The 72,089-nt window shown below is 34.2% G+C and overlaps 4 protein-coding genes and 1 long non-coding RNA gene across 9 annotated transcripts in view; 2 read left to right on the top strand and 3 right to left on the bottom strand.

Moving 5' to 3' along the window:
• LOC144999104 (uncharacterized) overlaps positions 1-1,384 on the top strand; it is a 1,608-nt gene extending 224 nt beyond the window's left edge. Inside the window, exons 1-3 of one of the 2 annotated variants that reach the window (XR_013660728.1) lie at positions 1-179; positions 785-841; positions 1,126-1,384. The exon at positions 1-179 is cut by the window's left edge and continues 121 nt beyond it. This is a non-coding gene — a long non-coding RNA (uncharacterized LOC144999104). Of the gene's footprint in view, positions 180-784; positions 1,062-1,125 lie in introns of those variants that run through there. The other variant, XR_013660677.1, reaches the window with a different exon arrangement.
• A 48,858-nt stretch (positions 1,385-50,242) lies between these two features.
• Positions 50,243-52,856, bottom strand: OTP43 (Pentatricopeptide repeat (PPR) superfamily protein). The gene has a single exon (XM_078958681.1). The coding sequence runs from the start codon at positions 52,399-52,401 to the stop codon at positions 50,908-50,910; it is 1,494 nt and encodes a 497-aa protein (XP_078814807.1). The 5' UTR covers positions 52,402-52,856; the 3' UTR covers positions 50,243-50,907.
• A 2,038-nt stretch (positions 52,857-54,894) lies between these two features.
• LOC144998685 (protein EDS1L-like) lies at positions 54,895-57,311 on the top strand. Its single transcript, XM_078958455.1, has 3 exons — positions 54,895-55,288; positions 55,465-56,256; positions 56,381-57,311. The coding sequence occupies exons 1-3, from the start codon at positions 54,977-54,979 to the stop codon at positions 57,089-57,091; spliced, it is 1,815 nt and encodes a 604-aa protein (XP_078814581.1). The 5' UTR covers positions 54,895-54,976; the 3' UTR covers positions 57,092-57,311.
• A 19-nt stretch (positions 57,312-57,330) lies between these two features.
• On the bottom strand, positions 57,331-58,814 carry LOC144998781 (uncharacterized). Of its 2 annotated transcripts, XM_078958607.1 has the most exons (4): positions 58,747-58,814; positions 58,548-58,612; positions 58,362-58,428; positions 57,331-58,237 (listed from the first exon to the last, which is right to left on the bottom strand). In XM_078958607.1, the coding sequence occupies exons 2-4, from the start codon at positions 58,608-58,610 to the stop codon at positions 57,531-57,533; spliced, it is 837 nt and encodes a 278-aa protein (XP_078814733.1). In that variant the 5' UTR covers positions 58,611-58,612; positions 58,747-58,814; the 3' UTR covers positions 57,331-57,530. The 2 variants fall into 2 exon arrangements, with proteins under 2 accessions (XP_078814733.1, XP_078814671.1); XM_078958545.1 differs by lacking the exon at positions 58,747-58,814 and having other exon boundaries at positions 58,548-58,733.
• Positions 58,815-62,346: 3,532 nt separating this feature from the next.
• Positions 62,347-66,929, bottom strand: LOC144998442 (uncharacterized). Of its 3 annotated transcripts, none has more exons than XM_078958231.1 (4): positions 66,827-66,929; positions 66,446-66,622; positions 63,102-64,151; positions 62,347-62,701 (listed from the first exon to the last, which is right to left on the bottom strand). In XM_078958231.1, exons 1-4 carry the CDS (start codon positions 66,839-66,841, stop codon positions 62,693-62,695), a joined length of 1,251 nt encoding a protein of 416 aa, XP_078814357.1. In that variant the 5' UTR covers positions 66,842-66,929; the 3' UTR covers positions 62,347-62,692. The 3 variants fall into 3 exon arrangements, with proteins under 3 accessions (XP_078814357.1, XP_078814482.1, XP_078814420.1); XM_078958356.1 differs by having other exon boundaries at positions 63,114-64,151; XM_078958294.1 differs by having other exon boundaries at positions 66,446-66,619.
• Positions 66,930-72,089: the final 5,160 nt, after the last annotated feature.

The following is a 72,089-nucleotide window of genomic DNA, read 5'->3' as shown; positions in this document are numbered from 1 at the left end:
GATCATTCTAAAGACTTTCCACCCTTGCCTAAGAAGAAACCCAGTATGGCCGAAATGTATGTGAAGACCAAAGAGGGCGTTATATTTTGGTCTCAGGGGGTCCTAATGGCGGGTTTTGCGGGTGCCCAATGGATTAAAGGCAAGTATGAGAAAACCACCCCAAAACGCTGATTCTTAAAGTATGTCATCTTTTAATTTGGATTTTGGTTGTATTGTATTAAAAGTAACACCGTCGATTTGTGGGTTTGTTGCATAGTTTCTTGTATGATGATCGAATCTTATCTTATCTTACTTCTTACTATCTGATAGAAGAGTCTATTTTAGCATAAAATCAGCCTTGTTGACTAGATGGTATAAAATCAGACACTTAAAGATTTATGTTTCCATGTAAATCGCAAGAAATTAGCAACCGACGGCTATCCAAAATTGAATCCGTTCACTTTAGGAAGCCGAACATATTGCTTGGGATTAACCCTGGTTGTTAGGTTTTCTTTCCCTTTCTCCTTCCTCACGTTCCAATTCTCTACCCAGTTGTATCTGATCAACTGTATGTATCCTCAAACCCATATTATTTATTTAGTCTTAATTCAGCTCTATACGTTTGATTTTCCTAAGTTCCGTATATATGTAAATGGATAGTAGTAAACTAGTAATTCAAAAAGGATTATGTTTTACTGCATGCAAATTTTTGGATGAAATGTCTTCAATTTTCGACCTCTTTTAACTTGTCATTTACAAACTTCCAACTCTTTAATTTGTCGTTTACACTTCACTCTCATTACAGATTGATATGTGTCTAGGCATATACACAAGGCTACCCCCATGGCCGGATCCATCAAAGGTGAGATACATGAAAAATGATAAATAATAATAGAAAATTTTAAAACATATATATTAAGGGTACCTTCAATGTATGTATATGGCATTCTACATCACGTATCTCATCTCCATCAGGGCAATCAGTTTGCATCTTCAGGCAATGTTGTATCTTCTTTCCATAAATTCTAATCTGCATTCGATCAAGTGTGTATTGCATTGGAATAAAACTGGTTCTTAAAATAGAGTTTCTTTCCACCTTTTACTATCGTTGCATTAGATTAATTCTGTAATGTTTTTCTGTCACAGGGGCCAACTCTGTATGATTTTTTCTATAATATGGACCAATTTTGTATTGTTTTTCTGGCACAAGGACTAAGTCTGTAATGTTTTTTTTTTTTTTTGCTAGAGATACCGATTCTGTAATTTGTTTTCTGTTCTATAATGTTATTCTACATAGGGAGCATTTTGATAATGATTTTCTGCCACAAGGACCAATTTTGTAATTTGTTTTCTTCCATAGGTACCAATTCTGTAATGTTTTTCTACATATGGACCATTTTTATAATTCTTTTCTGCCATAGAGACCAGTTCTATATATATATATATATATATATATATATATATATATATATATATATATATATATATATATATATATATATATATATATATATATATATATATCAACAGGGAGCAATTGTAGTATGACTAGATAATCAAAATATATGGTTTATGCTTAAAGTTTGTTATGCTTATACGTAGTAGATTATGTTTATGTGCAATAATAATAATAATAATAAATTAGATGGTTACTTTTCCTGCAAAATAAACACAACCCTTTTGCGTGACTTACCTGATATGTAGTTATAATGAACAACCATTTTGCTGATTTTTTAGCTTTTAGTAGCAATGCAGTTTTTTTTTTTTAAATTATATTGCAATGTACTTTAGTTTCTCTAAATTATAATCTTTACGGTTAACTAATATAAACTAATAACCATAACCAACTTAACCAATTCTAATATATAAGCATGTTTCGAGACAACGTAGATGTCTATATTCCTTAAATAGAACAACTATCTCACACCCAAATAAGAACTCCTTCTCCCCTAAGAACTTAGAGATTGGAATTTAGAGAAACTAAAGTACATTGCCATAAAAATGAAAAAGTAACTTCTGAAAACTAATCATATTATTTGCATGTGAAAAATGAAAATTTATCCTATGAAAACATCATTTTATATATACATGTCTACAAAAGGAAGCACTTGTAATCTAGAACTCAAATTGCCATAAAAGTTACAACTCAAATTCCTTACACATAAAGCACTAGTAATCTAGAAACAATTACACCAATGGTGGTTTTTATTCCAAGTTTGGAGTCATTTGTTCTCTCAGCAAACACATTACAAAAAAACGAAGCATAATAGAAGGCAACGTTGGACCACCCATCTTCTTCTTCTTCTTACATGAGTCGAATTCTTTTGGGACCCCAAGACTCCAACGTGCTCACCAAATTTCACTTGATGGTTTAGCTGGAGAGTCAGCTAAACCTGCCCATGAGACGTCATTGACTCCATTTCCATTTCCCCCGTCTCTTCTTCTCTGGAGAACAAATATTGTTATGTTAGCTTCATAATGTTTCTTTTAGACATTTTGTCTATGTGCAAAAATAAAGAAACCCGAATACATAGAATCAAGTAAGCATGATAATACCCAAGTAAATATTCAATAGTAGAATTCATGGCACAAATTAATTCAATCAATACATTCACAATTCTAAAACACAGAAATTAAGGAAATTTACAAAATAAATAAATAAACAAAATTCTTAGAAACTACATATAACCTGGTTAGGGTGGACACATCACAACCGATGGGAGAATTTATGTTGAAATATCCAGCAATGACCACAATGAGAATAACTCTTGGCTTCAAAAAATCCACAATCCGAAACGTTTATTTATTATTATTTTTTTTTCCCTGTTACAGTGAATTCCCTAGCTGAATGGGTTTCTATAGGAGATGCATTCTTGTGACAGAGAATCAATTAAGCACACATAGAGAATCCATTGGAAAATATTGAAAATGTAGAGAACTTATTTGATTGTGAAGCTTGGAATTAATGTGATGAAGGTCAATGAACAAGTTGAGGATGTCACTTAGTATTTCTTCAGCTAAGTCAAGCCTACAATACTTCCTTGAGATGTACTAAGCACTAGGAAAGCAAGAGGCTAATGCTTGAGAGCTACTACAAACAAAAAATAAGTTTGTATTATAAAAACTCGGAAGATTACAATGCAACTTCCAATGGTTTTCTACAAATGACTTTACCCTTATTAATAGGGTTCTTACACCTCCTCAAATTCAAGTTTCTAGATTCTGATCTTTCTTTTGTAACATCCCAAAAATACAGGCCAAAAATTTCATTTTTAAATACGTCATCATAAAACCAACAGTGTAATAAAACATCCATAATATCATGTCACGTCAAAACCAAAGTAGAAATAATCAAACGTGTTATCATAAAATAATATCATAGTGTAATCCCAAAGATCTCATGTGCGGAAAACCATAGTGTGATGCGCTGCGATCAAGCCGGCTCCTTTCCTTTAAACACGAAGTACCTGAAATCAAAACTGAAAACCGTAAGCACGAAGCTTAATGAGTTCCCCCATCATACCACATACCACACAATCACATAACATGCATATATCGTCAGGCATATCTGGGTGCCCGACCTACCCCTTCGGTCCTCTCAACCGGATACCGGCTAGCATAACTGGGAGCTTGCCTCCCCTTCGGTCCTCTCAACTGGATACTGACTAACATATCTGGGTGCTGGTCTCCCCTTCGATCCTCTCGACCGGATACTGACTAGCATATTTGGGGGCTGGTCTCCCCCTTCGATCCTCTCGACCGGATACTGGGGACTATTTCACCCCCTACTACTACCACATAACACATATATCTCGTAATCTATCTAGCATGGCTGGGCATGACCGCCCCTTCGGCCCTATCGATCGGTAATCTGGGGACTATCTCCCCCTACTATCACTAGCACATAGCAGCATATCATACTAGCACATAAACATATCACAGGTAGTAGCAACCTTAGATGAATATCACAGAGACAATCATCCATCATACAACGCCTATTGGTGGGCCGACATTGTGGCCGTAGACCCACCGCTACTGGAAGGTAACTCACCTCACACTGTTGAAGTCCCGAAGACACAATCCCACACTTGCTGAAGTCCCGCAGACTCGACCCCAGCTGCTGGCTGACAGATTTCCGAACTGTCAACACCAAAATAACACCCAATTAATAATTGGGTCCGAATACATAACCATAAACACTTACTTTGGATAATTACATTACCCTAAGCTTGGCTTATTCAAGCCCAAGGCCCAATCCGTAGCCCCAAAGTCAACTATGAGTCAAAGCCCATCACATGGCCCAATTTTCCAAATTGGGCCCAAGCCTATACATGGTCTTATTCTAAGGCCCAACATCATATAATCATTAAGGCCCAACTATGGCCCATCTATGGCCCAATTTTCCAAATTGGGCCCAACCCTTACATGGGACTTACCCTAAGCCCATTAAATTATTTTAGCCCATATAATTATTCTTGAATGGCCCATTAATAATCCAATCATTAAGGCCCAAAAGAAAGGCCCAACAATAAACCCAAGTGAAGTTAGGGTTTCACATATATATATATATATATATATATATATATATATATATATATAAACTATATATATATATATATATATATATATATATATATATATATATATATATATATATATATATATATATATAAAGGAAAGTGGGTGAGGGGGTTTGCTAATAATTAATGACGATTTTCTGTGGAGTTTCAAAGGATTTTCGTGGAATTTTGAGGTATTTTTGAAGAGCGTGTGTTGTTCATGTTAGGCCTTTTCTTTTGACGCGTGAAAATTTTTCAGCCTTCTTATAGGTTTCGCGATTTATCATCAGTAGCCTTGCTACTTTCTTTTCCTTATACACACGTGTCCAATTTTACCTTATCGAGATGAGGACCGCTTCCATTTGACTACACCGCCTCTACGTGTTCTCTATCATCTTGTTGAAGAAGCTGCTTTTTTTCATTAACACCTTTTGCTTTCCCCATGTTTCTTTCCGTTTCCTCCTTTATCACTATTTTTTTTCGTCATCGTTCTTTCCTCTCCCTTTCTGCCAACCGGTTCCACTCTCCGCCCTCCGGTCGCCGCCAGTGGCGGACGCAGACTGTTTTAGTAGGGGTGTTCCTTGTCCTTCAAGCGGGTGCATCTAATAGAAAAAAAAAATTACATTGCGTGCCGGAAATTAGTGGCCCGGGACCCCAAATGCCCCACTAAGGTCCGCGACTCGCCGCCCTGTACAAACCCTATCCAACCACCACCACCGTCGTTCACACCAACATTTCCTTCAGTTTTTTAAGCTCTTGCACATCGTCAACTCCTCCTACTTTTGGTATTCTCCTCAAAGTCTTTTAAGTTTTTTTTTCTCCCAAAAAATTAAACATCATGTCAAAATTTGCTTTCTTTGTTCTAATCTGATAATTGAGAGCGTACATGAACTTAGGGTTATTCAACGTTTTCCTCTCATGCTCTTTGATGTTCTACTCCTATTCTCATATCTACTTTCTTCATCGATGCTCCCCTAATCATTTTTCTAGGTCTTCATCAAGATAAGCCCTCAAGTTCACGTAATTGATTTCAGTTCAATTTTGGCTATCAAAAAGGTAATATTGCTGCGATAAATTTCTTGAAAGCCCACTTTGGTTTCTCGCTGTAATTATGTATAAGGGTTTTTTAGTGTAAAATATACGTTTTGTTTTCTGACGTATATTACTATGCCTTCCAAGTGCTCGATGAATGTTATGTTGTAAGGTTTAACTTATAAGGTTCATTATCTATAACCCATTGTACCGTGGTGGTTACTAACTTAATATCCTTCATTTTACATTAGGCTCCATCAATAGTATACTTATCAAAGGCAAATGTACAGTGGATATCCAGATTAAACCCAAAATGGACATGTGGGACTCTTTCTAATCAATTTCTCATTGGCCACCTTATGATTGATATGTGATTTGGAACATAGGTTATTGTATTATGTGCTCTTGGAGTAATCATTTAACTAATATTCTATGTAGAAAACCCTAAAGTGGAATGCTAAAACTGGATTGTAATTGCATTCTACCAATGACATAGGTAATGAATTACATCTTTTTTTTTTTTGTGTGTTATAAGTATTTGCATGCTTGATTTGTTGGTCAAGGGTTACTTACAAGAAATGGAAATGTATAATAGCAAAGTATTTGAAAGTAGGAAACTCTTTTTGATTGATTTCCATTGATTTGCCCATAAGGGATATATATAATACAATCAGGTCTATAACTATGGAAACATGTATACATCAAAATAATAAAAGATATTTACAATAAAAACATAATATATATCTTATATATATATATATATATATATATATATATATATATATATATATATATATATATATATATATATATATCAACTAATACACCCCCGCAGTCTGAGCGATGGTAGCAATCCGAAGACTGGACTTGAACTTTTGAAATAGAGGCTTAGGTAGACTTTTGGTAAAAATGTCTGCATATTGATAGTCAGTAGGGGAATATGAAGAACTCAAATGGAGCCGATGCCCACTTTATCTCAGACGAAGTGTATGTTGATTTCCACATGTTTGGTTCGTTGATGTTGCACGTGATTCCCTGTAAGATAAACAGCGGAAACATTGTCGCAAAATATGATTGTGGCTTCCCGAGTAAATACAAATAGTTCTGTCAAGAGATTTCGAAGCCATGATGTCTCTGCAGTAGTGTTTGCAACGCCTCGGTATTCAGCATCGGCACTAGAGCGAGAAACTGTGTTTTGTCTTTTTGAAGACCAAGAGACTAGATTATCTCCCATAAAGACTCAGTATCCTGATGTGGATCGTCTGGAGTCTGGACAACCCCCCAATCGACATCAGAGTAAGCAACCAGGTTGGTAGATTTGGAGCGAGTTTTTGGGAGACCATGAGAAATAGTACCTTTCAAGTATCTCAAAATCCGTTTGAGGTATGCAAGATGTGGTTCGCGGGGAGCATGCATAAAAAGTCATACCTGTTGGACGGCATAAGCAATATCTGGACGTGTGAAGGTGAGGTACTGTAAAGCACCGGTAAGACTGTGATAAAGAGTACCGTCTGCAAGTAAGTCACCAGCAGTAGCACTGAGCTTGGAATCCGTATCACATGGAGTGCCACTTGGTTTACAATCGAACATGTTTGCACGCGATAAGATGTCAGCAACATAAGATTCTTGAGAAAGAAATAAACCATGTAGCGTATGATGTACTACAATACCCAAAAACTGATGTAACGTTCCAAGATCAGTCATAGCAAACTCCTTAGATAAAAGTGAATTTAACTGTTGAAGGAGCCGAATATTAGAAGCAATCAAGATAATGTCGTCCACATATAGGAAAAGGTAAGCCATGTCGGATCCATGGTTGTAGACAAACAATGAAGTATTACTTTTAGTGCTTTGAAAACGACAACTAGTAATGTAATTAGCGAACCTTTGGTACCATGCCCTGGGGGCTTGTTTGAGGCCATATAGAGACTTTCATAACCTGCACACATATAATGGATTATTTTTATCAACATAACCTGGAGGTTGGGACATATATACCGTCTCGTTTAAATCTCCATGCAGAAAAAAGCATTCTTGACATCCAATTGATGGATTGGCCAAGATCTTGAAACAACCAGGCTCAAAACGGTCCGAATGGTAGTAGGTTTCACAATCTGACTACAAGTTTCATCACAATCAATACCAACCTGTTGTGATCTTCCATTTACGACTAAATGAGCCTTATCTCTTTGTAAAGTACCATTAGCATGAAATTTATGACGAAACAACCAGATACAATTTATAACATTAGTATTAGTAGGTTTAGGTACCACTTCCCATGTGTTGTTATCTAATAAAGCCGTATATTCGTCGGTCATGGCGTTGCGCCAATTTGGATCATTGAGTGCGACACTGTATGTGTTAGGTAATGGAGAAATGGACTAGGTGTTGTGAGTAAGAAGATTTAAGGGTTGTTTGGGTTTGGAGGTACCATCCTTGAGACGGGTGGTCATAGGGTGACTATTGATGGGTGGAATAGGGTGGCACCGAGTCTAGGTTATCGATGATAGGTGAATTTTAGAGGTGGGAGAGATGGTTGGCTAGTGTTGGAAGGAGGAGTTGGGGGACTGTGTTGGGTTTCTGTAGCAGGAGAAGTGGAGGATGTGGGAGAGGGTTGAGGGGATGAAGGTGGTGACTGAGTTGGGACAGTGAGAGGTAGATGGGTTGGTATGGTGGTTGGAAAAAAGAAAGGAGAGGGTTCGGTGTCAAAGAAAGTGTAGTCTTTAGCAAGTTGTGTAGTTGCAAAAGGGAAAATAGATTCGTAAAAAGTGACATGGCGCGAGAAATTGACCTTTCCAGAAGTGAGGTCAAGGTACCTGTATCCGCAAAAGTTGGTTAGGTAACCTAAAAACGCACATGGTGTGGATCTAAGGGCTAGCTTATGTGGTCTGGTAGCTGTTTGGTTTGGATAATATGCACACCCGAAGACCCTTAAGTGTTCATAATCAGGGTGTCGAAGGTAGAGAGCGGAGATAGGTGTGTGGTTTTGTAAGGTTTTGGTAGGGAGAATGTTATGCAAGTAGGTGGCTGTGAAAAGGATTTTGACCCAATAAGATGGAGGTATCGAAGCATGAGTAAGAAGGCAAAGCATTATTTCATTAAGGCGACGAATCATGCGTTCCGCTTTGACATTCTGTTGCGAGGTTTGTGGGCAGGAAAACTGAAACTGATATGTTAGAAAAGGTCTTAAACTGTGTATTATAAAACTCTCCGCCTAAATCACATTGGAATGATTTGATATTGGTATGAAATTGTGTCTGAATATATTTATGAAATTCGACGAATTTAGTGAATGTTACAGACTTGCATTTTAATGGGAAAACCCATGTATATTAAGTTTTATCATCAATGAGTACCATATAGTATTTGTAACCATCATAGCTTAACAAGAGGGAGGTCCATAGATCACAATGTATTATATCAAAAGGTAAATAGGTGATAGATTGTGATTCATGAAAAGGTAAACGTTTATGTTTAGAAAGTTGACAAGAGTGGCAAAGAGTAGAACTGGAAGTCTTATTACATGGAATAAAATTAAAAACACAAAGATAATCCATAACATGATGTCCAGGGTGTCGAGCATGCCATGGCAAGTTGTTATCAGCAACAAAGGCGGAAGCAGTGGAAGTGTAGGTGAACGGATAGAGATGGCTTGTGCTATCATGTTTGCTAAGGATCTTCCCAGTCTGGTAGTCCTTCACAGAGAAGCCAAAAGGATCAAAGTCACAAGAAACCCAATTATCAGTAGTAAATTGTCTAACAGAAATAAGGTTTTTTTTGATAATTTAAGGAGAAAACAACACGTTTTGAGATGCAATGGTTTGGAAGATGATGGTAGGGAGGTGTTTCCAGATCCTTGGATTGGCAGCGACTGACCATTACCAACATATATAGACTTAGTAGATGTAACAGATGAAGGAATAGTAACCATACCTGCATCAGATGTCATGTGGTTTGTTGCTCCCGAATCCATAAACCACTGATTATTAGTTTCTGGTTGAACATTCAAAGCCCCGAAAGCTTGACCCAGGTCATTAACATCCAAGGGGTTAAGGTCAGTGAGATTAACTTGTGGAGCATTTGCGATCTGCGGAGGTGGTGGAGTAGGTCCACGATTCTGATAGTGTGGCATGGTCCAAGGAGGTTGAGCCCAGCCTAATTAAGTAGGATATGGGCATGGTGGTGGAGCTGCTTACCACGGGCCCACTATTGGGAGTACTAGCTAGGTTGCCCAAGGTGGTGGTGATACTGCATAAGGAGTAACATCGTGAGCCAAATTTGTCACACCCCCAAACCAAGGATGGCGGAAACGTCCGGGGGTGGAGGACTTCATGTAGAGTATCACAACAATGAGTATAATAGTGCTCAAAGTAAATACAACCAACACAAATATAATTGAAAACGTTACATCAAAGCACATGTTTACATGATTCACATCAATTACATTATAATACAAAATGAATTGTTTGACGATTTATCGTCCCATCCTCAAAACGTTGTTGATTTCCTGTTTTCACTGAATTCCTGAGAATACAAGTAGTTTTGAAAAGTGTCAACACAAAGGTTGGTGAGTTCATAAGAGATTTCGTTAGAAAAGTAAATCGTTTTCCTTGTAAAAGCGTCAGAATATGTATCCAGAAAATCCTATATTTTCTTTAAAATCTGTGTAAGGTAGTCTTATGACTGAAGACCAAAATGTATAAGTAATCTTTCTTATTAATAGAAAATGTTATGTATTTAAATGGACATGGACATGTTTGAACTAAATGAAATTTCTATATGTTCTCAGGTTTGTTAATACATTATATATACGTAGTCCTAAATTAGAGGACCGAGTAATAACAAGTATTGACCATACTTAAAAGTATAAATGTGGTTTCAAATGATGTGTAGTCGTAACTACCAAAACCAAAAGTGTACAGTAATATTTGTACTCATAGAGATAAAAAGGTAATTTTAAATCGACATAAAACTCATTTAGGTTTTAAAAATAAAATCCCGTAAACTTATGGATTGTTCCCTATGTGAGCCGTTGTAATCATACTATGACTATGTGAACCTGCCACGACGTTCTCAGTGTCGCGAAAAATAAAATGACATTTGTCACCCGTAGACCTGCAGGTCCAACTGTAGCTAGCAGCAAGGTGTGGGGTGTCAATCCCAATATAGATCTATATACAAGTATCACGTTCTCCCTCAAGGAGATTCTGATTATAACTACCAGGAATTATATTCCCGCACTCGGACGTACGGGGAGAGAGAGAGAGAGAGAGAGAGAGAGAGAGAGAAATAGAGAAACTCACAATATAGGATAACAAGTTTACGTTAAATGTGTGTGAATATAAATATTTCTTGTATGAATGTACCCTTCTTGTACGAGTGCGCAGAGTGATGTATCATAAACTATACCTATTATAGTTTATCTAAAATGTATGTAATATGTATGAATCCTTTTATGGAAATGTATTAGTGTTGTGAATTTATCAAACCATAGATTAACTTACGTGAAATGTGTGCGAATAGAAATCTTTCTTATATGAATGTACACTTCTGGTACGAGTGCGTAGAGTGATGTATCATAAACTATACCTATTATAGTTTATCTAAAATGTGTATAATATGTATGAACCCTTTTATGGAAATGTATTAGTGTTATAAATATATTCAAACTATACTTTTTATAGTTAAATAATACGTGTTCCAAAATGAATGGATAATATTTAGTATGAATGTCTTAGTTTCAGTTCATAATGATAAACTAACTAGGAAACACATTCAAACATTAAAACTTATGATTATACACTTTGCTCAACATAATACAAAGTGTTATGATATTTACATGCTGTTGGTAAAATTTAGCAATTCTGCCCTGTTTCGGAAAAATCATAGAAAAATCATACAAAGTCGAAAACTAGATCCGTAAATTCTGAGAGTTCACAAAATGTGTCTAGTTTGCTCATAATTTTTATCACAATTTATAATGACCTCTAACTTGGGTGAAAAAGTCCATAATCACAGACTGGTCCGGATTGTTGTTTGAAGTGATAGGCAGTTTTGTAAAAATCGCCATAAATTGTAGAAAAATCGTATGGAGATGTGCAAGTAGCCATTTTAAAGCTAAAAACTTGAACTATTTGCACCTTGTACAGTTTTGAAAAAAAAATATTTAAGATGCCCAAAACAGTCCGTGAATGGAGTTGAACTTTTCTGATGAAGGCTGTTAGAGAAATTTAGTTATGTTCTTAGTGTTTTAACTTGTATTCTCCCCCTGAAAACTTGAGAAAACATGAAAACGTAGGGGTATGAACTCACCTTGAGTGATTTCAGTAGATGATTGTTGAAGAATGGAAGTGTTTAATTCAAGAACACTTGGAGATGCCTTGAAGGTTTTCGAGAATCTAACATCATAGTTAGGGAGTTTGTGTAAGCAACCAAAGATTTGAGTAGAATGAAGTGAAATAATAATAGGGAGGATGAATTTTTACTTACTAAGTGTGGAAGAACACTTGAATCCAGCCTTGGATCTCGAAAATTTGTGTAGAAGAGTTTGAGAGAAAAAGTGATGTTTGTTACTTAGTGGAATGAGAGAAATGAGAGAAAATGAGGAGTGTGGTTGATTGTTCCAGCTCAAAAACGTGGGAGTGAGTGAAATTTGAGTGTAAGGGAACATTGAAGTGACATAGGTAAGGTGGGGAGGTATGGCTGGTCATAGAGTGGGTGTGGGGTGGTTGCTTGTGACTTGAATTTTTTTTTTTTTTTTTTTTTTTTTTTTTTTTTTTTTTTTTTTAACTTGCAAGGCACAATGGAATATATTACTCCTATAAAGGAAATTGACTCAATCAAGGACGATTTCACAATTAAAGTTCGGATCATACGTCTTTGGACTCAAAAGTCAAGAACAATGTCTTATAATTGTCTATATCCCATTTTTAGTTTAATTTTCTAAATATATGTGTGGTTGTCTATGTGTGTGTATCTCTTTAAAAAAATTCTGCAATTTCATCATTTTATGACCCCCATTTGCGAAGTTGAGTATTTATTTCCAAAAATGCGAAACTCCAGGGACAATATTTGAAATCTTCTGTTTTCTTCCCCAATTCGCATTCTACTGTGAAATACTTCGCATCTTCATTCTTACACCCTTCGCATCCCTTCGCATTAATCACCTTCGCATTTTAACCTAATTAATCAAATGCGATTCACAAAATTTTTCATTCCAGATGCGAACACAGTTTAGTTCTTGAACTCTAAACTTGCGAAATCAAAATTTTCATATGTTGAACCCATATGCGAATATTAACCCAATTGACTTCAAATTGATTCATAGATGCGAACACTCGATTGTTTTACTTTCGCAAAATGAGCATCAACAACTCCACAATCGAGTTTTTAAATTCTTGCAAACAACAATTTCATAGTCCTTGACTTCGCGTTTTTCTTCACGAATCATCCCTCAATCATCAATCCAATTGCGAATCAAAAACTCATATGTTCTTGCTTTATCGATTCATCGACTACACTCATACAAATGCGAACAATACTCAATTTCAAAATCGATTGAAACTTATAGCAAAGCTAAATCCAACTTCGCATTAATCACCTTCGCATTTTAACCTAATTAATCAAATGCGATTCACAAAATTTTTTCATTCCAAATGCGAACACAGTTTAGTTCTTGATTAGTACGAAGGCTTAGGAAATTTTTAACACAAACTTTTCTCCTGTGATGTTTTCCCATTAACATAGCAAGTTATACAATACGAACATAACACTAACCCTAATACACAAGGTTAGTTGAGCTGACCGGTTTGACTCGTTGACTTTATTTGACTTTGAATTGACCAGAATTTGACGGTTGTCACATCATCCCCCCGTTAAAGGGAATTTCGTCCCGAAATTTGAAGTTAGGCAAGGGGGTAGGCATGAATAATCAAGCCGAGAAGTGAGGATACTTCCTAATCGACTGACTCATGCGCTCCCATGTGACTCTAGGTCCGTGGTTAATATTCCAGCGAACTTTCACTAATGGGAAGTGGCGTTGTTTCATCCGCTTGACCTCGTTCCATGGTCACCATGGTTCTTCTGAGAAGGTGAGGCTCTTGTGGAACTCGATCTCGTCGAGGGGAATTGCAAGAGTCTTGTCGGATAGGTACTTCTTGTAAATTTGGGACGTGTTGGGTAGAGTGTACTTTACTAAACTCGCGGGAGTAGATTGAAGGAGCGAGTTACAGGGCTGATTCTGACAAGAATCTCGAAAGACACAATTATTTGGGGTATTGGCTTTCCATGCTTTCCGAAGCGTACTAAGCCTTCCCAGAGTGAGTGTTTCTAGAGGAATTCGGTCGGTCATACCGGAGTTCTAGAGGTTTCTTCTTCTTGTTTCTCTTCCTGTCAAGGGTTGCTCCCTTTAGGGTCAAAGTTGGGAGGGGTTTCGTATTTTTCGAGAAGTTCCAAAGGAACTAAGACAGTAGGTCAGCAAGACCCCAGAATCTTGGCGTATTTCTGCTAACGCCTTCGGTGCTGACTGTTTCTCTATGGTTTTGATCAATTGAAAGGTTCCTTATGAATTTCCACCCTGGGTAACGATGTGTCTTGGGAATTGAACTCCTCAATTCCTAAACTCGTATCTGGAGAACTTTGGGTAATACTTCTCTTATCGTATTTCTTCCGTGGTTTGTTGTAGCTGCTCTCCTTGGTTTCCTTCTTACTACGAGGGTAGATAAGTAAGTCATTTGTAATGACGATGATGAGTTGATCCTAGTAAGAAGGGTACATCATATTTATTACGTTCATGACTCCAACGAGTGGTTTGGTCCTATCTGAGGGTTATCACTACGAACTTTCAGCGTTCTCATCGAAATTGGAGGATTGTTCTTGGATATCCTTCTTCCATACTCGTGACTGGTGATATTCAGATCTCAGGCCCAATTCCTGAAGGGTACCTCGTTTCTTGAGGTTGGTCAGCCTATTCGTCAATGCGAGGCAGATAGTAAGGGTTTCTATTAGAGATGTTGTCGGGGCCTCTGAAATCGATGGAATTGTGAGCAAATTTGTCTCTCTAATTTGAAGAATAAGACGAGGGCTTTTCAGGGTGGGAAACTTGGTTCTTCAATTTCATTGTCGAGTAGTTCGACAGGTTTGACCTGACAGCTCTTGTAGCTCGGTAGGAAGTATGTGGGTTGGGTTTACGTGACTAGGCCTTTTTGAATGGTAGGACATTCACTCGTCCTTCTAGGCAACCTTAGCCCGAAGCTCATGGCAGGACTCGTACCATATCTGTCCCAAGCTTCTATGCTTGAATCTTGTCTGATACATGTGTGACATTCCCGAAGGTCTCCTGCAAATACAAGTGATAAGGCTTCGGGAAGTATGACACTCCTCTGGTGCGTGTTTTGGAGCTCCACAGTGAGAGGTGACCCAAAGGTCCGTGCTGGGTGTTTACGAGAGATGATAGTTTCGATAATCAGGGGTTAGGCGAAAAGCCCCTTTTTATAGTCGTTTACTCAAGAAGACGAGGGCAATATCAATCAAAATTGGAATACGACAACACTATCTTTTTAGATAGCAGGAGATAAGTTGTATTCGAAGGAAGAGATCACTAGAGTGATAGAGTGTCCTGTATTTCTTTTCTGTGTGTTCCGTTTTGTTTAATGTTATGATTATTGTAGATGATTCATACCACAGTGTCTAGCACTGGTAGCGGGTGTGTTTTCGATAGCCAGTAATGATACTTGATATCATGACTCCTGGAAGGTCTCCTTACGATCGAGCGGTATATGATTGTCGTATGAAAATTGACATCGTGAAATTTGTCGAGTGGGTGACCCCACTCAACCCCTAATACTAGACATGGAATCGGAGCCAGGATGGAATTATCTATTTCAAGACTTTAGTATTTTGATTTTAATTTAACCCCGATGTATGGACTAGGTCATCACAACTTACAGGTAATGCTCCTAAGGTCACATATGAATGTCTTTGGTTTGATTTGTATGAGAGAGAAAATATTTCAGCTACTTTTTAGAAAGAAGGTTACTTTAGTAAGCGTACTAAATTCATTACAAACATATAGTACTTAAACGTATTGTCGTTGGGAACATTACAAAAGTCCTAACATGGTTCCCTTACTGCTCCTGTTGGTGTGTTCATCACATTCCTCCTGTTCCTTCGTCGTTCTTCTCAGTTGGACATTCTCTCTTGAAGTGTCCCGTTTCACCGCATAGGTAGCATATTGGGCCTACCTTGGTGCAGTTGATTGAAGGGAGGTGATGGGCCGAGGCCCTACAGAAACGAACGGTATGCCCTTTCCTGTTGCAGTTTTTACAGTGCATCTCCCGGCAAGCCCCATGGTGATGAAAACCACATTTGTTGCACTTTGGGAGTGATCCCTTATATGGTCTGGCAGGCATTTGGGTGGCAGATCCTGAGGCTAGTGTCGAGGCATTTGTCATGACTGTTGTTGTAATGGTGGAGGCGGCCTTAGGCTGTTGTCTTTTAGTGTATCCCTTTGATTTGTGGCGCTTTTTCATGTCCCAAAACTTTCTCTTCTTGTTCGTAGGTTCGTGGCCTGATGAATTTTTGCTGGTAGGTACCCATTGGTGTCCTTGATTGTTACCACAATTTGTATTGTAAGTATCGCTTCCACCCTTGTTGATGTTGTTAGTATTGAAATGCCCCATGACGGCTGCCACGGCTGCCGTGACTGCAGCTTGAAATGTAGCAGCGTCTATCTGAAGTGTTGGCGTCTTGCTAGTTGGTTTGTTGACTCTTGGTGAAGACATAGCTCTGTTTCATGACGAAAAACGACTTCGTTAGTGGAAATGATTGTCTTAAGTGCATCTCTACAATTTATATTTACGCATATAAATTTTTGCACATTACTGTACTATCCTTAGTGTCTCTGCTAACGCTCCCGAGATAGAGTTATGGCAGTAGGTAGGAGTAGGTTTCATACGGACGTTAAGCTTTACTCCTCTTAGAATCATGTTCGTCCGAACACCTTGGCTGAGGAATTTTGATGGGATTCCGGTGCATTAGTGCTGGTATGATCGCACCCATAGGTCGATGAAGAAGAAACTTCTCAACTAATGTTTAAAGGGTGAGACGATAATGAGTTTATAGAATGGCTATATGTCGCGAGTTTTCTAACTAAGTTTATCTCATATCGATCTGAATCAAAGTTCGGTTGTTTAGGGTGTTCTGAAAACAATTATAATGAGATTCTTTGTATAATAAACTCATGTATTTTAGTAGTTCGGTATTCAAGTGAAACCTTATACTTGACCCAAGCTAAGTCCTTATCACGACCTACTGATGTGTGCTTAGTTATATAATTAAGGCTAGTTAGTCCTTCGAGTCTGATAGATACATCCTAAGCCCATCTTGTTAATATGACTCTAGAAATCATGGTTTCAGTGAAAATTTTTTTTTTTTTTTTTTTTTTTGACCTCAAAGCAGGTCTACTTCACATTCGTGCATGGGCGGGTTTTGATAGAGGATAGATTTCTCGATTAGAATGACCACTTAATTTGTTGTGTCGCGATTTCACTTACAATAGAGTAGCACCAGCACATACTTATGAAGTTAATTTACCAGGTCTGGTGAGCGGTACGAACTCTACTTACGATGATCCATCCCTTGTGATGCCTGAGGCAAGGTCGATGTAGTTTTGTAGCTTTGCCAATCAGCGCTTGGCTACCATCATCCTTTCTTTGAATGCTGTGTGTCCTACCCCTTTTTCTCTCTTTCCTCTTCACGAGTGGTGATAAGGTTCTGGAAAGAGAGTTGGTCTCGGGAATAGTAGTATAATTCTGAGTCACCGGTACATGAGATGGTGGGGTTTATAGTGGCGCGCAGTTTTCTGAACTCAGATTGTAGTCTTCCTGTTTTGATCCCCGATGATCGCGATCCGCCGGGTCTTTTCCGGGAGGGCTCTGTCCGTCAGTCCCCCGTGGTTGAGGTCATAGCACCCTCGTTGGTCTCCACATGGTGGTTGTTGTCATTGTTGTCGACATTCAACTCTCGATCACAATTTCTCAACGGGTCACAGGTTCATTATAGTCGAAACGGTTCACGGAACCCTTGCTATGCATGGAGGATTGATTACCTCCGGCCCCGCTTATGATTCTTCTCATAATCGTTCACCATTCCTCGAGTTCGGATTAGGAAAGTAAGGGTCATCCGGTAAGTAGGATTTTGCTATGCCGTATTTGCGAGAATAGGAGGGGAGGAGATAAGTACTATGCGTCTAACTCTATTATCAATTTCTTATAGGGGGAAATCCTTATTAGTTACTTCTATAATGACATAGTGCATACTAATTACATATAACAAGATACGATAGACCTTCGAATAAGTGATCCCACTCTAAGTCCACCTCCAAACAAGGAAAAAGGAAGTAAAGTAATGACCACAAATTCTAAGTCTATAATTTCTAAGTTATATATAACCTTAAGGTATCCACCTAGGGACTATAGACCTATCATTGAGGATCTATTTACTTTTCATATAAATTATGATATTACAAAATACTCCCATAGTATTTTAAACTCATGTTCTATTCTTATGTTCTCATTGTGGTAGTGTTGGTAAGTTTTTAGACTTGTTGCCGTATCACAACTATTCTTGGGCATGTGCTAATCACTCCTCGGACCAGCATAGTTGATCAGGCTATGCCACTCCCAAGACTGACCATACATCCCCGAGCTTACCTGTGATATTCAACAATCATTACTTTTCTTTTATTCTAGAGTGGTGCTGACCTTAATATGTATGTATGCATGTATACCTTTAATAAGAAACTATTTATTTCTAAAAGTATAGTTGTTTTGAAACTTTAAATCAGAGACTTAGTCCCAATGCATTAATAGTTTGTATATCTTTTGTGGTTTGATATACTGAGTTCACTATAAACAATGCTCTGATACCAATCTGTCACACCCCCAAACCAAGGATGGCGGAAACGTCCGGGGGTGGAGGACTTCATGTAGAGTATCACAACAATGAGTATAATAGTGCTCAAAGTAAATACAACCAACACAAATATAATTGAAAACGTTACATCAAAGCACATGTTTACATGATTCACATCAATTACATTATAATACAAAATGAATTGTTTGACGATTTATCGTCCCATCCTCAAAACGTTGTTGATTTCCTGTTTTCACTGAATTCCTGAGAATACAAGTAGTTTTGAAAAGTGTCAACACAAAGGTTGGTGAGTTCATAAGAGATTTCGTTAGAAAAGTAAATCGTTTTCCTTGTAAAAGCGTCAGAATATGTATCCAGAAAATCCTATATTTTCTTTAAAATCTGTGTAAGGTAGTCTTATGACTGAAGACCAAAATGTATAAGTAATCTTTCTTATTAATAGAAAATGTTATGTATTTAAATGGACATGGACATGTTTGAACTAAATGAAATTTCTATATGTTCTCAGGTTTGTTAATACATTATATATACGTAGTCCTAAATTAGAGGACCGAGTAATAACAAGTATTGACCATACTTAAAAGTATAAATGTGGTTTCAAATGATGTGTAGTCGTAACTACCAAAACCAAAAGTGTACAGTAATATCTGTACTCATAGAGATAAAAAGGTAATTTTAAATCGACATAAAACTCATTTAGGTTTTAAAAATAAAATCCCGTAAACTTATGGATTGTTCCCTATGTGAGCCGTTGTAATCATACTATGACTATGTGAACCTGCCACGACGTTCTCAGTGTCGCGAAAAATAAAATGACATTTGTCACCCGTAGACCTGCAGGTCCAACTGTAGCTAGCAGCAAGGTGTGGGGTGTCAATCCCAATATAGATCTATATACAAGTATCACGTTCTCCCTCAAGGAGATTCTGATTATAACTACCAGGAATTATATTCCCGCACTCGGACGTACGGGGAGAGAGAGAGAGAGAGAGAGAGAGAGAGAGAGAGAAATAGAGAAACTCACAATATAGGATAACAAGTTTACGTTAAATGTGTGTGAATATAAATATTTCTTGTATGAATGTACCCTTCTTGTACGAGTGCGCAGAGTGATGTATCATAAACTATACCTATTATAGTTTATCTAAAATGTATGTAATATGTATGAATCCTTTTATGGAAATGTATTAGTGTTGTGAATTTATCAAACCATAGATTAACTTACGTGAAATGTGTGCGAATAGAAATCTTTCTTATATGAATGTACACTTCTGGTACGAGTGCGTAGAGTGATGTATCATAAACTATACCTATTATAGTTTATCTAAAATGTGTATAATATGTATGAACCCTTTTATGGAAATGTATTAGTGTTATAAATATATTCAAACTATACTTTTTATAGTTAAATAATACGTGTTCCAAAATGAATGGATAATATTTAGTATGAATGTCTTAGTTTCAGTTCATAATGATAAACTAACTAGGAAACACATTCAAACATTAAAACTTATGATTATACACTTTGCTCAACATAATACAAAGTGTTATGATATTTACATGCTGTTGGTAAAATTTAGCAATTCTGCCCTGTTTCGGAAAAATCATAGAAAAATCATACAAAGTCGAAAACTAGATCCGTAAATTCTGAGAGTTCACAAAATGTGTCTAGTTTGCTCATAATTTTTATCACAATTTATAATGACCTCTAACTTGGGTGAAAAAGTCCATAATCACAGACTGGTCCGGATTGTTGTTTGAAGTGATAGGCAGTTTTGTAAAAATCGCCATAAATTGTAGAAAAATCGTATGGAGATGTGCAAGTAGCCATTTTAAAGCTAAAAACTTGAACTATTTGCACCTTGTACAGTTTTGAAAAAAAAATATTTAAGATGCCCAAAACAGTCCGTGAATGGAGTTGAACTTTTCTGATGAAGGCTGTTAGAGAAATTTAGTTATGTTCTTAGTGTTTTAACTTGTATTCTCCCCCTGAAAACTTGAGAAAACATGAAAACGTAGGGGTATGAACTCACCTTGAGTGATTTCAGTAGATGATTGTTGAAGAATGGAAGTGTTTAATTCAAGAACACTTGGAGATGCCTTGAAGGTTTTCGAGAATCTAACATCATAGTTAGGGAGTTTGTGTAAGCAACCAAAGATTTGAGTAGAATGAAGTGAAATAATAATAGGGAGGATGAATTTTTACTTACTAAGTGTGGAAGAACACTTGAATCCAGCCTTGGATCTCGAAAATTTGTGTAGAAGAGTTTGAGAGAAAAAGTGATGTTTGTTACTTAGTGGAATGAGAGAAATGAGAGAAAATGAGGAGTGTGGTTGATTGTTCCAGCTCAAAAACGTGGGAGTGAGTGAAATTTGAGTGTAAGGGAACATTGAAGTGACATAGGTAAGGTGGGGAGGTATGGCTGGTCATAGAGTGGGTGTGGGGTGGTTGCTTGTGACTTGAATTTTTTTTTTTTTTTTTTTTTTTTTTTTTTTTTTTTTTTTTTTAACTTGCAAGGCACAATGGAATATATTACTCCTATAAAGGAAATTGACTCAATCAAGGACGATTTCACAATTAAAGTTCGGATCATACGTCTTTGGACTCAAAAGTCAAGAACAATGTCTTATAATTGTCTATATCCCATTTTTAGTTTAATTTTCTAAATATATGTGTGGTTGTCTATGTGTGTGTATCTCTTTAAAAAAATTCTGCAATTTCATCATTTTATGACCCCCATTTGCGAAGTTGAGTATTTATTTCCAAAAATGCGAAACTCCAGGGACAATATTTGAAATCTTCTGTTTTCTTCCCCAATTCGCATTCTACTGTGAAATACTTCGCATCTTCATTCTTACACCCTTCGCATCCCTTCGCATTAATCACCTTCGCATTTTAACCTAATTAATCAAATGCGATTCACAAAATTTTTCATTCCAGATGCGAACACAGTTTAGTTCTTGAACTCTAAACTTGCGAAATCAAAATTTTCATATGTTGAACCCATATGCGAATATTAACCCAATTGACTTCAAATTGATTCATAGATGCGAACACTCGATTGTTTTACTTTCGCAAAATGAGCATCAACAACTCCACAATCGAGTTTTTAAATTCTTGCAAACAACAATTTCATAGTCCTTGACTTCGCGTTTTTCTTCACGAATCATCCCTCAATCATCAATCCAATTGCGAATCAAAAACTCATATGTTCTTGCTTTATCGATTCATCGACTACACTCATACAAATGCGAACAATACTCAATTTCAAAATCGACTGAAACTTATAGCAAAGCTAAATCCAACTTCGCATTAATCACCTTCGCATTTTAACCTAATTAATCAAATGCGATTCACAAAATTTTTTCATTCCAAATGCGAACACAGTTTAGTTCTTGATTAGTACGAAGGCTTAGGAAATTTTTAACACAAACTTTTCTCCTGTGATGTTTTCCCATTAACATAGCAAGTTATACAATACGAACATAACACTAACCCTAATACACAAGGTTAGTTGAGCTGACCGGTTTGACTCGTTGACTTTATTTGACTTTGAATTGACCAGAATTTGACGGTTGTCACAAAATTTTGGTTTGATGGTGGCTGATTGTGGCGGCCGGAGGGGCGGCACTGGTTGTTGCGAGGAGCTGAGTCACGACAAGCAGGGGTAGGAGCGGGTGCCGGTTGGTCCCGCAAGACGGCTGCGATGAAAGGTGTGTTGGATTGGTGTCTAGGTCCATAACTATTTTGGTATGTACTTGACCCGATGGTGCATGGTCCTTTTGGGTTGCCTTCATCAAAGCAACTTCATAGGATGAATTATGGAGAGAAAGGATTAAATATGATTTATTAATATATTATGAGAATAATATATTAAAGGATAAATCATATTGTTTAATTAATATTAGTCAAGAATTAATTGGTAATTACTTTTGTGACTAAAAGAGATTAATTAAACTTAAGGGACTGGAATTGTAATTATAAGATAATTGCAATTTGGGCTATGGATTGCCTTATATTAAGGAGTGGACGAATTCTATGGGAAAGCCCATGAGGAAATCGTCCAAGGCTTAAGGAAAGGAATCTATGGGTTGCTTAGGGCTTAAGCATCCAAATTAGGGTTTCCTTGTTGGATAACCCTAATAGCCTAACTATATATACATCCCTTATGACCCAAAAACGTGGCTAAGCATCCTTCTAGGGTTTCACACATTTTAGGGCAGCCTCCATCCTCTCTCCTCTTCATCCTCTTGCTCTTGGTGTTTGTGAACCATTAGAGGAGTGATATTTGTGACTCTAAGCTTTCTAAAGTCAATACAAGGAGGAATTGAATTGTTATTGCTACATAACAATCAAGGTAATGTCTTAAACCCATTCTTATGTTAATATGATTACTTGTATGCTAGAATTAGGGTTTATAGTCTTGGATAACTTGCATGTACAATAGAGAAACCTAGATCCAAAAATTAGGGTTTGTATGAGCACATAGGATGTTCTTATGACCAAAACACATCAAGGTGATGGGATATGAGCTGAGTCACGGGCCAATTGGCATCGTTGTTCATGGTCCAACATATCATAGGCATCTTCCCATGAAGGCAATTCATGATTAATTTGAGAGACTGTGACATCAAATTCAGGGGGAAGACCACGAACAAGTTGGAGAACACGTATACATCAAAATAATAAAAGATATTTACAATAAAAACATAATATATATATATATATATATATATATATATATATATATATATATATATATATATATATATATATCGACTAATAGTATTGTCACATTTTTTCACAATTATACCAAACAATGAGCTTAAATGTAGTTATAATTTGTCTCCTATCCATGATATTTCATGATTTGTTGTTTTCTATATGTAGTTTATCATGAATATATGTTAGGTTTCAACTATGTTCCAATTCCAATTGAGGCTATTTTATCTGTGTGATTGTAGTTTTGTTGAATTGTGGTGGAAGTTGTATTAATGAATGGCTTTAAAGATGGAGACTTATTGAGTTTGAGCACCCTCTAGAAGTCGTATATCCTTTTCAAGATCAATACTTTTATTTTAATTCTGACTTCCCCTTTTATTTATGTTTTTTCACATCCTTATAGCATAATTTCAGAAAATTTTGGATATGTGTATGTATAGAAATCATTTCAAATGGTCAAGCAGCCCATAGGTAATTATAAGTGTAGTTCAAACATTTGTCATTCTTAAACATATCTGATTAAAAAACTTAACATTTGAGCTAATAAGAAAAATCAGAATCCTTCTTGTTCTCCAATGATTACTGTTGTGAAGGGGGGCAATCGTAATGTTACTTCAGGTCAAGATATCACTTTCATTTATATTTGTAGTTTTGTTAGATTTTTCGTGTATTTTTTTGTTTAAATATGATTTTTAGTGTGTTGATCAGAAATGTCAACTAAAAATTAAGTTACTTGCGTATATTGATTAAAATTTGATGATAGAGTAATGATGGAAAGTTTGTTGTCATAATCGGTAAACACATATAATAACATCATAGTATATGGTTGTTTATTTTTTAGGCAGCACACTAACACTTTTAATTTGGTCTATTAGGCAATTTATTTTTGTCATTTTATGCAATAGCAACACTTTTTTCGTTAATCAATAATGAAAACTCGGAATCCTTCCTCCCACCCTAATACACCACATCTTGTGTTTATGGCGACTACAATAATCAACTCTTCAACTTGTGACTGTAGATCTCTCAATCTACAGAATACTTATTCGTTTTATCTCTCCAATATTTTTGGTTTGGTTTAATTTATTCCCATTTTCTAGCTTCAACAAGAATTCAATTTCATCTTTTTTTTTTTTTTTTTCCTTTATATTGGTTCGCATGAGAGCTTTGATTTAAAGAATTCCGTATTTTAGGATTGGTAACAGCACAATTTCATTTATTTTGGCAATTTCTACTAATCTAAAAGCACATAGTATAAGGATAGTTTAGGTAAAAATGGACATTTTATGTATTTTGTTTGAAACAGGGGCTGTTTCTGTTAAGAAAAGTACATTGCTATAACAGCCTACACACATTTTGAAATAAACAACTATTTACACAGGAACACACTTACAATTTTTTTCACAAATTTCTCAAATATATTTTAGAAAAGTACATTGGTATTTCTGGTATTTAACACTCGAAAAAGCAATCTACTTCCGTTTTTAGAATTTATAACATCACAATTTAATTTATTTTGGCATTTTTTTGATAAAACACATATGATATATAAAAATGACAATGTTAAAGGTTTTGGGGAATTAATACAAAACAGGATCTAGTAGTATATTAAAATTACAACAAAGGGTATCCAAGGCAGAATTGTAATTAGTACTATACTGCCTTTGGATTGATTATTTAAGAAAAAAGGAAGAAAAACTAATGCCTACAGAAATTGAGAGTTGAAGAAGAAGCATTATATGATTACACAAACACACACTTAGATATACGCAGCATGAAATAGTTTTATGCTTTTTTTTTGTTTTTTGACAATTACATGATTAGAAATGCACAAAAAAAGTACTACATGTAGAAATCGAAACAGAAAGTAGACGTATTACATGCTCAAACAACTAATAATTAAACAAATCGATATATTATATGAAGTACTAACATGATGGATGGTGATGTATATTATTGAGATTTCACTATTTAGCCCTGATTGTTGAGATACATTAAAATTTAAAAATATGACATATTTAAATTTAGATTGTTCATTAGATAAGAAAGAAATTGAATTCCATTTTAGGATGGGATAATAATACTTACGAAGTAAATCATATTTTGAAAATATGACCTGATTTATTAGGATTTATTCACCAAGACAAGATAAAGAAAGTGCCGATTTATAGGGATTATTTATTAGGATTATGTAGTATTTTAGCATAGTAAGATTTGAAATTTGAATTCGAAATGTTTCTGATCTTCATTTTGCTGAAACTTAGGAAGTCAGACGGATTTAATGGCCAGGGAGATTAAAGATGGAGAAGGGCATTTACGGAAAATCACGTATAAATTTTAGGCGGGAAAAAAGATGGGGAGGGGGCGGAGCATATGCCACGTGGCTGATTATGCACTTTTGACTATTTTGCTAATAATGCTATCAAACTTTTTTATTTTAGCAATTGACCATAAAAGATAACGTGGAAAGAAAAGGAAAGGATGGGGCTTGGTCTTTAAGAAAGAGTTTTATAATCGAATTCTAGTGTCGTTTGGTTGCTACTTTGTATTATAAATAGATTTACCAATTAATCCAAGTTATTAAGCTTCGGCTGAGTGGTGCAGTAGAAGAAAGAAGGATGCCTGGGAAGTCGTTTGCTGAGCATTGTAATGAAAAGAATCCACAGATGCCCGATGAACAATGGAATCGTAATGCACCCATGCCGGCTGCTTTTGAATATATGTTTAAAAAGAAAACCAGTAAGCCTGCTGTAAATTATGTAACTTATGAGGATGTCAAACAGGTCGCTGGGAATTGTGCTAAGTTGGTCAAACAGGGGACTTTCGCCGGTATGCAATGGATCAAAGACAAGTATCAGAAACCCACCCCAAAACGCTGATTCTTATAGTATGTCATCTTTTAATTGGATTTTCGTTGTATCGTCTTAAAAGTCAACACCATCGATTTTATGGGTTTATTCCATGGTTTCTTGTATGATGATCCAATTGTTTGTTGTATGTATTAAAGATAAAAATAAGTTAAATTGTTTATGTTGGATTTTTTGTTTCTGGTGTTTTCTGTGTCGGCGGTCATTGATGGCTGATGTCATTAATGTCTTGATTGGAGGTCAAGTCGGATTTATGAAAATTAGTCTGGTTAGCCAACAGACAGATCTGAATGAACTAGTTACTTTATCCCTATACACCATTCACATTTGTTACTCAAAACATGATCATTATACGATAGAAGGAGATCTTGTGTTGTGTTGTGTTGTGTTGTATTTAACCAATACATATAATTAGAATAGGAGTGGTTAGTTTGCTGTTAAAAAGAAGAATTTTATGTCAATAAGAAAAATAATGTAATAGTTTTCCTTCTAGTATTATTCCTTGCTGTTCAATAAACAATCAAACAAAAAAAAATAAAGGATAAATCCAATGAAAAAGTAGAGCTATATAGTTAAAGTCTAGCTCGAATATATTTGTTTATGCAAAAGTCATTAATGTCATTATATCCGTCATCAAAACTAGTCTTAAAAAAACCACTTGTACGTGCATTCATATTGCTTGTAACAAAGACAACCTAAGGGACTCAAACTCAACTACTTTGATCTCAAAAGTTTTAAAAGATGTGAAGTTTGTTAAAATCTTCAATAAATCATTTATAGTAAATCAAATCAAATGAAATTATATGAATGTTGATTTTAACCGTAGTATGTTTGATTGTAATTTTCTTTTATTCTAGTTATTACCATAAAAATGAATTGAAACTGTGACTATTTAACACTGATATGCTAATATTTTTTCCTTGTGGTACCGAAAACCCAAATTAAGTTGAGATTTTGAAATTTGTGTTGCTTTTGAACCTTTAATACCATGGATATGTAACGTTTTTAAATTGATATCTAAAGGTAGTTGATATTAAAAACCTAATATTTATTGTAAATACAAGGTGAATCAATTTAGTAGCATACAACTATTCTTTAGTTAATATAAATTTCTTTTCTAATTTTTGACAATATAATATCAAAGAAAATACCTGAATGGCAACCCCTTACGATCATAGGCCTCATAGGTCTACACACACACATATATATATATATATATATATATATATATATATATATATATATATATATATATATATATATATATATATATATATATATATATATATATATATATATATATATAACAAATTATTATTTTTTTACATTTCAATAACGTTGCAATATAATATGTATTTAACTTAATATATATTTTTTTTGATTTTCACACTTGTTAATATATTAAAATACTTTTACAATAATAAAATCATAAATAAAACTAAAAATAATATATATGCCGTCGTCGTTTTGCCAGACCACCGAAACTATTAAGTCGTCGTCGTCAAACCAACGACTCACCGGACCACCACACGTTATGCTAACACTGCCGTTGAACCATAATTGATGATTAAACAAAATGATGATGATATTTTTCAAAAATTTCCAAATGAATATTCAAGAAAAAGATTTAAAAAAAAAAATCCTTATGTTTAATTTTAATTTTCAATTCATATTTAAATTTTACTATATATACGTTTTTTGCATAGTTAAGCCATCAAAAAAATTTATAGTATAAAAAAATATATATTTTATCTTTGTTTTTAGTCGGAAACCAACAAACGTAATATATTTTTCCTTTACCATAAACCTAATTTTCATAGAACTCTTTATTTATTTATTTTTTTGTTATAATTTGCTATTTTTAAGTTTTTTTATAACGTGCATTTTTTTATTTAAAAGTGCAATTTTTTTATAAAACATGCAATTTTGTTTTAAAACATGAAGTTTTTAACAAATGTGCAGTTTTTTTTTATTTTATAAAAAATGCAGTATTTTTAATCGTGCAGTTTTTTTAAAACATATAGTTTTTTTTGTTAAAAATTACAGTTTTTTATAAAAATATTCTTATTAATTGATTTATAATTATATAAAATATTAAAAATAAAAAATATTGACTCATCAATAAGAGAAAAAAATGTTGACTTTGATTTATTACTTTGAGTTTAATAAATAAATAAAAATTACATATATTAATATTCTATGTTAACCGAAAATTATTGTTAAAATAAGTACTATCCTAATAATAATAGTAATAAAATATTATTAAAAATAATAAAAGAGAGAGAAAAAAAGATTAAAAATAAGAGAGAAATAAAAAGGAAAGAGAAAAAAGATTAAAAATGAGAGAGAAATAAAAAGGAGAGAGAAAAAACTTATTTTTTTAAAAAACAATGTAACCTAAATAATTTATTACTGAAATAATTAATCAATAATTATGATTTTTTTAATAAGCATAGACTGGTGTGTAGTAAATTGATGTGTAGAAAAAAAATACCATTTTCTAATATTTATTTACTAAACGCATACATTTGATTATTTATTGTACCCTTTTGATTTGATGTTTTTCTCAAATTAAGAGGTTGTGTGGGGTGTACGGATAATAATATCTAAAAACTCCAATTTTGTAAAATTATATAAAAGTGTTGTTGAAAAAGAATGTGAATTCATTCAAATTATAATAAAAGTGTTTGATAATTGTACTAACTTGTTTTAACTTTTGGATGATTTCTATTGCATTTTCAATAAAAATGTCTCATTAAAAAAGACGATAATTTCGAAAGGGAATCAAATAAATAAATCATACTGATTTTATGACCTTATTATGCGTTGAATATTTGCTCCAAAAAAAATTAAGGTGATGTTTGTTTTTCTAAGACAAATAAATACTAATTTTGCAGACAACATATGCACACCTTTGTACTAGAAGAGGTGGACCAATCATGTATAGTTTGAAAGAAGAAGACTATTTGTTTTTGTAGCATTTGCGGCTGTTAGAATAAACTAAAACCTAATTAAGTTGCTTTATTAAAAAAAAAAACTTAAAAGAATTTTTCAATAAGTTTATTGTAACATTCGATTCAAGGTATTCCTTGTTTGCTCCTTGAAATTTGAAGATTTTGCAAAAATGGTCCCTCATACGTTGGGCGTACAGTTGGGTACACTTAGCGTACGCGATTGCTTTAGACGCGGAGGGTTAACCATGTACGTTGGGCATACATTATCGTTGGGGGGGGGGGGGGGGGGGGGGGTTTAAGTCTGTGTAACATCCAAAAATATGGTCCCCAAACTACCAAATACCACACATACATAAATCACACGCTGGGCCCCCGCCCTCCATTGGGCCTCGCCCAACATTGATCCCTGTTCGACATACAGATCTGTTATCATAAGGTCTCTCCTGTTATTGGGCCTCACCCACTATATACATACAAACAATATCACACATTCATGTCAACACAAATAATGGTCATAACCCTAGTTTATGCTCCATTCCTCAGGCCTCATCTGGCATCGAGCCTTGCCAGGTATACATAGCAGTCTATAACACATGTTAGGGTCATGAAGACTCCTAGTATCCTAACACAATCAATAAGGGTCGATATTGGTGCCTTAGACCCGCTAAACCCAGTGAGGAAACTCACCTCAACTGCTGAATCTCACCAGAAAAAGGTCCCTAGCTACTACCCTGATGAATCCCCGAGCTGTCAGTATAAATAACATCCAATCAATATCAAATACTCCATTCTTGGGGTAAAATGACCATTTTACCCCTAACCTAATTTGTTCCATGACTAAGGCCCAAACAACCATATAAAATGCCTAACCCTAAGAAATTTACCAAGGCCCACTAGTGGCCCATTAATGGCACAGTTTTCCAAATTGGGCTCAAACCCCTCCAACAAGCTTTAACTTAAAGCCCACCAATTTACTTAGCCTAAAAGTCTGTTTTCAGATGGTTTACTAAGGCCTAAATTAGCCAAGTCCAAGAAATGGACCAAACCGAGGCACAATTGTGCAAAGTCCCCTCTGACTGAGTATATAGGGCGTACTCATTTGTACCCAGCACGTACTCACTTGTTGGCTTGTACGCTGCAAGTACAGACTTGTACGCCGATCGTACTCCTCTATTAAGCCATATTTTGCTATTAAGCACTTAATGCTTTGTACAAAGGTCCAAACCACAGATCTGAGTGTCAAACAATGTCTAGACCCATAAAGTCGCTGACTTGGTGACTTTACATGCCCCAATTGAATCCAAACTCAAAATATAGTATTCTACTTTTATGGAAATGACACTAACTCATGCATGGATGGATTTCAACCTCAAAAATGACAACTTTATGACTCAAGGACCCAGATAAAACCAAGAGTGGCAACTCTAAGCTCCAAAAACGAGGTGGACTCATAGGATCTCATCGATAGGACCAAAAGGGTCCATAAACCCAAACCAAAAGAGATCTAAGATAATAAGCATCAAGTATGAGACTTTATACATCAAATGAGAGCACAAAGATGATAAGGTTCTGGATCTATAATCCTTTTCCCCTTCAATGAAGCTTCAAGGATGGACACTTCCCTTCAAGCACCAAAATACTCTTCCAAATGGCCTTCTAAGCTCCAAATCACACAAGATGGGATTAGGGTTCGAAATTAGGGTATAGAGGACAATGAGGCTGATAAAAATGAACGTTCAAGTCCATAAGGATGTTTAAATAGTAGCCAACCCCTAAAATTTGGGTTTTCATTAACCTTGTGTACACTCCGCATACCAAGTTATTGTTGGATTAGGTGTCTAAGCCCATAACTATATTTGGTATGTACTTGATTTGATTATGAGCATGGTCCTTTTGGGTTGTCTTTACTCATGCAACTTGATAGGATGACAAGTGGAGAGAGAGTAGGATTTATTATATGAATACTAAATTGATACTCAAAATGATTTTATTAATATATTATAAGATTAATATATTCCAAGAAAAACCAATTGTATTGTATATCATTGTTATAAATGAAAACCCTTTGTATGAAAACCGTGACTATCACTAGTATAAGCTCTGAATTTGTATAACTGTAAATTGAAACCTGTTGAGCGTGTCAAAACCAACAAATAAAGGGGTAAAATAACTCCTTAAACACTACTACTTTGTACTAGAAATGTAATACAAGGTAAGTAGGGTCGATCCACAGAGACACGGAACAAATGTTTATACCTTTTTACGGAAGGTACAATAATGGTCACATAAATGGGGGGTTGGTATGCAATGATTTAAACAAAAGAATAAAGCAATAAGTAAATGATCAATTAAATGAAACAAATTCAGGATTTGTGAGAACTCCAACTCTATGCAAGACAAATTAGCAATGTGATTCCATGGATGACAAGATATTTGTTTAATTCTATCTAAGTTGGTACTTGAAAGTGTTAACAAGCTCTAACACTTCCCATTCACCACAATAATTAACCAAAACAAGCTCTTTGATTAATTCTAACCTTACCAATCTAATCTAAACAAGCTCTTAGAATTAGGTTGAAAGATTGCATTAAACTTTATGTGAATGTTCCCAACAATAATCAATACTCCTCATAAGCTCGGGAGCATAAGAATGTGTGAATAGATTTACACTAATTTCATTCAATAGAAATCAGATTAGTGCTTGTTACCTAGTCCAATTTACAAAACAATTATGGATTTTGCAATTAGATAACTTGCATGATCTAACCCTAATCCAAATGGCCAATAAGAATCACAATTAGAATCAAACATTCAATTGAGACAAAATCAAATTCACTAGATAGAAAATTGAAAGCAAACATCAAGTCATATGATTGAAATCACATCCAAATGTCAAGACATAAAGTTGGAGAATTTAGGGTTCTAGCCACTCATGGCTAGAACAAGATCACAAATCTAGAAAATGAAATTAAAGTTCTTACAAAATGAAATCAAATGTTCCCAAGTGTTAATCAACTTCAAAATCCTCAAGAAATTCGCCTTCTCTACTCCAAAATTCGACCCCCTCTGTAAAAAGTCGGTTCCCCCTTTTAAGAATGGTGAAAAACTACTTTAAAACTCACGTTTACGTTTACACGGCCCGCGTAAATTAACACTGTCATTTACACGGCCCGCGTAAACGCAAAAATATACAGCACAGAAATCTACATTTACACGGCCCGCGTAAACGCAAGGCTTCCATGTACACTGCCGTGTAAACGTCTGTAAAGCCAAAATCCTCATTTCTTTGATATCTTGCTCCTCGGTGCTCCGCAAGTCCTGAAATTTTGTCTGCAACTTTTATTTACCTCCTCCAACAATATCCTTCCTCCAAAAGTCCCTAAAATATCACAAAAGTATTTGAATGAAATTGCCTCATGAAAAATCCCGAAAAACATGCAAAATACATGAGTTTAAGCCTATATGCAATGCACTTTTATAAAATAAAGCTACAAAATGGGTACATGAAATGCACCTAACAAAACCCCAAACTATACCTATTATAGTTTGTATGTATGTTATGTACTTGGTTTGAGTATTGATATGAAAACTATACAATTTTGGCTGTAAGTTGAAATCGTCCCTTATGCTCAGCATGTGACAAAAGGGATAAAATATCTAAATATTTTAGAGTAAATTACTGAAATCGTCCATGTAGTTTGGTCAAAATTGCACGTTTGGTCTCTAACTTTTTTTTTGCACTCGGATCGTCCCTACGGTTTGATTTTGTTGCATTTTTCGTCCATATGGTTTGATTTTGTTGCATTTTTCGTTCCTTACATACATAAAGTTAGGGATCAAACATGCAATTTTTACCAAACCATAGGGACGAAAAACGCAACAAAATCAAACCACAGGGACGATCCGAGTGCAAAAAAAAGTTAGGGACCAAACGTGTAATTTTGACCAAACCACATGGACGATTTCAGTAATTTACTCAATATTTTATAAAACATGGAAATCTTTACATGCAAAATGAACTTGAAGACAAATGGAAGAAATAATAATATACTTTGAAATATTTATGCATTATACCAATTGTAACATTGAATTTTCAATCTATTGTTATTGTTGTTGCTTTTATAACGGCATCTCCAGATTATACCAATAGTTGAAGAGTTTTTGGGTAATCCCATCAAATACATTGCTATTTCTTCAACCTCCAAGATTAAAGTAAGGAAAGGAAAGTCTAAAACAATACAATTGATGTTCCATTTGTGGCATCTTGATTCAGTGATGTATATTTTCTTGGCAACATGGGAAAAATTAGAGCCAGTATATGTAAAGCATTATAAAGTTTGTTGCTATTTTCTATTTTTTTAATAAAAGACCATGAAATATCGTCAAACCCCCGCAACTCCAACACCCGCAAGGTGGGTGTTGGAGTTCCCTAGTTTGTAACAAATGATAACGATGACAATTATTGGTTTAAAATGAAAAATATAAATAATATGACAATTATTAATGGGATAATGTCACTGTAGCACATGGAACTTTTAACGTTTGGCTAATTTGGTCCTTAAAGTTTTTTTTTGGTACATTAGACCATTAAACTCGTAACTGACCTTTTAATTACACCATTTTAGCAACTTTTAGAAGGTTTCCCGGTTATACGATGTCATTTTGTCAATTAATATATATTTTTTGTCTAATCTGATGCCACGTGAGATATGCCACATCAATTAATGAAATACGACGCTTAAAGCCTTTCGTCTTCAGCTATCGAACTTCACTAGTCTTCTTCTTCATTATTGAGCTGTAAAAGAAACTGACTTAGGGTTTGTGAAGCATTCCTGTGATCGAGCTGAAAGAAACAAAGAACTCGCAACAATGGCACAATCGGGACCTAATGGACTATTTGCGATGGTGGAACTCAACTACCAAGGGGTATTTAATCGAAATCCTTTCTCTTACACTGGTGGTGTTAAAACCATCTTCAATGATGTTGACTTTTCTTCTATAACTTATTCTGAGTTTGTGACCTTCTGCGAACGTTTCATGCATGAAGAGTGTAAAAAGTTTTACTACTGTGAACCAGACATGTCCTTCATGGAAGGACTTAATCCCATTTCAGATGATGTGGAATATTCTGCTTTTATTTTTGATGCTTATGGAACAGATGGTGTAATTTCGGTTTATGTGGATCATATTAGGGTTGGTGTTGATGGGTGGCATGATGATGAAGATAATGATGATAATGAACATGAGTCTTGTATTGATGGTGAAAATGAAGACAACATAGATGAACTTAGAAATGTTGCCTTTGAATTTAATGAGGATGTAGTGCATATGAATAGGACATCAAATGATCCTTTCTTGAGTAAGCTATGTGTTGATGATGAGGATGCAAACAACATTGTAAATGATGACAATGGGAGAGAAGTTGAAGTTAACATACAAGCTCATTCCATATTTAATGAGCTATTACACTGGAAAAAACAAAAACCAATTCTAGGGATGAGATTTAAGGGTCCAGGGTAAGTAAAGTCAATGTTGTGTAACTATGCTGTAGCTAATGGATATCAATTGTGTTTTGAAAAAAATGATCGGACAAGACTTTTGGTGAGGTGTAGCAAAGGTGCTTGCACATTTAGATTATGGGCTTCTTGGATGAGTGATGAAGAGAGTTTCCAAATCAAGTCACTAAAAGCTGATCATAATTGTGCTAGGAACTTCAAGTTTGGATCATTGGTGACATATGCATGGATTGGGAGTCACTATACCAAAGAGATTGTAGAAAGTCAGAAAATAAGTGTAAGGAAGCTTAGGTTAAAGGTAATGGCCAAGTTTGGTATCCAAGTTAGTATGGGGCAATGTAGAAGAGCAAAGAAGTATGCACTGAAACTTGTTGAAGGAAACCTTGTTAAACATTATGGTAAGCTATGGTCATATGGTCATGAGATTTTAAGGACAAATCCTGGGTCAACTGTGAAACTAGATATGGAGGATGGGCCAGATGGAAAGAAATATTTTAGCAAGTTCTATTGTTGTTTTCAAGGAGTTACACAAGGTTGGATTGAAGGGTGTAGAAGGGTAATTGGTCTTGATGGATGTTTTCTTAAAGGTGTTTGTAAGGGAGAATTCCTTTGTGCTATTGGGAGGGATGCAAATGACAAGATATATCCTATTGCTTGGGCAGTGGTTAATGTGGAGAACAAGCAGAATTGGAAGTGGTTTCTAGAGCTTCTCATTGATGATTTACACTTGAATTTAGGCAATGGTTTCAGCTTAATGTCAAACCAACATAAGGTTAGTATTTTACATAGTAATGCATTTATGTTAATTTTAGACTATCTGAATTTAACCTTTTTACTAATACAGGGTTTGATAGAGGCTGTTAAAGAGTTGCTACCATATGTAGAGCACAACAACATGAAGATGTTGAAATGACTCCAATTGAGATGGATACTACTCAAAATGATATGCAAGTTGCTCCTACTGATGTTGAATCTAGTAGTGTAGGGGATTTTATTCAATATGTGCAATTCACTCCACTTAGAAGTTATGAAGGTGATGAGGGTGTTATGGGTGAGGAAGCTGATGTGGTTGAGGAAGCTGTTGTGGTTGAGCAATTTGTTCAAGATGAGGAGGCTGAGGAGGTTGATCCTGTTATACAGGTTGATAATGTAAATGTTCAGGAGGTTGATGAGGTTAATCATAATGCCCAAGTGGATAATGGTAATGTTCAGGAGGTTGCTTCTGTTAACCAAGTTCGGCACGTTTGTGTTAGGCCAATTTCATATATTTTGAAGATGATAAGGAGAAGAAAGTCAGAGAGAATACTAAAGCTGAAATTAGGCAAAACAATTGGTGGTGTTGATGATCCAGGAATTTCGAAGGGAAAAGCTCTTGTAATTGATTAGTGTTTATTGTAATTTGTGTTTAAAGTTTATGTAATGGGATGATGATAAATTGGATTTTAAGTTTATGTAATAGGATGATGGTAATTTATATTTAAAGTTTATGTAATAGGATGTTGGTAATTTATATTTAAGTATGTGTGACATTAAAGGGTATTTTGGTCATTTAAGTATGTATGAAAGAAAAAGGGTAATCTGGTCATTTAAGTATTTATGACAGAAAAGGGTATGTTGGTCATTTATTTATTGATGACAAATAAGGGTATGTAGGTAATTCATTTATGTATGCAAGAAAAGGGTAATTTGGTCATTCCGTATTTATGACAGAAAAGGGTAATTTGGTCATTTATTTATTGATGACAGATAAGGGTATGTAGGTAATTCATTTATGTATGCAAGAAAAAGGGTAATTTGGTCATTTAAGTATGTATGATAGAAAAGGGTAATTTGGTCATTCATTTATGTATGTAAGAAAAGGGTAATTTGGTTATTTAATTATGTATGATAGAAAAGGGTATGTTGGTCATTTATTTATGTATGCAAGAAAAGGGTATGTTGGTCATTTATTTATGTATGACATGAAGTATGAAAGTATGTTACCATTTAAGTAAAATCACGACATTTGGCTTTGAATATTTATGCATGGAAAAAATTGGAAAAATGTGCATGCATGGGGATGGTTTATATGGCCCCGGATTTGGTTTTTTAATGGCTTCACAGGTCCCATTTTTTCATTATTAAAATGGTCTCCATACATATATGTACTTCCACATGGACCACTTCCTAGTTAAATATATTTGTTGGGAATATAGACCATGCATATGTTTGATAAACATCATCTGATTATACAAAATGCCCTATAATTGGGACTTTGAATATTTTTTTTACATTACTTATCATATGCCCTTTCATTAGGGACTTACCACCTTACAACATCAACACATTAAGGTTGATAACCCCAACTTATAACTAAAACCAGCTTCAATACATACAAAATGCCCTTATGGAACTGACTTTCTAGTCTGCCTTTACAAAAAATACAAGGGATCCCAAAAAAACAAAAGCTTACCCTAACCAACCAAACTAACTACATTGACCCCCCTAACTTCAAAACACATAGGACCAAGCAACCAAACAACAGGGCAAATATCATCTTGTACTTGCCTATTGACTTCATTGCATCATGAACTTCTTTCTCACTCTTTGCCACCTTATACTGCTCATGTGACAGCAAAAACTCCACTTCAGCAATCCTTCTCCTCAAATTGTTCATCATAGACATTTCATCTTTGGCATCCAGTTTCTGCTTCAGAGAATATAGTAGGTTTTTGTAGTACCCGTCTGCCTGTTCTTCATCTTTCCATTCAAAGAAGCTACATTTCCTCAACCTAGTCTATAAAAAGACAATAAAATTAGGGTTTGACTGACAATCACAAATCAACTACCTTTAATGTACCAGCGAAATGGGTTTTATTCACAGTGATCGTCAAGAAGGAAATAAAATTAGAGTTTTTAACAGATGAAACAAAATACAAATACACCATTGTCGTTTTTACAGAAAGAAACAACACATCAAACCATAAAATACTAACTTATCAAAATCAAGAGAATCGGGACCAACCATACTGTTTTGACAATTCCAGAATCGCCTCCCAGGGTTTGTTATCTTCCAACAAGTTCGTTCTTTAGCTGTAACGACACAATCACAAACCTTTATCCCTTCTTGCGACTGAACATGAGTGACTTGTAGCTGATTCCTTGACGTCGATGAGCTCGAAGACATTCTTCTTCAGAATGGAAATAGTCGGGAGGGAGAAGTCTTTGACTTTTCAGAGAAGGGTAAGTAAAGATTGAAAGGAGTTCCGAATGAGGGTTTCAATTAATAAGCTTGTATCGACAACTGGACCACGTAAGCTTATTGGACACTTCAGCATGCCACATAAGCATTGTAACCGGGAAACCTTCTAAAATGGTGTAATTAAAAGGTCAATTACGAGTTTAATGGTCTAATGTACCAAAAAAAAAAACGTTAAGGATCAAATTAGCCAAATGTGAAAAGTTACATGTACCACAGTGACATTATCCCATTATTAATTGTAATTGAAAATTTTAAGAAATAATTTTTATTTACATAAACATCTAAACATAAATAATATTTTAAAAAATATAAAATAAATTTTCGGTTCTTGGGTTAACAATATGTAGCAAAAAGCATAAACCGTAACCGAACCGAAAAACAAAGATTTTACCAGTTCGGTTAACCAAACCGAAAAGACAAAAATATCGATTCGGCTAACCTGAAATCGGTACGGTTTTTAATTCGGTTTTTCAATTTTAGGATATTTTGAATATCCCTACTTTTAAGTTGGTAATAGTGTGAAGATGTATCTCCTGGTATTTTCACATGTGGTATGGGTCACATATACGACTAGCGCCTTTAGTTGTGTTTAATATAATTCTTTTGTTATTTTCTAATAATCATAATTTGTTAAATAATCACATGGGTTTATTTTTAACATAACTCTTTTGTTATATTTTAATAATCATGATTTGTTAAATAAATAAGTAGAGTTTTTCCTTTTTCCCGGCTACCTTCCGCTTTTAGGCCGTGGCTTTTTTTAATGAAATTGGGTCGTTTCCAAAAAAAAAATGATTTGTTAAATAATCACATGGTTTTGCTTACTATAATAAATCGCAATCATGTATACATTAAATTAAGTAGGAAATGAGGTGTACATATTACCTCGGAATCAACCAAGTATGTTCTTCAGCTTTTTGCTAAATTAATTCAAATGAGTTACTACTCATAAAACGATTGGAACTTTGGTGTTATATCCTACATGGGAGTTGTCGAATGAAGCCTATAGTAAAATGTCATATAATTAGCCCTGTCGAAAATACCCGATATCCGAATTACCCGCCCGATTTTTTCGGGTATCGGGTAAATCGGGTCGGGTAAATCGGATATCGGGTAAATTTTTCCGGGTAATCGGGTTACCCGATTTTTTCGGGTCGGGTAAAGGGTACATTTTTTGGGTTTCGGGTATACCCGAATTACCCAAATTATTTTAAAAATTCATTTTTTTTGTAGAGCTTGTACTATATAATAGGTATTTCATCACACTTAAACTAATATCATTATTATAAAACATAAATATATTTATTATGACAATACGACACTAACAATATTAAAAGTAATTTTTATATATCATCACGTTTTTTAAAACTTAACTAAAAAACTTATTATTTTGACGAAACTTATTATTTTGACGAAACTTTAGAACATGACAAAACTTATGACTACATTTATCTTAAACATTTTAAACTTTTAAATTAAGATCTTTAAGTATTTGTTTTTTTAACATCTTATTAGATTAGATTAAGTCGTTAAAAAAATACTTGATATCTCATGTATTATTGAGTAGAAAATCTTAATGTTCAAAGCTTGAGTAACTTCGTTTATGACTCGTTTGTTTATATAAACAAGACTAATAAAGCACGACGTATTTATTTCATTAAGTTTATTTTTAGGTGAAATTCAAAAAAAAAATTCATATATTTCGGGTAATACCCGAATTACCCAAACCCGACCCGATACCCGAATTACCCAAACCCGAATTACCCGAATTTAGTTTGGGTATGGTAATGGGTAATTTTTCTAACATGAAAAACTCGAATTATCCGACCCGAATTACCCGAAACCCGAAAAAATTACCCGTTCAACACCCCTACATATAATAATCTTACCTTACCTTGTTTGCAAAGTAAACTTTAGAAAATGTATTATTTTGATGAAACTATAGTTGTCAAAATCACGATTCTGATCGTAAGATTGTACAATCCTAAATATGAAGAACGAGCCGCATCATAAATAAATCGTATTTGGGATAGAATTGCAGGTAGGATCGGAATCCGATCTAATCCTACCTTCCCTTGTTATTTTATTTTATTTTATTATTTTTTTAAATGAATTTTTTTATCACTTTATGTTTTTTACTTTTTACCAATTTACCGTTTGTCATTTTATGTTGTAACATATGATTAATATTTTGAAGTTTTTATAATTTTTGAATGAAAAATAAAATGTTTGAAATATTTTTCATGTTTTAAAATTATAAATTAAAATTATGTTTTATTTTGTGGGATCTTAGGATCTCAATCTCGATCTTAGAAACTCAAAAACGAGATCATATGTAAGATCCTGATTTTAACAACCTTGGATGAAACTATTTGAAGATTAACCCAACTACAAAAACTTTTCATTCGACAATTAGACAAAAACATTTGGTGATTTAAGGGATGTTTGGCAAATCAGTTTATTAGCTTATTACTAGTTTCACATAGCTTTATGTTTAAAAAGTGTTTTGATAAAGATAACACAATGACGACAAGTCGTTAATAACTTAATTTTTCATAAGTTAACTCCTCTTACTTATAAGTTTATAAGCTAATAAGTTATTAAGAACGATAATTTTTCTTTTCTTGCCAAACACCCTATTTAAAACATTGAGTTTTTTAAAGAAGGTTCTTTAGTATGTGGGGCCAGATGGGCCTATTGGTCAAAACGGCCATCCTTGGTATTTCTAGAAAGTAGAAACCTACTCGGTATTTACCATAAGTTTGTGTCTCAAAAACGGATTTTACTTAAAATAATTAAAGGGGTAATATTGAAAATTGAAACCTAACCGGATAAAGCTATTTGACTTTCAAACCTCAGGAGTCAGGTCATCCATCCAGACATTTCCTAGATCGTCGGCGTGCGCATCCTAAAGTTGAGATGCTAACAAGCGCACACAAACCCACTCTCTATATATATGACATGAACATGATCTATTGCAAGTATACATAAAATCTTCATCAACATATTTTCTTTCGGAATTGACGTTCCAAATCAAAAAACAAAAGTCGACATGGTGCTAGACAACAGTTATAATTCATGGGCCGATCAGTGGGATACAAGATCAGAGAACGTGAATCCCACAAGCAAGAAGAACAGCACAGTGAAAGAAAAGGTCGGTGATGGCTTAGGCAAGACAAAAGCGGTGGCTTTAACTGGGATGAAAAAGGTTAAACAAGGAACAAGTATTGGGTTTCATTGGATCAAAGAGAAGTACAACAAATCTGCTAATAAACGTTGATGATTGATCCATCATATATAAGGATATCTTTGTATATCATCTTTGTATTATTCTGTACATCCATGTTTAAAGATTAGTGGTTTGATGAATTTGGCTTTGTTTCTATTCTTAGTCGAGTTTTAGTTCATTGTTTGATTGATTTAATAAAAAATATGCATTTGTGTTGCTATAAATGTTTTTGTAAATCAAAATAGGGTATTTTTATAAACTTTCACCAAAGTATATGAAAATTTTGTCGTTCATTCTGGATCTTGTTGATCAGGTAATTGGTGTTATATTATATGATCAGGTAATTAGAGTTAATCTCGTTGTGAATTCAGTATTCACCATCAACAAACTTTTGGTCATATATTGTATCATATCAAATATATATAATTAAAGACTTAATATATAATTTAAACCTTGACATGAACGTTCTTCGCAATATACAAGAAATATAGCATTTACATATTACATCAGTGTGTCAGTGTTATATATATATATATATATATATATATATATATATATATATATATATATATATATATATATATATATATATATATATATATATATATATATATATATATATATATATAGTTTCTATTTCTATTTTGAAGAATATAACTCTAAAACGGCCGTCGAATAATACAATACATGTTATATTTAAATGGAAATTTAATAATGTGCGTTCCTAGCTCTTTCATGTAATTTGATATACAAAAAGTATGATGGGGAAAGGTCAGGAAGGTTCTAGATCACATGGGAATATAGAAATTGAGCAGTTTATATTGGAAAATAACAAAAAAAGGTAGCAAGGAATTGTGGACGTAGGTAATGAAGAATAGGCGGCCCAATTACCGCGCACGACCATCTTCTAGAAGCAAAAGTCCAGCTGCCAAGACATAGAGACAACGTGATTATAGAAACAAAAAATGTTTTCTTTTATCAAAAGAAAATTATAAAATTATTCATATAATAAATATAAATAATATTTATATTCTACATCAATAAATTGAACTTATGATATTTTATGACGCCACAGTTTAAAGCGGTTTTCTATTGTAGTGTATATCCATCAAATTAAATGTTTGTCTCAATTCGTCTAAAGTTTCGTTTTCAAAATACGATCCGGATAAATAAAAGATCTCTAGATCATGGGGTGGCACGTGTTTTTTTTAATCAGTAGTGTAATAGGAATAATATGTAGGTTTTGTGGCTTTAGCCGGATTGATTTGGTTTTATCAAACGGCGAATGTCTGTGTGTTATACAGAAATATCTAGTTGAAATCTTTATAAATATATGTTTTTTTTAAATATAATAATTACATTGTTGTTAAATTTGATATAATAATTCGTATATTAAATTGATATATTATATTAATTATTTTGAATTATATGAGAATATATACATCTATTATAATTGCATTATTTCAACCATTTAAATAATTTTTACCTGCGAGTTACTCAAATAAATTTAAATATAATATATAGTTTAATGTTACTTATACCTGTTACTGTTAATTAATTTTTTTAAATTTATTTGTTTAACGTTTTAATTTCTGTCATTATAATTATTTAAAACATCAAACATTCTTTTTTGATTTTAAATGTAACAATATAATCATTTATATAGAGTTATTTTGAACTATTGTTATTTTAAGGTACTTATTTAAAAATCTTTAACGATTATAAAAATATAATTTACGAAATATTTTAGTTAAATTGAGATTATAGTTTAGTTTTTGCATTTAGAATTATAATTTATCACTTTTAATTATTCATAAAATATTCATTGAGTTTTTTAAGTGAAATTAAATTTATATTTAAGTTGATACTGTAATATTATACTTATAATAACAATTTAAGTATTTTGTCCAAACTATTCAAAATTGTAGCTCTAAACTGATAATTGTTTACATATAACAACATATTAAATCTAATAAATTAAGAATGATATGTTAAAAGTTAAGGATATAATTTTATAAGTAGAAATAAATATATTATTTAATATTTAAATTTAGTTTATTTATGATTACACTTTAAGTTTGCTATTTAGTTAACCTTATTATCCAACTTATAATCATTATTAGAAAGACACTACAGTTTATCATGTTTAACTATTTACGAAATATTCTTTGGATTGTTTAAATTAAACAAAAACTTATATTTAAGTTGATCATGTAATGTTATATTCAAATTTATAATTTAAGTATTTTATATAAATTGTTCAAAAGTTATAGCTTTAAAATGATAATGATTTACATCTAACAATATATTTAAACTAACAAATTAAGTATAATATGTTAAAAGTTACAAAACATAACTTTATAAGTATTATTTTAATATTGAAATTTAGTTTATATATGATTACATTTTAGGTTTATATTTATTTAATCTTATTAACAAACTTATAATCATTATTATAAAGAAATTGAAAAGATATAGGAGTTTCAAATGAATATGGTGAAAGCAAAAATTCATGAGAATTTCAAATATATTTTTAAAATGTTGAAAGATATATGTTTAAAATGGTTATGTTATTGACATTAACTTTGACATAATGTTTTGAATAACACTATTCATTGACATCAACCCACATTCCTTATTGATAAAATTAAATATAATTATCTATTTAATATACTTTTAACAATTGTTATGATTGATTAATTTAAATTTTTACTTATGCGATTATTTTCTAATTTAAATAATAATGTTCATTTAAAATACAATTTATTTGTTGTTAACGTTACACAATTTATAAATTGAAGTTATTATCATTTAAAATTATTGTTCTTTAGTTTTAAACCACTTATTATTATTAATAAGTTAAAGAAGACTTTTAAGAAACACTTAATATTATTATTAAAATGTGAAACATGTACTAAATAATAAACTGATAAGATAGACAATTTGCATTTCAAAAGAGACTTGCATAGATAATATGACATATCCATGATTTTTATAATTTGATTTTATTATTTATAATTATGGTCCATTAGTTTTAAAATCACTTATTATTATTAATAAACAAAAGAAAACTTTTAAAAGCCACTTATTATTATAATTAAAATGTTAAAAATATATTAAAATATAAAGTGATAAGATAGACAATTTGCATTTTAAAAGAGGCTTACATGGATACTATGGATAATATTGCATATTCGTGATTTTTAATTAATTATTACTTTGAAGAAACACAATCATACAAACATATATATATATATATATATATATATATATATATATATATATATATATATATATATATATATATATATGGAATATTTAATTAAATATTATTTATACCACTTTCCATAGCATATGATCCATAACATAAATCTAATCTAAGGCTATCTCCAATGGTAGTTTAATGAAGAGTTGAATGGGGAGTTTAATCCCATTAAACTCAAAATCCCCATTGTGGATTAATGACATGACACTCAATAAAATGGGGAGTTCAATCCCCATTGAACTCCACACTCTCTCTCCTCACACACACATACATAAATGATGTGGCAATCCATTAAATTGTATTGAGTTTAATGGAGTGTAGAGTTTAATAGATAAAATTATATTGTGAGTGGCATGTATATATGTGGCAATCCATTGAACTCATTTGAGTTCAATGCATTGAAGATGGCCTAATTTACATTAAAGTTTCAACAACAACAATGATTGTCTTAAAAGAATACTTAAACCAAGAAAACTATTATAAATAAATAAATAAATAAATTAGTATATAATAAACTTACAAAGTAAAAACATTAACATAATAATATGGCTCAAAAAATGATCCAAAGCCCTCAAACAAACACAAAAGCTTTAAACTTATTTTCTTTGTGAATTTTGAATGTGATTTGTATGTGTCTACTCAAAGAGAATGAGATTTTTATAGTAGACTATTTATTAATTGTTTATTAATCATGTTATATAAGTTATAAAACCTTTCATGATGTGTGATTAATTACTTTGAAAGTGAAAATATATGAAGGGTTTCAAATGCATGAGATGACAGGAAAAATATCTCTTTTATAAGTATAGTATGATAGATATCTCAATTACAAAATACCTTATAGGAATATCTAAATTATGTTTTATTGGTTCTTTGTCCACAAAACATTTCTAAAAGTATCTTAAAATAAAAAATAAAAAGAAATATTTATACATTGTTTCTATCACGTCACAAAACTATCATGTCTACATATCAAGTACTTAACACTAAAAAATTTCAATATTTCACAACCTCTAAAACAAGTAAAACATTGTTTAAAATTATACAAGTCAACTCTAGTATTAATGTGAGACTAGCCAACTAGATAGTGGTTTTGCCTTTTATATTTGTGGTTTTGAGTTTTATTTCGGACGTTAGCAAATTCTGATAATTTAGTGATACTAACTTTTAACCATTAACCAACTATTTAAGAAAAAAAAAATATAAATACTTGAATCCCAACACAACCTAATCCATTGTCACTTAGATTTAAAATGGTTTTTTTAGAAACAAACAACCAAATAGCATGTCGGTATCATTAATTAGAAAAGTTTTGGTTGTTCCAAATTTTGACTGTTATTTTAAGTACAAACCATTGAAGCTCTTCGATATGGACACCATACAATCATCTTTAACCCATATGACTTTAAATGAGATTGGAAATCAGCATAACGAATTATCATATATTGACATCTGGAACTTCTAATCACAAATCATACCATGGAACTCCAATTTTAACCATTTCATTTGAATAAGCATTCAAACCATCAAAAACCAAATCATCTTTCAATTTTCATTGGTGAACATCAATTCCATAGCTTCTTCGACTACGAAATTACATCAACCATTTCGAATTGATGATTGGAATGTATCACTTCGAATAAACTTTCAAAGTCATCAATTATATTTTTTATCTTGACCAATCAAAACCAATTATTGACTCATGTATCGACCCATCAATGGTGGTAAAAATCTTGAAATCAATGAATCAAAATTGAAAAAATAGAAACATGAATCATAGATAAAATATGCATAGAAATCTATCAGAAAACTATTATAGACACTGATTACGAAGATCGATTATACTGTAAAACTTCACCAACATCAGGGGCAAAGTCATAATTAACCAACGTTGGAACCACGAGATTTTAGGAACCCTGACGGAGACCATGATACTGGAATTGGGGTTGTTGTTAGGTGGGGATTTTAAATCTAGGAGAGATGGTTCCAAAGTTGTTAGAGTTGAGCCGTTTAATTCTACAAAAAAAATAGTAATAAAAACAACAGCAACAACAAACGAATGGGGTGGTGTTGAAGCTTCCAAAAGGAATCATGCGAGCTCGTTGTAAAGGTGCTTCGGAGATAATATTAGCTGCGTGTGAGAATATGATTGACCGAAATGACGAAGTTGTCCATCTTGATGAGGTATCGGTTAACAATCTCATGGGTATAATTGAGAAATATGCGGGTGAAGCTCTTCGAATATAATAATTATGTGAACTAGAAGCATTATTTCCAAAAGTCAAACTGAAAAGTCAAAGATAGTTCCTGGAGTCGAAGTTATATTGTTAATAGAAAAATCAAAATTTATACTTCGAAGGGAGGTCCTTAGAGTTTTTGAAATATGATAGTTTTGGTCATCTAATTTAAACTATAGATAGTAAGCGACAAACTACAAAAGAAATTTAGACCATATGGATCATTCGTGTAATTTCGAGTAACTGGTTAACAGATGAATGGATAAAGACTAATGATAATAGTTTAACTGACATGTATAGTAAAAGACTAAAAGTTAGATAACCTATTGCAGAAAAAAAAATCTGGTCAAGTCGGACAAAACACTTTATTTATGAATAACAACTTTCTATCGGTACCAAAAATTCTAAAAACAATATAACATAACCATATAAATATAAAATAAACTAAACAGCAGTATTTATACTCATCTATAAACCAACTTCACCATCTAATTTAATAATGAGGATTGAGGAAAATGCGTCAGCCCTTCATCCAGTTGATCAATTGTCTACTAATGTCTAATTATATAAAAAAAAACCGCAAAACGTGGCATGCTTAAAAAAGTAGTTAAACGAAACGGAGAAAGGGCAATACCGTCATTTTCAAATGTCAAAAATTTTGACTTCAAACACGAGCCATCCACACGTTTAACCCATAGAAATCTAGAATATAAAAAGATAGCCACCTAAAGTTGAAATTCACCATTCAAATTACATATATACCCTCCAAACCATGATCATAGAAATCTAGAATATAAAAAAATAGCCACCTAAAGCTGAAATCCATCGTTCAACTCACATATATACCCTCCAAACCATCATCTCTCTATATAAACACCAACAATCTACATTAATCTTCATTAGTTCAACCTCAAGCAATAAGTATTTAACATTTCTCTAATCAACATTACTTCTCATCGTTCATCAAATCGGGCGTCTTTGAAAGAAACTGAGGATCGGTATACAAATATTTGATAAAAAAAAATCAAGAAAATGGCACTAGACAACAGGTATAACTCGTGGGCAGATCAGTGGGATACAGAGCCAGAGTACTACAATGGTTATCCAGGAAACAAGAGCAACCATGGTAGTGGGGGTGGCATTAAGAGTAAGGTAGGAGAAGGGTTTGATAAGTCAAAAACAGCAGCAGCAACGGGGATGAAGAAGGTTAAAAAAGGAACAACTCTTGGATTTCATTGGATTAAAGAAAAGTGCCACAAAACCACTCATAAATAAATAGTGATCGATCCATTAAGGTGCATATTTATTGGTGTTGTTCATGTTTGTATGATATTTGAGGATCTTGGTAGGGTTTTGTTCATAATTATCTTTTTAAGTTTGTTGATGGTTATGTTATATTTGTTCGTTAATTTATTGATGTAACAAGATAATTTATTTTTATTTTTTTTTACTTTTTATTTTCCAGTGAATTTGGTATCTCAATTTATTGCATGGGTGGGTCTCTTACTCTTGTAGTCTTGTATTGAAATTTTTGCTGCAAAATAAAAACTATATACGAAATGTAGCAATTTTAACGTGTGGTAAGAAAGTGTCGAGTTTGGAATGGAAGGACAAGTGGTGGCTATAGTTCTCATTCATCGTTTAGGATGCACCGAGTGGGAGAAAATCACCAACACCTTCAACCCGTTCATCTCTTTCTCTTTAAGCTTGAACCATATGCATCAAAACTTGAACATTGTGAGTGATTTGAGAAAAATGGATTATTTTTGTTGTCGGTTTGATAGATGAAATTAAGAGGATAAATAAAAAATGATGTCATGTATAGTTATCAAGTGGATTGGCAGGTTGAGGGGGGACTCCCTCTACCGTAGGGCATGTTTGGTCCACTAATTTTGAAGAAAGTTGGATGAATTTGAATGTAAATTCCAATAAAAGTTGTTTTTGTTTGACAAAATAAAAGAAATTGAAATTTGCCAGATTCCATTTAGTTATGTGCTTCAAGGAATTGTTTCCTTATCTTTTATTACAAAGATAAAAATACACCCTCAAATCATATTAATTTTAGTTACAACTTATCAAATATAAACACATTATCATCATCTCTCTCGCACCCTATCACCCACCCAACCCTACCCTCACACACACCATGACACCAACTAACACACTCATACCCACGTGCCTACTCCACCACATACCCGCATACCCATCTTATCTTACCCACTTACCCATCATCACCCCTACCCTACCCACCCAAACCCAAACTCACCGAGCACCAACCCATTCAAACTTATAACCACCCACTCGCCAACCCACTATCATCCTTACTTCACCCCCCCCCCCCCCCAAACAACCACACTCATACCCACAATTACACAGACACACACATGGTTACGACTAGGGGCGGACCTACTTGGTGTTCAGGAGTGGCACACGCAACCCCTTAAATTTTATCGTCGAATGCAAAATTTAGTATAAATTCGTCAAAATCTATTACAAATCCGTTGGAAATTTGTTACGAATCCATCAGAAATCCGTCACAAAAAGCCCTAATTATTGTAAACTTAGGTCTGGTCTGATAGTTGCAGTCTGGGAAAGTTTATTCACTGGAAAAGAAACCATGTTATTTGATTGTACAACTGACTGACTCTACTGAATGATTAAAAATGATTATATTACCCTATTGTTCTGATTGAAACTTTATATATTAAATGGTCTTCCTATAGCCTATTCTCAAAGAAAAGAAAGAAAAAGACAATGTTCGTGGCACAATTGTCTTTCCGATCTACTCGGCCAGAAAGATATGGTTTTAGGGCTTTATGGAAAAGATATATCTTACCGTAAGACTCTTTTTTTTGTGAAAATCAAACAATCTTTCTGCCCATTCATTAAGAAATATTTATTTGGACTTGAAAATATGTCTATCAAATAGGGTCTTAATGTAAATATGTCAGTGTAACTATTTTAGTGACGGATTTTGTGACAAAAACTGTCGTGGAAAAATAAATTTTTTTAGTAGTGCAACCCTTAAAAAAAATTGTTCAACCCCAGATATTTTTTTGTTCTGCTTACGCTGTTGCCCAAATACGCCATATAATTCAATAATTAACAAATAAAAGAATTTTATGAAGAAATGCATATTAAGGTTTATAATCGATGAAACTTTCTAATATATTAAAAAAACGTGTTAAATTAATAAGTGATTAAAGATATATAATAAAAACAAAGATATAAATAAATTGTTGGAGTTTTTTTAGGTTATTCAGTTTTTATGTTATCAACAAAAACCAATATAAAACCCAAAATATGACTTCAGTGTTGCTTAAAACCAATCGAAATAGTTTGATGTAAATTGTCTAATTTGATTTATTCAAATAACGATCCACTCTAATCACGCATCAAAACATTATTGAATATTTCTTGTTAATTAATAAAAAAATGTTATATCTATAAATGATTCTATATCTTTTAATATGAGACAGAAATTTAAATATCATAAAGTTTATTTATTTAGTTATTTCTGTTCAAAATTATCAATAACGAGTAATAATTAAACATTAAATTACATAGTTTCTTTAAATTTTATTTTTTTCTAAATGCAGTTGTCATCGTTGATATGTCAGGCGCATTACTAGAAGCGTATGATGAATTACATAGATGCTGTTTCTTAAGCACTTCCAGAGATGCAGAAGAGACCAAGGAAAATATAGTCAATTTAAAAAGGTCATCATGTTTGACCTCAAATACCAGTCATCCAACAAACAAAGCAAACAATAAAGAAAAATACAGCACCCAAAGTTGAAACTCATCATTCAAATTACATTTATACCCTCCAAACCAATCTCTCTCTATATAAACACCAACAATCTACATTAATCTCCATTAATTCAACATTACTTCTATTTGTTCGTCTTAATTCGGCTTCTTCTCAGGAAATTAAGGATTGGTATACAAAGATTTGATTGTAAAGATCAAGCAAAGAAAATGGCACTAGACAACAGCTATAACTCATGGGCAGACCAGTGGGACCCAGAACCAGAATACTACAATGGTTATCCAGGAAGCAAGAGCAACCATGGAAGTGGCAACATCATTAAGAGTAAGGTAGGAGAAGGGTTTGATAAGTCAAAAACAGTAGCAACAACGGGGATGAAGAAGGTTAAAAATGGAACAACACTTGGATTTCGTTGGATTAAAGACAAATACCACAAAACCACTCATAAATAACTAGTCATTGATCCATCAAGATTCAAGGCACATGTTTTATTTGTTAGAATGGGATCATGTTTGTATGATATATATTTGTTTGTTAATTCACTGATGTAAAAAAAGGAGCATTGACTTAACTTTTTCTTGATACACAAAAAACTTGTTATCATAATCTGAAATGTCGAGGGAGACGACCACATTTACTCTGTGCTCTAAGTATCTCTTGGGCAAAATCTTGATTTCCAGTAAGCAAAAGCCCATTCAAGATCCGATTGAAGGTGAATTTTCTAGGGACAAAACCTCTGTCCACCATTTCTATCAACAGTTTCCCTGCCACCATTAAATCATCTGATCTCTTCCTCACAAACATTGCACTAATCAAAATATTGTATGTATCCAAATTAGGCAAACATTCACCACTACCCATTCTCTCAAAAACTTCCAAACTCTTTTCGATTTCACCTTCATCACAATAATACCTAATGATCACATTGAAAATTTGAACATTTGGTTCACATTCATCTTGTTTCATTCTGTCCAGATACTCCATTGCGTTGTCCATCTTTCCAACATGACACAATCCTCTGATGAGTACACTGTAAGTTGTTGAATTAGGTGTATAGCCCTTCTTTAACATCTCTTCAAACACTACAATGGCGTTTTCCACAGTGTCTTTCTTGCAGAGAACTTGAATGAATGCGGTGTATGTAGCAACAGAGGGAAGAATCCCTGTTTCAAGCATTTCATCAAACACCTGGCGTGCCTTTTGGATCTCACCTGAAACTCCAAAACCGTGAACCATTGTTGTGTACGTAACAACATCCATCACACATTTTCGCCGTTTCATCTCCAAGAAGAACTGCCAAGCTTCTTTAATCTGACCCGCCTTGAAATACCCATTAAGGATTATGTTATACGTCTTGAGAGTTGGCTCGAGACCACTCTCCACCATCTCCCTCAACACCTCCAATGCTCTAGGCGTTCGCTTAATCAAACAAAAACCATTCGCAATGATGTTGTAACTGATTGTATCTGCTTTGAATCTTCTCTTTAAAACCTTAAACAGGTTATATGCCATTTCAGCTCGTTTAGACTTGCATAATACATCAAGAAATGTATTGAAGCTATTCAAGTCTTGTTGGCAGCCATGTTCGTGCATCGACAAGAAAACTCTTACGGCTTTGTCGGGTTTTCCAGCGGATACGAACCGCTCGGTTATGATCGCGAATGTTTTCGGGTTCGGACCGAGCCTTCGTTTCCGCATACGGGCGACGAGCGTCCAGACAGTCTTGTAGTCGCGTAATCGGGCCGCAATGTCGATGGCGTGGTCAAATGAGGTGGTGGAGTGGGTGTAGATGGGATGGCGTTCGAGGAGCCTGAAGAATTCAAGTGCTTTGGGGCCATGGTTCCAAAGGCGTTTCAGGATTTTGTTTACCAGGTCCGGTGTCCAGCAGACAGAGTTGGTTTCAAGATTTTCACTTAGGGTTTGTAGGTCTAACTTTAGGATGAGGTTGCAAAGGCCGGCGGCATCATCTTCTTCCAGCGGCGGCGGTGAAGGAGGCGTGGTGGTGGTCAGGTTGTGAAACGACGATTTGAATTTTAAGGAACATACTACAGAGGAGCGATTTATCGTGTGAAGCCTGCTAACATTTCCGATCATTGTCTCCGACCGACCACCATCTCAGTTGCCTTATTTCTCTTGGAGTATCTGTACGGTTGCAAAAAAAACACCCTCACGTATAACGAAATTGCAAAAAATTACCTTAGTCTGATGCAAAACTTTGCATGTGGGCTAGGATGCAAAATGCAGTTTTCTTTCCACATTCTCGAGTTACGCCTAGTTAGTAGTTACTGAGTAAAATCAAGGGAAAAAATGAAGGAAAATGTGTTAGAAAAGAAAAAGGAAGGAAAAAAATTATACATTCGTTATTTCTAGTTGGAAACGAAGATTAGGAAAAAATAGACCCTTAAGCTTAAGCCTATTTTTTTTCAAAAAAAAAAATAATTTGGGAGGAAAATTAGCATAGAATATCACTTCTTTTTTCTTATCTCCAATTCTTTCAGAAAACTAATCTCATAACAAGATACAAAAATGTATTCCCAGTTCTCTTCATTTTTTTTTTCTCTTCGCTTCTTAAGTTGGACTCGGAAGTTAATTTAAGAAGTGGAATGGAATACAAGGAAAGTAAATCGTACAAGTAACATGTTTTTTGAGTTTTTTTTAAGAGATCGAAAAGAATAAAATGGAAAAAGAAATGTAAGCAAATAGATGCATTTTTCATTGGCCCACTTTTGTGGGGTTAAGAGGGGAAGTTAATTTAGGTTCATTCACCTTGCGTGAATTAGATGACACGCGGACAAACTTGAGTGAAATTACAGGATCAAATAAATATCATAAAAAGCTTTGATCCCGATTTCCAGTTTCTAAGAGTTGACAAGTTACTTATTCATCCTATACAATTTTAATAAGAATTATTTTTTCTTGAATTATACAAATACCTCTAGTATTATTATAGCTTTCAAATCACAAAATCTTTTTCTTATAGTACAATAAGTGAAATACAGGAGTACTAGTAATATTCAAATATTATTATAAATTATGTATCAAGTTAAAACACTATGTTTGCTTTTAGACCAAAGATAGTCGCACACTGAAAGCAAAAAGCAAATGGGATTGTTTTCAAACAAAATAGTAATTATATAAAGGTATATTGAAAATTTTCTAAAAAGTTCTTGAAAAGCTATTTAAAATAGTTTTTTAAAAGTTAGCTTATAAGTTATTTTTAACATAACAAACATAACAATTTAAAATAATAATAATAATAATAAGTTAAATATGGTGTATCAAACACAACCTTAACAATTTATGCAACCATCAACTAGTTAATTAAAATATACAAAGAGTAAATTCCACAATTCATCCCCAGTGTAAGTGCCAAAAAATGTTTTTGTTTTTATTTTCAAAAATTGACTCGTACAATCACTCGTTTATTTAAATTGTGCATGCTTCATCCCTAATGTCGCTAGTCAGACATAAAAAATGACCCTTATCTATTTCATTTTGATTTATTTTTATTTGTTAGTTATATTTAATTAATTACATATTTATTTGTTTATCCATCTCTTCATCTGCAAATCGGGAAATCTAGTGAGGTTATTTCGGAGATGGCTCGAAGACGGCGGTGTACAGATGGCGACGTTAGTGATATTCTTTTCTCTCTCTCTTAATAACTCCCATGGTGGTATTCCCTCTTGGTATCTCCTGTCATGTTCTTCCCTCTCTTTGTAACTCAGCATCATAAAAGACGAATCGGTGGAGAGCAAGGGTATGGGTGGGGCTAAGGTAGAGGATTTGTGGTGGTGGGCTCATTTTTGTTTTTGGTTTTAAATTATTAATAATAATAAATTAAAAAATAAATCAAAAAGAAACGGACATAGTCATTTTATGTCCGTCAGGAATGGTCCAAGTGAAAAAAAAAAACATTAAAGGAATGATCCGGGTTAATTTTTGAAAATAAGGATTAAACACGTAATTTGACACCTGCTCGAATGACGAATTGTATAATTTACTCTAATACAAAATTTAGCGAGAGATTAATACATAACATAGTTATATAAATCGATAATAAAGATATACATAAATCAATCAGAAAAGTATAATTCCATTGCATGTTTAGGGATACGTAAAGAGACAATCAATAGAATTTCTCATTTCCTCGTACCTTCGTCTTTGGGTTTGGCAGTGGCAAGGAAAGACCCCAAGTCAACGAATCATTCCACAGTCACAAAAAGTTATAGGAAGAAATACGGAAAACACCTTCAAATTCTCATATTTGCCCCTTCATACCAACATATCAACAATATCACAGTGATGAATATGATGCACTTAGGTTAGGGGTATATAAGTCCTTGCCAAACGACCAAATTACCCCACCACAGCTCTCATATACTAATATACTATAAACTGGTCCCACTAGCTAGGCCACCATTCATATTCCTAAGTCAATAGTCTTGCCAACAAGAACTCGTGCCAAATGACAAAAATACCCATCACCAAACTTCTCAACAGGACTACCTGTGGCTGTTAGTGTTTATATCATATTCCCACTCGCTTACTAAAGTCAAGATCTGGTTAAATTACATAGATGCCCATTCCCCTTAATGACACTTTTTAAAGACTTCTAATAGACCAAGTCTTCTCTTTTGCAAACACACACACACACAGAAAGAAGACGATGAGAGAAAGTATAGGAGAGAAATCAGGAATCAGCGAATCAGTGATCATAAAAGCTTCTTCTTTATCAATCAAATCACACAAATCCAACGGCTATATCAAGGAATCCGGTCCCGATGAAACCATTTTCGCCTTCACCGGATCATGGTCCGTTCAAGATTTTTACAGCCGGGACCCGTTTGGCGAAACCAAGATCGATCTTTCGCACTTTCCATCACTAAAAAGCATCGGAAACAATGAACTTGCCAAGATCAATCAAGGATTCTTCCAAAGATTCCAATCCCTCTTTCAAACACCATCTTTCAAGTCCGAGGTAATCCTCTTCATTTCTCTCTTCCAGTAATAACAAGGGCATCTACGTCTTTTACACAAAGATGTACCTTGTTCCACCTTTGTTACCGCTCAGTCCCAGTACAACTTGTTCTGTTCTGTTTTGTTTTGTTCTATTCTGTTTCTGTCTCTAATACCAAAATCGTTATTTTTGCACAGGTAGAGAGAGCGGTGAACAAAGAGAAACCCATAATCTTCACCGGACATTCTTCCGGCGGTCCGGTGGCCATCCTGGCGGCGGTTTGGTACCTTGAGGAATACACGCGATCCAACGGTCGGCCGCCCTGTAAATGTTTAACTTTCGGGTCACCTCTCGTAGGTGACCGGATATTCACACACGCCTTAAACCGAGAAAATTGGGCGCGTTTCTTCCTCCATTTTGTCGGGAGGTACGACATTGTTCCTAGGATAACACTCGCCCCATTCTCCTCCCTCAAAAACGAATTCGGTCACATTCTCGATTTCTTCAATCCCAAATCCAGAAACTTCCGGAAACAGTCACCTTCGGGGTCACAAGAAGCTTTGACTTTTTACAAAACGGTTTTGAAGAATTCATCGTCTGTTGCGAGTCATGCTGCTTGTAATCTCATGGGAAGTACAAACTCGTTACTTGAAGTGATCTCGAGTTTTGTTGAGCTTAGTCCTTACAGACCTTCCGGAACGTATGTTTTTTGTAGCGGGAATGGGAAATTGATTTGTGTGACGAATCCGAATGCGGTTCTTCAGATTCTGTTTTATTGTTGCCAGCCTGGCAGTGAAGCGGAAGCTATGGATGCAGTAAGTAGAAGCTTAAACATGGATTATAATGATGAATTGGAAGAGAGCTTATTAGGGATGCAAGATGTTGTGTACCTTGACGATGATATGGAGATTCCAATGTCTTCCAATGATAAAGGTTCTGGTGACACTGACACAGCTACCATAAACGCAGCTTTAAAGGACCTTGGTCTGGTGAGTATCGATGAAGTATAATAATGCTTTATAAAGATGTAATTTTTAGGGTTGAATGCAACATTGATATTTCTTACATTTCGCCCTAATTTTAGGGCTTACGAGTTATAATCTTTATTTTCAGAGCACAAGGGCAAGGCTATGTCTTCAAGCAGCACAAGCGTTTGAAAAGCAAAAGCTACAAAACCAAAATACAATTGATTCCAAGAAACCCCAGATCAGGAAAACCCTCAAGATAATAGCTGACTACCAAAAAACAAGTGAAGACCGAAAGATTGGTTATTATGATGCTTTCAAGATTCAAAAGGGTAATGATGACTTCAATGCAAATGTAACAAGGCTAGAACTAGCAGGTATATGGGATGAGATTGTGGAAATGTTGAAACGTTATGAACTCCCGGATGGATTTGAGAGTGAGGAAGAGTGGATCAAGTTAGGAACCGAGTTCAGGAGACTGGTGGAGCCATTAGATATAGCTAATTACTATAGGCACTCAAAGGATGAAGACACTGGGACTTATTTGAGAGATGGGGGTAGACCAAAGCGTTATAAGTACACTCAAAGATGGTGGGAGCATGAAAAGAAGTTGAATGAAGGGTCGAGCTCAGAGACCATATTTTGGGCAAAAGTAGAGGAGATGAAAAGGAAACCATTTGAAGAGATAAAGGATCAAATTGTTGCTATGGAGAAACAAGTCAAAGAATGGGTTCAGAAAGAAGAACTGAACAAGGATGTGTTCCTGGAAAAATCTACCTTTGTTAAGTGGTGGAAAACGCTCCCTGAGAAGCATAGATCAGAATCTTGCCTGAAATTTCACTTCCAGACTTCCACATAGTGAAAACAAACATGTTTTATAAAGAAAGAAGACCACTTTCATCTACAATAAGCAACTAATGGTTATCTTGTGTACCCTACCCCTACCCTGTAATGGTGTCTATGTCATTTGTCATGTATCTCTTTCGGTTCCAATAAATACATTCATCCAAATTGTAATATATGTATTTATTCATACATAATACATACATAAATAACATGGAAAGCTTCAAGATTCCTTATTATACTGCTAATGATCAGTTGAATAAGGTTTAAAGATGCCCTCTATAAATTTCAATCAAAACGTTTGTATTCAATATCCATACCAATTAGTCCTCTATAGAATCATATTGCTATAAAAATGGTTCAACCGATTAGAGAACTGCATAACTATTAACAGCAGTTTCTAACAGTAAAGATACGAGAAAGATGTGAAAAAAGAGGCCATCATACATACTTTTCTAACGCCTAGGGATCATACTGTAAGAACGCCCCATTTTTGAAGATAGATTACCCGGGCCATGGTGGTCATACTGTTTCCTGCATCCTGGACAACGGCCATCATCTTCAAGAATTCTCTTGTGGCAGAAAAGACAGAGCCTGTAGCCACATGGACAAGGAAGAAAACTTGTATCTGTCAAATCCAGATCTTCACAGCATATCGGACACGTTGATGGTGAACAAACATTCTTGAAACATGGAAAGCTGTTTTGTTTTAGTAAGTTTGGCAGACTCTGAGGTCGAAAAACATCATCTGCTCTCCAAGCTCGAGCACAGCAATCATCTTGACTTGCCTCCATGGTTGCTGTCACAGAATCTGGCTCAGGGGATTCAAGGTTATCATTTTTAATGTCATCAGCTGCTAAAGCATCAGCAATTGCCTCCCAATCATCCAAGCACTCGTTGTCCCCATCATCTTCTTCAGTCATGCTTTCTGAACAACAACCTCCACTGCTACTACTGCTACTGCTGTTGCTGGTAAAATGAGAAGGTGATCTGTTGCTCCCGAAAACACTACTCATCGGACTGTTAAATGGTGACTCGGAATCACTGCATAGATTCCTCAAACCCTCATTCTCTTCGCCACTGGGATTAATATCATTCCGTTCAGCAGGCATTTTCACACCACTAACACCGTTGGTTTCTTCCTTGCATCCTTTGTTCTTCACTGTAAAACAATTCAGCGAACTGGTTGTTAAAGAATACGTATAACCTAAATTATGAAAACCAAACAATTCCAAACTATGCAAATGTTATATACTTAAACACAGATAAGAAGAGAGTTGAATCACCTTGGGAAAGCCACTGTTCACGACGAACATCAAGTTTGCTCTGCTTCAATTTGGCTGCTCTATTCACCTTCAAACCCGAACAAAAATTCACAATTACTCAAACGAATATGCAAAATACACTTTTCAAGACTATCCTCCAATCTATAAACATAATCAACGAAAATGACAAGATCCACATAAATTTACCCTCTTTTTCTTGCCAAATTCCTTGGCGTTTGATGCCGCAATCGGGATCGAATCGTAACCCATGGCTGAAAAATATGTCAAAGAAAACCTAAAGATATACAAATCTATACTATCCAAAGCGTATGCAAAATATCTCAGAAATCAAGATATGTATAAAAAGAGTTTTAGATATTTATGAACAAGTAAATTGCGTTTTTACGTGGATAAATAACACGGAAACTGCTTTGCCTCGTTCGCCCCTCTTTCACTGTTCACGGAAACATCTGGAGCTGAATAAATAATAATACTATAAATGCCGTTTTTACATTTATGCCCTTCCCATTGTTACTAATTTTCTGGACTTGCCATCAAACGTGAAAGAAAACTATTGGTTGTCACATAAAAGCTAGACGTTGTCGTTTCGATAAGTTAAAGGATGCCTTTAATCCAAAATATCCGCCGGCCTAATTTCCTTTGTGTAACTAAAGGCATACAAATAGGTTACATTGTTGTACGTGGTTGGTTCATGTTGTCTTTTTCATTTATTTATTTTATAAATTATTTAAAAGCTTTTAGAATGATTATTAACTTATTTGTACTAAGAATTAAACAGACATTTCTATTATTGTACAATAGTATTATATGACCAATATAATGTCAATTATCTTCTAATTATAGCCCATCATCGTAAGTACAATAAAATATTCTGTAGAAAATGGTCTCCGATAATAAATCAATTACTTTATATTTTTTAATAATTATATTATTTATAATTGATATTTGTTCTTTAATATATTTATATTATTAATAGTTCTTATTAAAATTATCGTAAAAATGTAGTTTTATTTATATTTCGATTAAAGTTTGAATATTATTTTTAAAAGGATATCCAAATCAACTTGCAAAGTTGCAATCTATCTATATATCCTAGAGTTGACTCATGTATCACATTAAAATTATCAATGAGTACAATTAAGGTTTGAAGTAGTCGTGTCATTTCTTCATTTTACCACACTGTGTTTTCATAAAAAAATATATATATGGTTTGTTGCCACAATCAATGAGTGGTATCATCCTTGGATTTTTTTAATGAAGAAAAACTTTATATGTTTTTTTTTTAAAAAAAAATAGTATTTTATTAATTAAAACTAAAAGTACCATTACATTGCATAGCTTTATATTAAAAAAAAAAAAAAAAAAAAAAAACCCTCCCACATCAAACGATTAAAAACTTGAAAAAAAAACTAAAAATTAAAAATGATTCGTGTAACGTTTTTTAACATCCTCCATCACCAAAAGAACTTGAAGCTCAACCCCGGTCAATTTCGATGTATCCATCGCTAGCACTCTCGTGTCGCTGTCCCTTTGTTTCCAAGCCTCTCTATTCGAAGCATGTTGGAAAATTTTATTCATTCTCATCTTTTATGTACTGCACATTGTCGCCCATTTCTTTCAAGGCATCCGACTCTGCCTTTTTGTCCTAGCCTTTTGTTTTTTGTTTTGTTCTTTCCAATCGGTCGGGAGGGGGGTGGTGGCACTTGAATAAGCTCATCATCGTTAAGGTCGAAACCAACACGAGCTTCCGATGTACTGATCGGTTTCGGAAGTTCTTGACCGTTTTGAGCCACTATCGATGTGCTTGTCCCTTATTTTTTTATTTTGCCATTTTTTGCCTTTAACTAGACTCCAAACTTCAAAAAACTTGAAAAGCTTCTTTTGCTTTTTTGGTAAATGTTAAAAGCTTTCTCCAAAATCACATATTCGCCACTTTTCCATTGTTGTTTCATGTTGTTATACAAATCCTTAAACAACATGATTTTTTTGTTTAACTTTCACCATTTCGAGTAGACTTGATATTTATAACGATATGGTGGTAGGTTCATTCCTTTGTGGAACCTAGTTCTAACACGAATCCAAAAACGATCATGTTTTTGGTCCGTTACTGTCATCGGATCTTCTGAAACGTCAATCCATGATTATGTCAATGCTACCACTTCTTGGGGTTCCCACATTTTAGCATCCACCTTCTCTTTTCTTTTATTTTGTAGTTGAGCAGATTGATTTTCTTGAACAAATTCGGGTTTGGATTCGGAAATTGGTGTTTGTGGTTGTAATTGTGTTTGTGGAACAAATTTAGGTTGAGTAACAATATCAAAAGGATCAAAATATGGGTCGAGTTGTACTTGTGTTTGTGGAAATGGTTCTATATGTCATTGTGATTGTGAGATATGTTGTAGGGAAGCATACTGTCGTAGTGAGGGAGCGAATAAATCGGTTGATTGTATGAAAGTCGTGGGGTTGTGGTGGTGTTTCTAGTGGGTGTTTTTTGGCTGGTATGTTTTTTGGAGGATGATATTTTCAAAGGTTTTGAAAACATAATATGGTAAAATATGAAGTGTTTGTGAGTTAGTTTGGTTTAAAATGTTATGTATTTATAGAGTTGGTAAATATAAATAAAAGATAACAATTTTGAATTTTGTTATCGTTCCAAACGGTCAAAAAAAAACAGCCGGCCAATCAACAAACACGCCTTTTTATTGTCGATGTTCCGGCTCACGTGGCATCGGAAGTCCAGTAAAGACCGCAGCCACTCCCAACGATCTAATTAAAACTCTGAATATTCAACTAATTCTCTAAGATCGTTTCATTTTAAAGATGATTAGATAATTCATTATTTTATTTAATAATTAAAGTGGTTAATTTTTTAACAAGAATAACTATTTTGATTCGTGATAGATTCTTATCAAATAGTCTAAATTAGTTATTGCTATAAATTTCAATTTGTAATAACTAGATTAAACACACATTGGCATCCTACAAATTGATTTTTTAACTAGATTAAACACACATTGGCATACTACAAATTGATTTTTTATCTTCTCGTGTTCGCCACATAAAATACATAGAGTTACATCAACATTTTTGTCAACTAAATTTGCATTAGTTGTTAACCACCAATAGGAGTAAGTTTTATGGTGCTAGATTGTTCCAATGTGCCCTCCCATCTCCAACCTAAAAATATCAATCATTTATCTAGTCGACTAGATCAAATAAGCTTCAAAATCATCTCATTGTCTTCATCCATATCACCAATTCCAACCCCAAGCACCATGAACATCAAACCGATGACTCACCACACAACCTCCATCAACTCAAAGTGGGGAAAAATCTAGGAAACATGTTCCGAAAAGAATAAATATCAATTCAAACATCCTCTCAAAACATAGTAGAATTGAGAATTCTCATTGCCAACCTTCTAATAAAAAAAACACCTCAAAATCTGACATTTTATATTAAAGATACTTAAAATAATCAACAATGTTGGTCATAACCCCTTTGAATTTAAGTCTATTTTGAACCCTCCCCAAGGAATCCTATACGTTTGTGAATCACGGAGACAGCAGAAAGACCATATAATAGTCAGATTAGTTAACAATCTATACTCAATCCTCCCTCTTGTTTAGGCGCTAAAAATTTCTTCCACTTATTCTAAAATCTCAAGTATTGATTTTTTTAATGCTTTTCAAATTGTTTTCACTAGTTGCAATTGGTTCAAATTCACACTTAGATTTCAGTTTCGAAAACATGAAAATCTGGCAACAACTTGGTTCATAGTTCTAACTAGCATCAATGTAACATCTTAATACAACAAAGGTACCTCCTAAAAAAATTCTTTTAAATAATATCTAAAATCATTATGACATGTATACTTATGAAATAACATGACTAACATCGTTTACACGGGGACATTAAAAACCTCTAGATAAAATGCATATGTTATGTCCTATCTTGTCTTGTCCCGGACTGAATACCTTTCAAATGTACCAAACATGTTCCAACTTCATAATAAGATATAAAGATTAAACAGGCTGCAACAAACAATGCCATGTAAATCATCCACCATTCAAACCTAAGCATTAAAGCTACATTTACAGTTAACAACAGTCTAAGTCAAAATTCCCGAAAACAAACAAAAGACTCAACAACACAACAATGGCTGCAACTTAATAAACATTAACCAACTTAAGTTATCGACCTCAAAGGATCTAAATTCTGTCTTTAAATGATACCCTTCCAACCAGAGTTGAATCCCCAATAACTGTTAAATCTTGTATCTATATATGTATTTGCTTCTTCCTCTCACTCAGAGATTCCTTGACACCATTTTATATAAGCTGCATATAAAAAAAAGAACCAGAAAGAGGTCATCATGTTTACATATGGAGCTTTGCAAAATTTGCCACATTTTGGGACTAGACAAGCTTTGTAGGCTATTTTTGATGAAAATGAGGAGGGCATTTACGTCTTTTGTCCAGACAACAGATTCTCTGTCCCACCTTGTCCAGTAGGACCAAAAATTGCAATTTATGTCTCGTTGACAGTGATTTTGGACAAATTTTGAAAATGTATAGATTCATTTTTCCCTCCAAAATTCTTTTTTTTTTTTACATTTTGCAAGAAATATGGTTTATCACTCTGATTAAAAAGTCAACCACTTTATAAATTGGTGGTAATTTAGAAAATATTTATAATGGTTTATCTAAATGCTTATATATATGTAGATATAACAATCACCTGTTTAGCAACCTTTTCTAGGTTTGCCTCCTCTTTAGTTGACTCTTCTATTGAGATGGCTTTCTCATTCTCGCCTTGAGTTGACTCTTGTATTGACTTGACTTTCTCAGTCTCCTCTTGAGTTGACTTTTCTGTTGCGATGACTTTCTCAGTCTCCAAAAGGGCATTTTCGTCCTCTTTTTTCTTCTTCTCATTCATGTTGTTGACCAAGTCACTTCCATTGGTGCTGAATGTCCCACGTTTCCTCTTCCTTTGGAACGTGTACTTGATAACTCTACCACTTATTGTATGAATAGGAACCCCAACCCCACCAGTCTCAACAGCCTTCAACTCTGGGGCATCAACCGGAGCTTCTGAGGTTGGGGGCAATTCAGTCTTTTCACATTCCATAGGTAGAAGTTCCTCTCTCAATCTTCTATGAACGTCGCTTACTCTTACCAAATCCGAAACAGTATTAATACTTTCAGCAGAACCTTCCCTTAAACACTTAGCTGACTTTGCCATGGTTGAATATGAACTCTCAGCCACATGATCAATCTCATCAAACTGATCCAACGGTTGAGATCCCTTTTTCCCATTTGAGCTCGCTCTTTTCATGTCCTTTTTTCTTTCATCACCGAGGGAGGGCTCTTTATGTAATTTCTCGCTTTCTTCATCCGTTTCAGTAATCAAATCAGGCTTAAGGATATTTGTTTGTTCATATAGGGTCCCTTCACATGCATGAATTCTATGAGTACAACCGCTTCTGTTTAACTTCCTTCCTTTGGTTCTTAAGATTATAGCTGGTAAATTTTGGTTATCAACATAAGACTTCCAAAAAGGAATTAAAGAATTATACAAGATCTGGCCTTTGTTCCTCTCATCTTTATCAGAAGTTGGAATGGAATCAGGGTTAACTGCATTTTTTGGTTTGGTCCTCTCTAATTCAGCATGCATGAAACTTAACTCTTCTCTGAGGTCTTTCACTATGTCCTCAGCTTCTTGGACTTGTGCTTCCAGTTCTTCAATTTTCTTCTGTTGGATTTGGGATACCATTTCCGCTTCATTAATCTGAAAATTTGTCAAATTAGTTTGTATATTTTGATAATAACCCGATGAAAGTGTATAATAAGAGCACATAGTTCTTCAACATTCAAGGAAAAAAAAAACATTTTTTCAGGTTAACGAGTTATAAAAAAAGGTTAAAATACTGAAAAGCACAACGTACTTGGTGTTTTTTTGTTTTACTTTTCCCTCTTATCAAAACCTAGTAACCTGGAAAAGTGTGTTTTTAATTTTATTCACATAATCAAAAAAAGTATAATAGTTTAATCACTATAGAAAATGGTTTAAGTAACTAAACCGATAAACTGGTGAAAGTACAAAAAAAGTTCTATAGTTTGCCTTTATGATAACAATGGAACTTTTTCCAATTCTAGTTTGAGTTGTTAGTGTTTGTGTGAACATTTCATAACTGTAAGGGCAAACCAAAAGGAGTATTTCTTATAGAGGATATTACATTCATGGTAAGGATCAAGTGATGTTTAATTGTTTATAGTTTTCTTCTTTATTGTTCTTGATATCTCCTACATACCACATTTGGTCTGTTTTACCTAATCTTTACAGATATATAGCACATTTTAGGGAAGTAAAGTTGCATTTGATTCTAACAGACGAATACATCGCACATGCGATATCAAATGATAAACTACATATTAGTAAAAAAATTTAAGAGGAGATAACTTAGTAGATGCCCTAAGGTATATTGTAACAACTTCAAAGATAACATTCACATACATGATTTTAAATAACCAGAGTTCAGAGCAACATATTCTAAATAACAACACCCGAATCAATTAAGAAGGCATATCTCCATGATAATGATGACTAGGAATATAAATCACAGCCCTAAACTTTCTGAGAGACCCAATTTAGCTAAACCCTTAGTATGCAAATGTCAACTCAAGCTCCATACAGGACTAATATTTCTAAAAAGAAACGGAAGTATGCAAGAAAATCTAGATGCAGAAACATCGAAATCAAAAGTTTATCAAATCGAATAACCTAAAGATTACAAACCCTAATAAAAGGAAATCACCACTTATCGCATACGGGGAAAAAGGCAGAATTTTAAATTTTGGTCAGTATACCTTCAAATCCATATTCTGTTTCAAGGCAACGAGTGTCAAGTATAAGTAATTAAAAATAATATCACTTCCACTATCCAGCACTTCATATTAAGGGTACATTTAATGCTATCTCTCATTCGTATAATTTATCTTTAGATAGATTAGTAGATATACACACTTTCTATAAATTTTTATTAATGGTTAGAATGCGATTACTATTAAGTATATCACATGCCAATACAGTTGCTACCTTGCCACTTATCAAATATTCCAAGTTTAATGCTCATGTAATATGTTGTTACTTTCTTTGGCATGTAAAACTAATACCGTTGGTTCCAGTTTTGGTGTAAAAGTATGCATGTCCCATCATGTTATAGACATATACATCCTTAAAGTGCATATGTGTAGTAATGGCTTAACTATTTCTAGTCATTTAGAAAACAATGGAACTTTTGACCATTATAGTTTGAGTTAATTTTGCAAAAAAATTATTCTTCCAGCAATCCCTACACTAGCATTATCAAATGATAAACAATAAAATAGTGAGAAACATTTTGAAGACAACTTAGCAGATGCCCTATGCAGCTATGCTGTATCATAGCAACATCAAATAAAGCATTCACACAGCATGATTTTAAATAACCATACAAAATCTTATATACGCAAAATAATGAAGCTATTGTTGATCTCCAACAACCCTAGTTGAAATCAACAGAACGTAATCCCTCCAATTCCAAGTCAATTAACGAGTAAATTCAGATCATTTGTCACATAAATAGAAAACCCCAAAAAATAATGCAAAGTGTTAACCAAATTGCATTGAAGTGGCAAATACTTGAGCAACAACAGAAACAAAAATAACTTAAAGACTTCATAGCACAAGGTTGCAATAACAAGAACCAAGAGCAACACACACTCCTAATAACAACATTAGAATTAATCAACATGGCATTTCTTTTTGATGATGATGATGAGCTAAGAGTCAAAATGACAACCCTAAAATTCCAGACCGATTCAATTTGCCTAAACCCTTAGTACGCAAAAATCAACTCAAAGTTCAAAACAGAACTGAAATTTTTAAAAAGCATCACAAATACGCACGAAAACCTAGATGAGAAAACATCAGGATCACAATTTTATCGAATCAACAAACCTAAAACAAGAAACCACAAAAATGGAAAACCCAACTCATAGCATATGCGGAAAAGGCATAATTTTAAATTTTTATCGTTATACCTTCGAATCCATCATCTGTTTAAGTCTCGTAAGCATCTGAAGAGCGTTTTCCTTGGATTCTTTGAGCTCCAATTCTAACCGATAAGCTTTCCGTTCCGATATCATAATCCTCCCCGCTGACTCTTTTACTGTATTAAGTATCATATCCGCATACGCCTTCTTCAATTCCGTCAACTTCTACAACAATCAGACACCAAAACAAAAACATAAGAATGTAATTAAAGACGATCAACCCCGATTCCTCTTCTAAACACAAAATCAACAACTCAATTCAAAGGGAAAACCCGTAAAAAAAATCAGGCGAGTTTTTAGTGGTGATTGTGGCTTCCGCCATGTTCCTGGCGGTGTAAAAGATAACGACAATGCGTATCGGAAGTTTACCTCATCGGCGTCCATCGTTAGAACAATCGAAGACAAAATTTTGGGGTTTTTAGACCCTAGGGAGTTTGTTGTGTCTCTTTGTAAGCAGCTGTCTGTTATGAACTTCAATTTCAGTTGCCCTTGTGACGGTTTTACCCCTTGTCTTTTAAGAATTACCGGTTCTACCACTATTTGAAACCGTTACATTCTATTTCTGGGCGCCGCAAACATGGTTTTTAATGACGTGGCAGAAAAATGAGGTTTGCCACGGTGGAAAACCGACACGTGGTTAAATCGTTTGGGTAGAAAGTATCCGAAAAAGATTATAAAACAATAAATATGAAATATTGAAATGTAATATTTCCTGAATCCCAAATAAAATAACGATACATTTTATTTTGATTTGACTTTTCAGTGTATATCATTATTAATTAGTATTTATTATAGAATCCTTACAAGATTTCATTATATTCCATAAATTCTTGTAATTAAAAGTTATTACAACCTTGATTATATTATTTTATTTTATATATAATGGCAAAAATAGTGATGTTAGGTGGACGGTTTTATTTACTTATTTATATTTTTAAACGACAGATACTTTAAATATCTCCTCTACAAGGTCACAGTTTTAATAACATTAAAACTTTTAAATTAGTCAAATCTAGTCTTGCCATATATTTGAAATTAGGAGTAGACTATAAGTTTTTTCTAAAAAAATAACTACTTTCATAACAATTTCATTGTGATTGCAAAATAACTCTTCATCAATAAAATAATCTTAAATCTTTTATAGAAAATTTTATATCATTCAAACAGTGTTCATATAATTACGAAATTGTTTCAATGAATACGTACATATTATTGTGAAATGCATCGATTTCCATCGAACTTTTTGTTTTTAATTTTTTTTTTTTAGTAAAAAGGTTATTTTGCAATGATCCATTTGCATAAAAGCTTTAAAATAATCAGTTATTTTGTTAAATTCATACTTCGGACTATTTTGTTATTAGGTAAAATATCATTAAAACCACAACTTTTACGCATTTAATTGGAAAAGGCGTTATATTTAATTTTTCATTAACGGTGGCATCAATAATTACATTGACTTATCAATTAAAACCTAATAATCGGTTAACAAACGGTAACATTTCTCAATCGCTCACCTTCTTCATTGAAACGCATATCCATCGCCTTTCTCTCCATAATTGTTCATCTTCCAGACCTCAAAAAAGATTTCATTCATACAAACATTGAGTAGAGGGGTTTCTAAATGAATTGTGAAGAATCATCATTGTTATTTCGTTGAGCTCGATAATTCGCTGCTGAGACATACTGCAAGTGCAAGGTACGTAGATGGTAGCATGAAATTAAAGTGTAAGTGGGTTTTTTCCTCACATAGTTATCAGTAACAAGTTCGTTTTTTGCACATTTAATAGATGGCTTCTACTTTTGGTACTAAGAAAGACAAAGACAAACGACTTGAGAAGGTATACGTTGAAGACTCAAACTTAGATGATGAAGTTTTTTACTTCATATTCTTGGATTTTTCAGAAGAAACGACTTTTCAATACTTCGGCACTACTTATGAGGTGAGTTATCCTCACTATACTTAAGGGTCTAAGTCACCAAGGTTGACCCTTTTGGATTGCTATCCTGATATGTTGTATGCTCGAGTATTGTATGATCCGTTAGATCAGTATAATGGTAGATAGGTTGTTATATGTTGATATGATCCGTTAGATCAGTATCCTGGTAGATATGATGTTATATGTTGATATGATCTGTTAGATCAGTATCCTGGTGGATAGGATGTTCTATGTTATTATGATCTATTAGATCAGTTTGTCTGTTATATGATTATTTGTTATATGTGCACATGTTTGTTTGGCGGTTGAGGCTTATCTGCTTTGTGCGAAAGCCAATAGACCTGGGCATTCCAACCTCTTGGTTGTGGGCCGTGAGTATTCCATCCCGAGGATAATTGGACTCATAGTATGTGGGCATTCCAACCTGTTGGTTGTGGGCTCGGAGTATTCCATCCCGAGGATGATTAGACCCATAGTATATTGGCATTCCAACCAGATGGTTGAGGGCTTGGGGTATTCCAACCCGATGGTTTACTGGACCCATAGTATGTTGTTTATGATTATATGTGTATTATTGTGTGTATAGGTATTTTGGGGGAACTCACTAAGCTCTTAGGCTTACTGTTTCGGTTTATTGTTTCAGATACATCAGGGGACCACGACAAGGAAAATGCGTGATCGTACCGCTCCTCACTTTTTATGACTTTGATTCTGGGAGACTCTGATATAGACTATTTTGAAAATAAATTTGTAATGGCTGTTGGTTTTTAAAACCTAATAGTCGGTTAACAAACGGTAACATTTCTCAGTCGCTCACCTTCTTCGTTGAAACACACATCCATCGCCTTTCTCTCCATAATTGTTCATCTTCCAGACCTCAAAAAAGATTTCATTCATACAAACATTGAGTAGAGGGGTTTGAAAATGAATTGTGAAGAATCATCATTGTCATTTCGTTGAGCTCGATAATTCGCTGCTGAGACATACTGCAAGTGCAAGGTACGTAGATGGTAGCATGAAATTAAAGTGTAAGTGGGTTTTTTCCTCACATAATTATCAGTAACAAGTTCGTTTTTTGCACATTTAATAGATGGCTTCTACTTTTGGTACTAAGAAAGACAAAGACAAACGACTTGAGAAGGTATACGTTGAAGACTCAAACTTTTCTCAGTCGCTCACCTTCTTCGTTGAAACACACATCCATCGCCTTTCTCTCCATAATTGTTCATCTTTCAGGCCTCAAAAAAGATTTCATTCATACAAACATTGAGTAGAGGGGTTTGAAAATGAATTGTGAAGAATCATCATTGTCATTTCGTTGAGCTCGATAATTCGCTGCTGAGACATACTGCAAGTGCAATGTCGATCTTTATTGGATACTCTTTCTTTAACAAACTTGTGATAAATTTCTTCCTTCTATTATCATAATAGACCGACGGGTCATGTTCTACTGACCTCTCATCGTATGATGCATTTCTTGGACTCAGGTCTTTTAGAGTCAAATTCCAGAACAAGCTATACCTTCCTTAATGTTCTAATCACATCTTAAAAGGTAGTGTTTCTAGCTACAAGCAACTATCGCGATACCTCTACCGATCGCTTTGATTATATTTTATTTCAATCTTCCGACTTAAGTCATATGTTACATCAAACTTGGTTCTCTGAACTACGTAACATACTCATCGTAGTCGGACTCAATTAGATATGATACTAGGGTCGGAATAAGAATCATCTTCTTAGTCATTACCGAAATGATGGTAACAACATACTTGAATAAAACGAAATCAATTACTAGCTTCTTGGTAACCTTGTGACTTTCCCTGATCCAAGCGCGAGTCCTGTGCTTTCGGTAGTATATGCATCTACTACCTTTCACACATACTCATACTCATACCAAGTATTGTCTTGCAGTTTTCCAATTAACCATAAAAAAATCACATAACAATTTGACACATCAGATAACAAAACGAAGGTTTTATATTATTCCTTGAAGCGATTACATAGGTGTTCAAGTTTAACCTATACTATGTCTCTAATAGGCTACACCTCCTAATACTATCCGCATGGCTTTTTCATAACTTGATCCTCGGATATCCATCCTCACTCCTGATTCCTTGCATTGACATCTACTGCGTAAAGGATCATTTGGAATGCTCTTGCTTTTGGCTTTAGCGGCACATTTTTCCTTGCAGCTTCGTTCTTCTTTGGACAGTTCTTCGAAATATGCCCATTATTTCCACATTCGTAGCACTTCTTGTTGTCAAATGTACAATCTCTGGAGTAGTGACCAGTCCTACCACACTTATAGCACGTCACTTTTCCATCGCATCTTCGGAAGTGCTTATTCTTGCACTTCTCACACCATCTTGCTTCACCTCCTCCTCCTCCAGTCTTCAAGAATTTTCTCTCCTTGTTGGACCTTGAAGATCCTTCATGCTTCCTTTTCTCGCCAACTTCAGCTCTCTCCAGACCCTTCTCTCTTATCTGGGTCTCCATATTCTTAGCAGCCCAGATGGCGGCTTTAAGAGGGGTTGCTTGCTTGACCATTGGACCAAAGTCCGTTGGTAATCCGTGGGCAAACTTGTTGACCTTGGAGATCTCAGTTGGAACTAGATAAGGAACGAGCTTCATATTCTCCATAAAACTTGCAGCATACTCGGTGACACTCATCATCCCTTCTTCAGATTCTGGAATTCATTGTTGATCTCCATAAGATCCTGTTCATAGTAGTACTGCATCTTTAATTACACTAGGAAATCTTCCCAAGACATCTTGCTTGCTTCTCCCTTGGGCATCGTGTTAGCTAGTAGCTTCCACCAGCTCAGTACTCCAGACTTTAACAGGGGGACCACAAGTGCGGTATTTTGTTTGTTACTACACTCGCAACTCTCAAACATTATCTCCATCTCGGAGATCCAATCCATAACTTCCACCGGTAATGGGCTTCCAGAAAGACTTAGGGGTTTGGATGCCATGAAATCCTTGTACTTGCATCCACATTCGTCATTTCCTCCATCCTGATTGTTTCATCTAACTATCGGTGGGTTGTCTTGACCAACCGTCCCACTATAGATCCCTCTTTCTGAATGCTCATCATTCAGCTCGGGCTGTTCAATAGGCATCGTAAGTTCCTCTTGATTTTGTTGAAGTAAAAGCCTTGTTTCCTCCATTTGACGATCCAACATCATTTGGATCATTGCTTGTACCCCAACCATGGTGATTGCCTCGGGTGCGGTTACTACAATAGGTATTTGTTTAATCATTGGGGGTTGTTGATTCCTATTTCCATTCGTGCTCCCGACTCCACTTTGGGTTCTTGTCATTTCGATCTATACACCAAATCATTCGGTCTGTGTGTAATGATGAGAATTAAGATAGGAAAGATTTTATCTATGATTGACATATAATCCCATTATCTCTTAGAAAAGCTATATGCGGCTTCCAACACTGTAATTAAACGTTTAGAAACCTGAACACATAAAGTTTCCAGATCCGTTTGACAATAGACCATAGATCCAAACAAACAATAGCATATCTGGCATATAACATTTAGCACATAAAAGCATTTTTAGGCACAATTCCTAAAATAAGCCAGTGCTCACATCTCACAGTCATTGCTTAGCATTCTAAGTTTAAGTATAGAAATCCTACAAATTCCTAGTTCGCTTAAACTAATGCTCTGATACCAACTGTGA

This window comes from Lactuca saligna, chromosome 1, assembly GCF_052625555.1.
Source record: "Lactuca saligna cultivar CGN05327 chromosome 1, ASM5262555v1, whole genome shotgun sequence".
Taxonomy (NCBI): domain Eukaryota; kingdom Viridiplantae; phylum Streptophyta; class Magnoliopsida; order Asterales; family Asteraceae; genus Lactuca; species Lactuca saligna.
Note: the sequence above shows the minus strand (reverse complement) of the source record. Positions and strands in the feature narration are given on the sequence as shown.

What these genes read in the sequence shown, in the direction of transcription:
- LOC144998781 (XM_078958607.1), bottom strand. Translation starts at nt 58,610, where the DNA reads ATGGGTTACGATTCGATCCCGATTGCGGCATCAAACGCCAAGGAATTT. An exon ending in AATTTGGCAAGAAAAAGAGG is followed by an intron (nt 58,429 to 58,547) that starts GTAAATTTATGT and finishes TCGGGTTTGAAG; the next exon opens with GTGAATAGAGCAGCCAAATT. An exon ending in TGAACAGTGGCTTTCCCAAG is followed by an intron (nt 58,238 to 58,361) that starts GTGATTCAACTC and finishes ATTGTTTTACAG; the next exon opens with TGAAGAACAAAGGATGCAAG.
- OTP43 (XM_078958681.1), bottom strand. Translation starts at nt 52,401, where the DNA reads ATGATCGGAAATGTTAGCAGGCTTCACACGATAAATCGCTCCTCTGTA.
- LOC144998685 (XM_078958455.1), top strand. Translation starts at nt 54,977, where the DNA reads ATGAGAGAAAGTATAGGAGAGAAATCAGGAATCAGCGAATCAGTGATC. An exon ending in CACCATCTTTCAAGTCCGAG is followed by an intron (nt 55,289 to 55,464) that starts GTAATCCTCTTC and finishes ATTTTTGCACAG; the next exon opens with GTAGAGAGAGCGGTGAACAA. An exon ending in CTTTAAAGGACCTTGGTCTG is followed by an intron (nt 56,257 to 56,380) that starts GTGAGTATCGAT and finishes CTTTATTTTCAG; the next exon opens with AGCACAAGGGCAAGGCTATG.
- LOC144998442 (XM_078958231.1), bottom strand. An exon ending in AACAGATGATGGATTCGAAG is followed by an intron (nt 64,152 to 66,445) that starts GTATAACGATAA and finishes ACAAATTTTCAG; the next exon opens with ATTAATGAAGCGGAAATGGT.